Genomic DNA, 72,089 nt, shown 5'->3' with positions numbered 1-72,089 from the left:
ATGCTGCTCTGTAAAGCTTTAAAACAAATTAAGTAAGAATTTTACTGTTACTGAAAACATGCTACTTACTTTTATTTTCAACATATTGACATAAAAGGAGGACTTTTGATGTCAGTATTTTCTAGTAAAAGTGTTGTTGTCGACTAAAGGGGGTGCTTGGATTCAGCAATCAAGAAAAGGGGTACTAAAGCCCAAAAGGTTTGAGAACCACTGAGTTAGATAATGACAAGTCATGTCAATCCTGAACACATACAGTACAGAACAGCTAAGCTCTTATAGCGTTCACACTACGCTCTGCTGTTGTTATGAAACCATGGCAACCTGCTGGATGTGTTTGTGTTCATGGTAACCAATGACAACTTCCTGTACCACACACAACACATGTAGGAGACGCAGCACTTTGTTTTACTCATAGTCATCTTTTTTTTTCCTTTTTTTTATTATTATTATTATTATTATTATTATTTTTACCCTTATTTTCAAACATAAGAGCACACAAACAACACACATTACATAGTACACTGTTTGTCAACGTTCAGGACCGTGGACCACCGGGGGTCCAAACAGACCCTTTTGGGGTCTGTAACTCTGAGAGTGAATACGACCTAACAACAAAAGGAAAGCCAATAGAAGAGGGTTAACTCCGCACGCTTCAAGTTCACTCTCATGTCCGCGTCCCATACAGACCACGCACACATGCACGCACGCACACACCACCAAGCCCAGCAGCATTTTGGTTCACTGTGGAACCATTATTACCATTTATTTTGTATAGTAAGCTTGCAGCCTACATGAGTGACACCACACCTGTCATTGTCACAAATGGAATGGAATATTAATTTAACCCAAATTTTGACCTGCACCACGTTGATAAATGAGGGCCACAGTGTGCAGAACAAGGTCTAAAAAGTCAATGAGGCCTCTTGACTTTTGTGTGTTGGACTTGTTCTTTATGTAGCTGTTGGGCCTGTTTCTTTTATTTTGTGAAAGTTAATTTGGTGGGTTTCTCAGGTTTTTGTATTTGGAGTTGGAGAGCTTTTTAACAAACTTTAGGGTAAGTTTGTTCTTGTTGGTGGGCGTGTTACGTTCCACGTATGTCTGGGTTTTGTGTCTTCCTTCCCTCCTGTCTCTCCTTCCCTCTGTCATTCACTACAGGTCTCACCTAATCAGCTGTCCATCATCCATTACCTGGCTCCACCCCCATCCAATCACCACCACCTGCTGCCTATAAAAGGCTGTACCCCACAGCCTCAGTTCACTCATCTCTCCAAACCAGCCCCCTGTTTGTAGCCCTGTTTGTAGCCCTGTCATGTAGTCCTGTTTGTAGCCCTGTCATGTAGTCCTGTTTGTAGCCCTGTCATGTAGTCCTGTTTGTAGCCCTGTCATGTAGTCCTGTCCTGTGCAGTTATGTTGAATCCCAGAGCAAAATTTTAGTCATTTTGTATTTCTCCTACGTAATGTATATTCTGTTGTATAATGCTGCTGCCTTGGGACAGGGAAAGACAGAGGCCTCTATACACAGGCAGGGGCGGCCTTAGTAATCTGGAGGCCCGTTTCAAGAGCTATTGATGAGGCCCCCCCACGCCACCACCAGCACACCCAGGCCACAGTAGCCACGCAACAATCGCACACAGAAGTTGACTTATAGTCAATGACTGCCTGCTATTTATATATTATTATTATATCACTACATAATGTTATAGCATTGACCTAAATGGCGTTATATTAACAAGGTTATATGATTATTAAAAAGTGTTATACGTGTGTTGCAAGTTGAACAAAACTTGCTGGCTAGCTCTTGGAGGCCCCCTGGTGGCTGAGGCCCGTTTCAATTGAAACTGGTGAAACATAGCTAAGGCCTCCCCTGTACACAGGCACCACGTAGGTAGAACCTTGTTAAGCACACTAGGTAAGGGGTTGTTGCCACTTATGTATTTGTACTTATATATTTGAACTTGTTTTTGGTTAGAGTAGTTAGGTAGGCAGGCTTTTGTTTTACTAGACTAGTTACTTGGTAGTTAGTTAGTTAGTTAGTCTGTCTTTGTTTCACTTAGCTGCTTTGTTTGTTATTTTGGCAACACCCGTGTCCCCTGGTAGTGGCTTATGTTTCTGCACATATGCTAGTGCATACATTTGAACATTTGTAAATATTGCAAATTACCTTGAACTTAACAGTAAAGTCACCAAGCACCTTTTTCACTTAAACTGTGTGTGACTCCTTTATTTGCTCCTCCAATGCTCAGCATCCCTGCATGTGTTTTAATGTTACAACCTTAAAACCTCTGGACCCAAAAGGTTTTCCTAACACAAAGTGGGGGTCCTTGAAATGAAAAGGGTTGAGAATCACTAGACTAAAGGACCAGTCAGGACAGGATGTCTGGAACTGTTAGATTTTTCCCTTTTACACATTTTTTGTGAAAAATGTCAGATCTACAAGCTAAATGTTGTGAGCTTGTAGATCTGCTATTTCCACTGCATGTTCTAACCAGAATAGTGACGCTAGGGTTCATGTGGTTCATGTCACCTCATCCTGGGACATACAAGGTACATTAGAAAAGATGCCAGGACTCACCTTTAATCAGCGTGTATCAGATACACGCTGAGGAAGGCCCGCTAGGGCCGAAACGCCCGACCGTGAACTGCAGCTGCTGGGGCAAGAATTAAATAAAAAGGAGTGAGTGCTAAAAGTGAGTGCTGGCATATTTTCTAATGTACATTCGCTCCCTGAGCCGTGCACCCAAGACTAGTATTGGAACTTTGTTGTTTGTTGACGAGCGCTCCTCTCTCCCTCCTCTGACATACAAGGTACAAACTAAAAACTCACTGCAGAGTTTTAGGAACAAAGAAAGAAGAGATGAGATTGAAATGGGAATTCTGTACTGTGTGATGAATTTATGAGCGGTCTGTTGACCTGTCTGTTGACCTGTCTGTTGACCTGTCTGTTGGTCCAACATGTTAAAGTATGTTTTTGTCTCAGGTCTGAGTTGTCTTTGCACCTCCTCTTAGTTGACCTTAGATTGAACTCTGTTTTGTAGCATGTTTTATCAGCCTTTATTACAAGCTTTTCATCAACCTCTGCTCCTCTAGGTGTCTATAGTTAAACTGTAGAGTCTCCTCTAGGAGTCTATAGTTAAACTGTAGAGTCTCCTCTAGGAGTCTATAGTTAAACTGTAGAGTCTCCTCTAGGAGTCTATAGTTAAACTGTAGAGTCTCCTCTAGGAGTCTATAGTTAAACTGTAGAGTCTCCTCTAGGAGTCTATAGTTAAACTGTAGAGTCTCCTCTAGGAGTCTATAGTTAAACTGTAGAGTCTCCTCTAGAAGTCTATAGTTAAACTGTAGAGTCTCCTCTAGGAGTCTATAGTTAAACTGTAGGGTCTCCTCTAGGAGTCTATAGTTAAACTGGAGTCTCCTCTAGGAGTCTATAGTTAAACTGTAGAGTCTCCTCTAGGAGTCTATAGTTAAACTGTAGGGTCTCCTCTAGGAGTCTATAGTTAAACTGTAGAGTCTCCTCTAGGAGTCTATAGTTAAACTGTAGAGTCTCCTCTAGGAGTCTATAGTTAAACTGTAGAGTCTCCTCTAGGAGTCTATAGTTAAACTGTAGAGTCTCCTCTAGGAGTCTATAGTTAAACTGTAGAGTCTCCTCTAGGAGTCTATAGTTAAACTGTAGAGTCTCCTCTAGGAGTCTATAGTTAAACTGTAGAGTCTCCTCTAGGAGTCTATAGTTAAACTGTAGAGTCTCCTCTAGGAGTCTATAGTTAAACTGTAGAGTCTCCTCTAGAAGTCTATAGTTAAACTGTAGAGTCTCCTCTAGGAGTCTATAGTTAAACTGTAGAGTCTCCTCTAGGAGTCTATAGTTAAACTGTAGAGTCTCCTCTAGGAGTCTATAGTTAAACTGTAGAGTCTCCTCTAGGAGTCTATAGTTAAACTGTAGAGTCTCCTCTAGAAGTCTATAGTTAAACTGTAGAGTCTCCTCTAGGAGTCTATAGTTAAACTGTAGAGTCTCCTCTAGGAGTCTATAGTTAAACTGTAGAGTCTCCTCTAGGAGTCTATAGTTAAACTGTAGAGTCTCCTCTAGGAGTCTATAGTTAAACTGTAGAGTCTCCTCTAGGAGTCTATAGTTAAACTGTAGAGTCTCCTCTAGGAGTCTATAGTTAAACTGTAGAGTCTCCTCTAGAAGTCTATAGTTAAACTGTAGAGTCTCCTCTAGGAGTCTATAGTTAAACTGTAGAGTCTCCTCTAGGAGTCTATAGTTAAACTGTAGAGTCTCCTCTAGGAGTCTATAGTTAAACTGTAGAGTCTCCTCTAGGAGTCTATAGTTAAACTGTAGAGTCTCCTCTAGGAGTCTATAGTTAAACTGTAGAGTCTCCTCTAGGAGTCTATAGTTAAACTGTAGAGTCTCTTTCTCTAAACCACAAACGGTTCACTTCCTGTTCATCTTGACAGCAAGGGGCCAACAGGTTTCCTGCTCTGATGCACTTACAGTTGGAGGAGTATTAGTCTCTCGAGGCCAGACTGTTGCCTAACACGATTTGCAAATGTTCCCGGCATACAGTCTAGGGCACGGAAATAGATACGATGAGTGTGAGATGGAGCGGATGTGATGCAACTGCTCCCTTGGTGCAGTAGCAATAACATGTCCTACTGGAAGCGTTTGACTCCTTTCAACATTTTTGGGGGTGTTATTTCGTCTTTTTCTGGTGTTGTTGGTGTTACTTCCATGATGTTTTCAAATGTTTTCTTAAACTAGACATGACTCTGTCTGTGCGAGTGTGTTTCTGTTATGTTTCCAATGGGATTACAGTTCAGCGCAGCAGTGGCTACTTCGGTTACTCAGGATTCAGGAGCTGCTGTTCCAGATTCTATATAGCATTCAGAGATTGTGGAATAGTTGTCTGGCTACGCGAGACTAGAGGAGTATTAGTGAGAAGCAGGATGTGGTCTGTGAATGTGGTTTGTGAAGTCTGTGAAGTCTGTTAAGACTGTGACATCATGGACATATCTGGTACAGGGGACACGGACAGGCCGGTCCCGCGTGTGCCGTGCTGCTATGTTGGGGTGCGATGCCAAAAAAAAAGAAGAGAAAAAAGGAGAACAAATATAGGCGGTCGCTGACACTCTCGATGAGGCCCATTGAAAGAGGGTGGGGGAATGGGGAGGGCTGTATGGGGGGGGTGATTTGTTTGGGCTTATTTCTGAAGTGTAATTCTTTCAAGATTATTTTTGAAAATAGCTGATGTAATTGGGCTCACGTGGTGAAACTGGTTGCTTCTTTTCGGCTTGTTTCACTCTGGCAACAGAATCTGGCAACACTCTCAGCTCGGAAGAAAACAAACACAAGCATTTTAGCGCTGCTTTGCTTCAGAGTTGATCACTTTGTATAGGAATTGAGATTGAGAATATGTTATCTAGTATCTACTCACCTTCAAACACCATGTTCATGCTTCTAATTTTGTGCTTTAGTTTCTTTTGCTGATGTGGAATACATATTAATTTCACTATGTACTGGTTGAATTGGTGGGGTGGGAGCGGCTAACCTTTCGGAGAGACCTTGTCTGTATTGTGTTGCTGTGTTATTGTATGTAATGTCATGTCATGTATTGTTCTGTGTTTTTTCAATATGGACCCTCTCTAAAATGAGATGCTACATCTCACGGGGTTTATCCTTCAATAAAGGTCATAATAAAGGTCATAATCTAGGCCAGCTGGGGCGCCTGAGGGGAAAGGAACTGGTTGGAATAACGTGTTACTTCCAACCCGGGGAAGCTCCCCCGTGTCAGGTGATAAGAAGCGGCGGCCTCACTCCTCATGCACTGAAGGAAGCATGAGTTCAGTTCGGGGCTCTCCCCAGGTTGGCAGAGGGAGCGCAGTGCCCATGATTACAGCTTAGGAAATTGGCACTAGATAAAAAAATGGGTTCCACAATCGTGGGATGAAAATTTAGAGTAAAACTAAATGTTGGGTTTGCCTGGAGCTGTGGTGTGAATCATAATAACGCGTCAGGGACTCTTCTTGGACTACAGACTATCATGATGTCTCTGTGACTGTGAGACAGTTGAGCATGTGTGACTGTATGTGCGCTGCAGCGCAACTTTCAGACAGTTGAGCGTGTGAGTGTGCCCACTGCTGGGTTCCTGTGTGTGTGTGTGTGCGTGTGTGCGTGTGTGCGTGTGTGCGTGCGTGCGTGCGTGCGTGCGTGCGTGCGTGCGTGTCTGCGTGTCTGCTGTGGCGTGTGCATGCATGCACTGCCTGAGCAGAGCGGAGGAGATCGTTGAAACCATTCAGACACTTTTGGATATCCTAATATATTATAGACGTAGTGTGAATGTTGTAGCTATAACAGCCTGTACACCTGCTTCCTGATTTAGCAGTGGCCGTCAGCTCAGCTGTGTTCTCCAGCGAGGCTCCGATGTTTATTTGTTCCATACGGTAGGGCGGTGCTGCTACAATGTCTTTTATATATAAAGACAGTTGGAAAATGGTAGAATGACTCTGTTCTTAACGAATCACCAATATTTTATGAGGAAAAAAAGTCTGCTGCCGTCTGCATCAATTAAGCTGGTTCGGAATGTCGGGCTGTGTCGGTCTCCATCCATCCATCCATCCATCTTCAACCGCTTATCCGGAATCGGGTCGCGGGGGTAACAGCTCCAACTGAGACCTCCAGATTTCCTTATCCTGCGCAACTTCCTCCACTCCCTCTGGGAGTATACCGAGGCGTTCCCAGGCCAGTCTGGAGATATAATCTCTCCATCTGGTCTTTGGTCTGCCACGGGGTCTCCTCCCAGTGGGACGTGCATCGAGGACCTTCCTAGGAAGGCGCTCGGGGGGCATCCGTACTAGATGCCCGAACCACCTAAGCTGACTCCTTTCCAAGTGAAGGAGCAGCGGTTCTACTCCAAGTCTCTCTCGGGTGATTGAACTTCTCACCCTATCTCTAAGGGAGATACCAGCCACCCTTCTGAGAAAACTCATTTCGGCCGCTTGTACCCGAGACCTTCATGACCATAGGTGAGAGTGGGAACGAAGATTGCTCGAAAGACAGAGAGCTTTGCCTTACGGCTCAACTCTTCTTTCTTCACAACAGTGCGATTCAGCGACTGCAAAACCACTCCTGCTGCTCCGATTCTCCGGCTGATCTCCTTATGTATCAGGCTTTGGGCAGAGCTCAGGCTGACTTTCACCCGGGCTGGGCTGGGCCGGGCTCACATATTTTGGCCCGATTTAAGCTCTACATGGGATGCTTGTGATGAATTGTAAAAGATGAAAATGACAACGTTAGCATCTAGTCTGGCTGTTGCTTAACTCACTGACATCAGAGCTCTATGACGTTAAAACCAGAGCACTCTCCACAGCGGAGCTCGTTCTCCCAGCGCATTTCCCAACGCACCCGATATCAAATTATACATTTATGAAAATAGTGACAACGGCAGATCCACAAAGCTGCTGTTCTCTATTAAAACCTTTGACATTTTCGGTATCAGGGTACCATCAGAAGGCTGTTTTCAGGGTACCACCAGTAGGCTGATTTCAGGGTACCACGGAGCATAGCGTGATTAAAACCTGGGAAAAGACTAAACGTATGCCACATCACGATTACAACATCCATAACGCCATAACAGACGATATCTCGGTCTGGCATATGGATATACTGTCAGATGGATCTACTGCCCAGCCCCGCGTTCAGCCCTTCTTTTTGGGGAATCGTTTTGTTTTGTTTTTGGATAAATTCTCTTCCTCCCTGGAACCTCCCCCCCCCCCCTCTACCCTACCCCACCCCGACGCTCTAATCCAATCACCAGGCCTTTCCTAGTCGACCAGCCAATCAGGAAGGCTCTCAGGAACAAACCCTCCTCTCATTGGAGCAGGGGTGAAATTGAAGGTTGATTGACAACAGTTATGATGTGACTACCGACCAATAAGAACGTTCGAACGTGAATTGATGTAACTCGACACCTCATAAGACGGTCATGTTTTACCACCTCACAGTAAACAAAGGGTTAAAGAGAGATACAGTCTATTTGGTATTATTGTTTTTACTCTTGTTTTTATTGTTATTAAAGCAGTGGTTCTCAAGCCTTTCAGGCCGCGACCCCCCAACATATTTGAACCGGGGACCCCCCACCTTGACAAGCATGGTTCCACAGATAAATATTGTGAAAAGACGATCTACAAGCTCTCAATTGCTCACAACGCAAGCCGTTGTGAGCATGTAGATCCGCTCTTTTCCACAGTTTCTGCCTCTTGCTTAGGTAATATTTGGCAATTAGTTTGTCAATTTTTTACCAGTTTGTTGATTACTTTTGACACAGCAATGGTCTTATTTCTGTTGATTTATTTCATTTAAGAGGCATTGAAAAGGTCTTAACAGTCATTTTAGACAGGTGCAGATGTCCTCCACTTATTACTGTATGTTGGTTTGTTTACCATTGAGTGAGGAGTTTACAGTGTTGCACATTAAGCTGATGAGAACCAGGGTTTTAAAGGTGCAGTAAGGCATTTCCTGAACCAATCATTTGATGACCAGGTCATTGTCTCCACCAGCCGAAGGCTGAGGGAGAGTATGTTTTCCCCTCCGTCCGTCCGTCTGTCCGTGCGTGCGTCCGTCCGTCCGTCCGTGCGTGCGTCCGTGCGTCCTCGCAGTTTGTGAGCAGCTAATCTCAGTCACCGTTGGCCCAATCGCTGCCAAACTGAGCACACACACTCCCTGGATGCCAATCTAGAACCTCTGCCCCACATTTTTCAAATCAGCCTCATGGTGGCGCTATAACAGGCCGATTTGTGTGGCCTGGTTGTTACCAGCTAATCTCCGGCGCCGTTGGCCCGATCGCTGCCAAACTGAGCACACACACTCCCTGGATGCTAATTCAGAACCTCTGCCCCACATTTTTTAAATCAGCCTCATGGTGGCGCTATAACAGGCCGATTTGTGTGGCCTGGTGGAGACCTGTGCTCGGAAGAGCACTGCTTCTAGTTAGGGCTGCAACCAACCATTATTTTCATAATCCATTAATCGCTCAATTATTTAAAGGATTAATCAGATTGTAGCATTTATTTAGCTATCATCTTATACATTAGATTTGCGTTTCTTCTAGAGATGTTTAACTAAAAACAAATAAGACATTAGCCAGGCCGTAAACAAACACTCAGCTGAGGGCTACAGCACAAATGGATCCTTCACCCTGAAACCCTGTGTCTGTCTGTCTGCCTGCCTGCCTGCCTGCCTGTCTGTCTGTCTGTCTGTCTGTCTGTCTGTCTGTCTGCCTGCCTGTCTGCCTGCCTGTCTGTCTGTCTGTCTGTCTGCCTGTCTGTCTGTCTGTCTGTCTGTCTGCCTGCCTGTCTGCCTGCCTGTCTGTCTGTCTGTCTGTCTGCCTGTCTGTCTGTCTGCCTGTTGCCTGCCTGTCTGTCTGTCTGCCTGCCTGTCTGCCTGTCTGTCTGTCTGTCTGCCTGCCTGCCTGTCTGTCTGTCTGCCTGTTGCCTGCCTGCCTGTCGAACGTTGCATTCCAAACTTTTCCTTTGTTTCTCCCAGCAACAGTTTTCTGCTTCAATATCAGTGGTGCTCAAACTTTGTTCATGTCAAGGATCCACACACAATGCCAAAGCAGGCATCATTTACAGTATTACATTTTGCTCAGCTGCCGATTGTGTTCCTAATAAAACAAAAAAATAATTACCTTTGTCTGACTGCATACTGATTAAAGAATAGCTACACATGTGTCAGGCTAAAGTATAACAGTTTTTTTTCAAATATGTCATTTAAAAATAAATATTCAAGTCATATTTGTTGTTCTTGACCCTATATGCCTGCACGGTATTAATACATATTCCAGCGATTATTTGCTTATTCGATTACAATTACTAAATTAGTTTGCAACTAATTGAATAATCGATTTGATTAGGATTAATGGATTAATGGTTGCAGCCCTACGGGTCAAAGGTCAGTAGGTCATCAAATGATTGGCTCAGGAAAGTGACAAAAACAAAACAAATCTCCATGATGACCTCCAGACTTCACGAGGAGTGGAATCCATAGAAAGATGTTATGGGTCAACTGCTCCTGCTCAGACCTGCTTTAACTATTATAGCAGATATACAAGCTCACAGCACAGCAGAGAGTGCCTCACTGCCAGCTTGTAGATCTGCTATTTAAAAAAAATCTTAAGTCTTTGAATGTTTTGACCCGATTCTACAAATGTCTTCTAAATCCTTCTTCTGAATCAGTGGTTCTCAAACTTCTTCATGTAAAAAAACATAAACATACAATACAATATTTTTCATTCTGCCCTATAAATGTATTTTAATTGTGTGGTGGGGGGCTCAGACTGCATCCACTAAGTAGAGTAAGCTTTCAACTGTCCACTGATACCTTTGGTTTGGCGAGGGAAACAGTTTTTGTTATTGTTGGACCAGACGGCAGGGTTTTCCGTTTTTTCCAAGGAATACGGAGCAGGGACGTGCTGGCCATTGGGAAAAGCGGGACAACTCCCGAACGGCCGGTGTGCTTGTAGATCGGCTGTTTTCACTAGTTTAAATATTTTTTTAAATGATAAATACAAAACAAACGGTTTTGGACATACAAGGTTTCCACCCGACAACGACAAAATATAACTCATGTAATTGGCTCACTGGCTTTTCACTTGTCATGATCTGAAATGGCAAATCTTTGAGTAGCAGCAGCGCTATAGAGAGAGATCTCTCTCTATAGCGCGCAATGAGGGCCTCTACAACTCTTTTTCCCGGGCTGAATCAGGGGCCCAGCACGTCCCTGATACAGAGGTAGAGGAACATAGCGTCAGGGAGAACTCCACTAATGCTATGGACCGGAGCTATGGGTCATCCACGTTATACACCATTATGTTGTTTATTTTAGGGTGGTTCTGGTCAAAATCCCTCAAAATAATGTTCATATGAAATGTCAAAAACAAACAAACTCCCACATTGATGATTGGTTAATCTAATTCAAGCATTCTTTCCAAGCAAACAGTTATAATTCTGCAGGAGTTGGAGAAAAAAATGAACTAGTATAGTGCTGAGATTGGTTGATATTTGTGTTAATTTATGCATTTACATATCACTGGAGGGCCTGGTTATATGTACTGTACTCTAGTATTACTACTGACATACTCAAGAGTACTAGAGTATTACTACTGACATACTCAAGAGTACTAGAGTATTACTACTGACATACTCAGGAGTACTAGAGTATTACTACTGACATACTCAACTCTACTGGAGTATTACTGCTGAAATACTGACTGTACTGTAATATTGTTAGTACGGTAGTGGAACACTGCAGTACCAAACACAGCCACAGGGTGTGTAACCCTAACTTGGTTTTTCTCAACCATTTTCATGTCATGGGCCCCCTAGTCTGGTAGGATTCACCTGGAATCATGGGCTGCAGATTGTTGTCCTAGAGGTTCTTCTCGCCCCCCCTAGTGGCGAAATAAAGAACTTCTAGGAACTCAGATTGTGGGCCCCCAAGATTCTATGAATGTGTTGTCTGCAGACCTCCATCTGAAAATCCTTTGTACCAGGGATAGGATCAGGGTGGATTGTTTATCAGAATATTTCAAAAATGTTTTCTTAGCAGATCTACAAACAAAACTAGATATATTGTCAGCATAATAATGAACTAATTTTTGTTTTGCTGGGGGACCTCCTCAAGGACCCCTGGGGGACCTCCTCAAGGACCCCTGGGGGACCTCCTCAAGGACCCCTGGGGGACCTCCTCAAGGACCCCTGGGCGTCCCCAGACTTCACTTTGAGAAGCACTGCAGTGGACACCAGTCATACTGTTCAGCAGTAGCTTACAGTTACAATAACAATGCAATTACAGTATTTTCCACTATGAAATTGTATGCTAATTTGTGTCATAGAAACTATGACTATGATCTTATAATACTAGTCCCAAGTATTACACAATGCTGCCCTCTGGCGGTGAAGACCAGTAACTTCTTTAGGTTGAGTCAGTCATTAATAGCAGCTTCACTATGTACCTGCTGTGTATCCCACAATGCATCTGGCAGAACAAGAAGTATGAAGTTTACTTTTACCCAAGACAAAAGAAAAACACAGACAGCCTAATTGGCTTTTACTCTGACATAGGTGACCGCCTCTCTATGAGACAAGAAGCAGGTTGGAATCGGACCACCGGTCCAATAGAAAACTGCCCTTGGCAGATTTTGGTCTGCTCAATTGTGAATCCATTTCCTCACCCCGAAGAGTTGGGTGATCAATCAGAGCCCAGTATTGGTCTGGTCTAACCATTATTGTGTCCAGAGCCATTTTTTAACCTGACCCTTGGAAATAAAACCTTCCATATAGAAGTACCAGACTGATATCCATGCATTGATATAGTCTGGCTATACTGTATGTGAGGCTAGGTTGGAGTCTATTCATGCCAATGGGAGAGTGAACCAGCTTTTAAAGGTGATACACCATGCATTTAAAAAGTATTTATGTCATATTGTTTATGTCCCAAAAACGTTTTTCAAAAGGTTTGAGGCTAAATTACCACTCCACAATTTTTTTGAAAAAAGATTTTTTTTTTAACATTTTTTTTATTTTTTATTTTTTTATTTTTTTTATGATGACGTCACAATCGGCAGATGACGTCACAATCGGCAGCAAATCTGGATAGCCTGTTTTGAGAACCTGTGGGATACTTTTAACCTTCGCCTTCTCAAAACCAGAGAAAGACACAACGGTCAGAAATGGGACTTTGTGAGGATAGAAGGTGCTAGTGGGACCCCAAAAAAGGTTTTAAAATAGGAAAAGTTAAATTTCATGGTGTATCACCTTTAAGGATGGCTTAACCAAGGATCTAAAGTTTAGATCCACGGTCACTGAACTAAATATTGGACCCAATCACCACCATCCTCACAACACACCAAAAACCCTTTTTTTCACGACAGATCAGGAGAACATCTACTTTGTTACAGACCTTTCTTTGTCCCAGCAACACAGTCACGTGAGAATGTTCTCATGATATCTACTGTAGCTCCAGTAAACATAGAACGTTGGTGACTGAGATCTGCTGTCAGACGGCTCCCACTGAGGAGACCATTGTGTGCACCTTTTCACCTCTAGTGGTGAAGCATGGCTTGGCCTGTCTTCCTAAATCAGTCATCTTTACCCTGTTCTACTGCCATGTTGTGTACAACACCACCAGAGACAGAATATAGTGTGTACACAACAACATTGGCTGCTGGATTGTATGTCAACGTAGGGAGCAACTGCACTGCAATAAGTATAATTCGTCACTGTCAGGCAGAAACCTCGTATCTCCAAGTTTCAAATTTGTAACATTTTTCGCAAAGTAAAGCCCTGCTTCATCATACAAGGCCATCGCACAAAAGTAGTGAAAACAGCCGATCTACAAGCACACAACGCCTCGCTGTGCGAGGCGTTGCGTGCTTGTAGGCTGTTTTCACTATAGTTTAGATCATTTTTAAAATTATAAATACAAAACGAACGGTTTTGGACATACAAGGTTTCCACCCGACAACGACGACTGAGTTGTATACATTCATTAGTAGTAACTACCTGAGACTGAAACATTTTGTTTTGTAACCCTTGGGGGGACAACATATATTGGCCACTTACACTTTCATTACATAATGATTTTATTTTCAGTCCCACTCCTACAGAACTTGGTCCTGAATTTGTCTGACACCAAATAATGCTCCCATTCTGCGTACCGTAACTTCCAGTTGCCCTATTACACAGGCCAGAATCACTGCTATAGAACCACTCCATAAAAACATTCCCTTGAGTTGTATGGCATGTCTTGTAAAATATTGGGCCAAGGGCTGTTTGGGGGTCCTTGACATGAAAAAAAAAAGTTTTGAGAACCACTGATTTAGTGTTGTTCACTTTTAATCAAAACGCACATCTAAAGCTCCTCTCCAGTAGCCTATTTTGAGTGTTTTATTTATTTATGTATTTATTTATTTGTGTATTTATTTTAGCAGTTTAATAATAATTCCAGTGCCAACTTGTTGTGTTATACGTTGATTGACGGTTAATGCAAATGTTAAGCTCCTCCTGGAACCATATTTGTCTAAAAGTGATTTAACATAATTCCCACTTGAGCATCAACCTGCTACTCAGCCATGGCGTTTCTAAGGTGTGACGTAGGATTTCAACCAACAACCCAAGCCCATGAGCACTATGGTGATACATTTAGTGTGGAGAAAAACAGGAAGGTAAATGAGCAGGAGGGGTCTTTAAGGTTATGGAGAAATACCAGGTAAATATAACGGTCTTTAAGGTTATGGAGAAATACCAGGTAAATATAACGGTCTTTAAGGTTATGGAGAAATACCAGGTAAATATAACGGTCTTTAAGGTTATGGAGAAATACCAGGTAAATATAACGGTCTTTAAGGTTATGGAGAAATACCAGGTAAATACAGGAGGGGTCTTTAAGGTTATGGAGAAATACCAGGTAAATACAGGAGGGGTCTTTAAGGTTATGGGGAAATACCAGGTAAATACAGGAGGGGTCTTTAAGGTTATGGAGAAATACCAGGTAAATACAGGAGGGGTCTTTAAGGTTATGGAGAAATACCAGGTAAATTCAACGGCACAAAAGTATTACAAATACTGCAGTACCACAGCCATGTGTTTCAGCACTGCAGTATTGCACTACTCAGTACAGTACAGCCCCTATCAGACCCACTGAGCACGCCGTCTAAAAGTGGTCTAATAGTCGTATAGATTTGAAAGTTTTTTAGTTGTCTAAACTTAGACTAGACGACTAATATAGACAGTCTACATTTAGACATCTATTAGTTGTCTAGTCTAAGTTTAGACAACTAAAAAACGTTCAAATCTATACGACTATTAGACCACTTTTAGACGGCGTGCTCAGTGGGGAGTCCAGGGTGAAGAGCTATCCACCGCAGATTTTAGGTGGAAAGCTTTCCACCTCAAGTCAGAAAATAAGTGAAGGCCATCATAGTCAGTCACGGTGAAGTCCTATTCACCGTGACTGACTGGTCTAGATCGACCAATCAGTGGACGGGGCGAAGAGCCTATCTGTCTGAAAGTAAAAACAGAGAGATGTGTCGGGACTCGCGGTGGAAAGCTCTTCACTGCGAGGAATGACGTAACGTTGTAGTTTTATGACTCAAAAAGACTACACCGCGGTGGATAGCTCTTCACCGCGGTACAGACTCTGATAGGGGCTTACCAGTATGGTATTAGACCATATATGGTGTTATGAGTACAGTACCAGTATGGTATTAGACCAGATATGGTGTTATGACATCAGTAAAACTGAACCCTCTGATGTCAGACATTCATACACAGCTCACCAGGAGAACAACCAATCATATCTCTGCTTTGACTGTTATGATGAGGTTTAACTTTAACCCTCATAGTGTTATGATGAGGTTTAACTTTAACCCTCATAGTGTTATGATGAGGTTTAACTTTAACCCTCATGGTGTTATGATGAGGTTTAATGGTTCATAAGGAGGTATAAAGAGGTTTAATTTGAACCCTCATGGTGTCATGATGAGGTTTAACTTTAACCCTGGATGGTGTTATGATGAGGTTTAACTTTAACCCTGGGTGGTGTTATGATGAGGTTTAACTTTAACCCTGGGTGGTGTCATGATGAGGTTTAATGGTTTATAAAGAGGTATAAAGAGGTTTAACTTTAACCCTGGATGGTGTTACGGTGAGGTTTAATGGTTTATAAAGAGGTTTAACTTTAACCCTGGATGGTGTTATGATGAGGTTTAACTTTAACCCTGGATGGTGTTATGATGAGGTTTAACTTTAACCCTGGATGGTGTTATGATGATGTTTAACTTTAACCCTCATGGTGTTATGATGAGGTTTAATGGTTCATAAGGAGGTATAAAGAGGTTTAATTTGAACCCTCATGGTGTCATGATGAGGTTTAACTTTAACCCTGGATGGTGTTATGATGAGGTTTAACTTTAACCCTGGGTGGTGTTATGATGAGGTTTAACTTTAACCCTGGGTGGTGTCATGATGAGGTTTAATGGTTTATAAAGAGGTATAAAGAGGTTTAACTTTAACCCTGGATGGTGTTACGGTGAGGTTTAATGGTTTATAAAGAGGTTTAACTTTAACCCTGGATGGTGTTACGTGAGGTTTAATGGTTTATACAGAGGTTTAAGTTTAACCCTCATGGTGTTATGATGAGGTTTAATGGTTCATAAGGAGGTATAAAGAGGTTTAACTTTAACCCTGGGTGGTGTTACGGTGAGGTTTAATGGTTTATAAAGAGGTTTAACTTTAACCCTGGCTACTGTTATGAGGTCAGGTAGTCACTGAAGCTGTTGATGTGTTTTGAGTGTTGTCACATTCCACTGCAGTAATTAGAACATTCTGTTCACAATAAAAAGAAATCAACATGCTGGAAGAGCCAGCCAACTCCCCTAGAGTCTGTCCTGTAGTGTGTGTGTGTGTGTTGTGTGTGTGTGTTGTGTGTGTGTGTGTGTGTGTGTGTGTGTGTGTGTGTGTGTGTGCGTGCGTGCGTGCGTGCGTGCGTGCGTGCGTGCGTGAATGTGAATGAGTTTCTCCATTTAATTTGACTGAATTCTCTTGAGGGCGGAGGTAGGGTGGGGTGGGGTGGAGCTTGGTGTTAGGATAGTCTGGTGGATTTGTCCCAGATTTTAGGGGAAGGATTTTCAGACAAATCCACCCGACACAAAGAGTAATTCAAAGTCAATGTTTTAGTCTTCATGCCAATGAATTCCTCCCTCTGCTTGTCACTACTGTTTTACCATGCGTGTTTCCTCAACCCACCAGGCTTGAGTTCAGACCCGCCTCGCGGAAACGCGAGGACTTCCAGGAGTGGCTGAAATCCTTGCGCAGCCGGACACATGGAGGGTGGATAAAGTCAGACTTAGCTAGTAAAGGCATGAAGACAATATAAAACTTGTACTGAGAAAAGCCTGCATTTGCACAATGCACAGCTATTAATTTGTCACTACAGTGCTCAAAATAAACTGTGCTAAAAAATAAATAAATAATAACTTACTTGGTACTGTGCTTAAAAAAGGGGAAACTTTGTAACTTTGCTAAAGAGAAAAACGTACTGAGAAAGCTATTAATTTGTCACTACTGTGCTCAAAATAAAAACTCTTACTGATTATCAGTTAAATTGTTATAGTTTGGATATGGCTTTGGGCATATTATGCTGCCTGTATTATTGTAATGGATCAGTAGGGCGTAGGTAAAGTATTGCTTTGCACTTGAGCGAGCAGCACTAACGTTCATAAGCACTTTCATACTTAAGATTATTGAGAGGGGCGTTTCCGCGAGGCGGGTCTTAACTCAATCCTGGTAGGTTGAGGAAACACACTTTTACCATACTGGCTCACCTGCCAGTGAGGAGCTCTCACCAGGATGTCTAAAGCCTAGCGTAGCCAGGCTTACTCATCTGTGCGGTGTAATAAGTCCTCTTATTACCGTCATTATAACATTCATTTTGGACAGTTCTGCATGTCTGCTTATGGCCCAGGCCTGTGGAACAGAACGCTGCTATTTGCATAAGCTTAACTCAGTTATGTTAAAGCAGCAACAGGTTCCTGCAGTGCCAAAACAAATGGGTTCAAATCTCTGAGCCAAGTCTCCTGAGGAGGCGCGTCTGAGGCCTGTCCTGGTCAGGTGTCACCGGACGTAAAAAAAAACAACAACAAGGGTCTGCTCTTAACTGGGGGTCAATAGCTGGCCTCCTGAAGCCACTCACTGTCTTTGTGTAGGAATCCCACTGGTTGTTGTGACCGTAGGTCGCATTTACTATCAAACCCTGCACAAAGTGTAAGTCCGTCTGTCTGTCACACCTCACACGTCACACTCTTGCCCTGCTCATATCTCCGCAACCGTTGCCCCGATCCATGCCAAATTTTGCACACACGTTCCTTACCTGCCAAACTACAACCTCCAAGGACCCCCGGAGCTCCAGGGACCTGGGGGACCCCCAGATGTAAAAAATGACCAAATGTGCTAAACTGACCAAATGACCACCCCAACGGGGCTGCTCACGGGGAATTCCCGGGGACCACCCACTCCTGGTGCTCCAGAACGGATGCAAAAGTGGTGGCGCCCCCAGTGGAGGACCCCCTACACTGCAGCTCACATAAAATGCCGTAACTCCGGCTAGGAGCGACCGGGACAGCCGGGGCCGGTACCTATCCGTCCGCCTTGCCGACGCGGAGACCCCACCCCTCATTTCTCACATGGCCCTCTTCTAGCGCCACCATGTGGCCCATTCTTGCAAAACACATTTTTGGACACTGCTCCTACAATTTTTGCCCTAAAATCACGCAAATCGGTACACAGTATGTCTACACTCATCCCATCAACATGAATCTCTCCCATATAGCGCCACCTCCAGGCCGATTTTTAAAAACACATTTTTGGACACTGCTCCTACAGATTTTGCCCTAAAATCACGAAAATCACTACACAGTATGTCTACACTCATGTCATCAACATGGATCAGGAGGATTTTGGCAAAACACATTTTTGCCCTATTTGTGGAGATAAGTGACCTACGGTCGCTTATCTCCCGATTAGGGAGCCTTACTGGTGTTAGCTAACTAACAATAGCTAGTTTGTATACTGTCAACAAAGTGACATCTGCTTGCAGGCCACTGCTTATTTCAAGACGGGGACGAGATGCATGTCTGGGTCTCCGGTCCAATAGAATGACAGAAGGATGGTCCTTCACACTAACATATTAGTGACCGCCCTTGGTATTCCACTGTACAGTACCAGTAAGACTCCCTAATCGAGAGATAAGCGACCGTAGGTCGCTTATCGGCATTTTATGTGAGCTGCAGTGGAGGGGGTCCTCCACTGGGGGCATCACCACTTTTGCATCCGTTCTGGAGCACGAGGAATGGGTGGTCCCCGGGAATTCCCCGTGAGCAGCCCCGTTGGGGTGGTCATTTGGTCATTTTTGCACATTTGGTCATTTTTTACACTTGGGGGTCGCCCAGGGAGCTGGGGGTCCCTGGGGCTCGGGGGGTCCTTGGAGGTTGTAGTTTGGCAGGCAAGGAGTGTGTGTGCAAAATGTGGCATGGATCGGGTCAACGGTTGCGGAGATATGAGCAGAGAAAAAGTGTGACGTGTGACGTGTGACCACATTTGGTCATTTTTTACATCTGGGGGTCCCTGGGGCTCTGGGGGTCCTTGGAGGTGTTAGTTTGGCAGTCAAGGAGTGTGTGTGCAAAATTTGGCCTGGATGGGGGCAACGGTTGTGGAGATATGAGCAGGGCAAAAGTGTGACGGACTGACTCACTCACTCACCCACGGACAGCCTGTGGAGGTTTTGGTAGTAAATGCGACCTACGGTCGCAATAAAGACCGCTTGAACATGTAGTGATACTGTACAATATAAAGACCACTTGAACATGTGTGATACTGTACAGTATAAAGACCACTTGAACATGTAGTGATACTGTACAATATAAAGACCACTTGAACATGTAGTGATACTGTACAGTATAAAGACCACTTGAACATGTAGTGATACTGTACAATATAAAGACCACTTGAACATGTAGTGATACTGTACAGTATAAAGACCACTTGAACATGTAGTGATACTGTGCCACTTTCAGTGGTGTCAGTTCAGCAAAAGCTAGTGCAGGGGTTCCCAAACCTTTTTGTCTCAGGGCACCCCATAAATATTTTGTTTAATCCGAGGCATCCCTACATTATAATTTTCACTCCCAGCTCCTTGGGTGGAAACCTTGTATGTCCAAAACCGTTTGTTTTGTATTTATCATCCATAAAATGCACTAAACTAGTGAAAACAGCAGATCTACAAGCACACAACGCCTCGCATCGCGAGGCGTTGTGTGCTTGTAGATCAGCTGTATGATGTGTGCTTGTAGATCGGCTGTATGATGAAGCAGGGCTTTGCTTTACCAAAAGACGTACCCATTTGAAACTTCGAGACACGAGGTTTCTGTCCGACAGTGATGATATTTTAGTGATTATGTTGCGAGGAAAATGTTGAGATAATAACCATTTTGGTTAGAACTGACTGAAAATAACTTTGTACTACAAGTTTAAAATTATACTAAATATGTTTTCAAGTGTCTAAATAAATTCCAAATATTATCAAATTATCTCACGGCACCCCTGGACTGCTGTCACGGCACCCCAGGGTGCCCCGTCACCCACTTTGAAAACCCCTGAGCTACTGTAGGGTATGGCAAAGATGGCAGTCTAATTATACACTACATCTGTGAAGAGAAAATCCTGGGAATGATAAAAGGCAGAGAGTGGTTAGAAAGGTGGGACTTACAGCTTGTGAATTTCCCCCAGAAGTTGTATTTTTTCACAGAGCAGTGTTCCTGCAAACGTATTCCCATTCCCATCACATTATTGACTCAGGAATGGTACAAAAACAAGGCTTCATGGGCCGTGTAATTGATAGAAAATAAGTCATTTCTGGGTGAACTACTCCTTTAAGCCAAGATTAACATTGTTAATTGTATTGTGAGCTGAGTTTGAATAGCTGAACAATAGTGTTGATTTGGTTGTTACAAGATCCTGTACAACACACAACACATTTAAGAGACAGCACACGTCATTTTCCTCAAGGAATGTCATCTTTATTGAGTTTTTTAAAAGAAAGATAAAAAATCAAACATAACATATGAATATAAGTGTTTAACACTGCGGTCAGATGACAAATCAACATAACTATAGTCATTAAGATAAAGAAGCATCAAGGTCCATGTGCTTTAGAAAACACACAATGGTTTTTTATGGTTGGATGGATCCTATTGGCTCATCCATGATGGTCTGAATGGTTGGATGGATCCTATTGGCTCATCCATAGGCCTAATGGACCAATACCACTTTTCACTTCAACTTCAGAACAACAACAGTCAACATACAGTACACACAGCAGAGATACAGTAAGTAATGGAAATGATAAAATACAAACTATTATAAATCCTCTAAAACAAGTAACACTTCTATATTATTACTATGTACAATAAGGTTTACTGCTCATAACAAGCTTGTTTAAAAGTATATGAACCAAACAGAAACATTCTCACCACTGATGAAACCTTTTAATAAAAAGTTAGGTAAAGTTTAGAATCTAATTGACAATAGAATTAAGGAACACTTCAGTAACTTTCAACCTGATCTTCATCATTCAGCAGGAACACAGTGGATTGATTGATCATTAAAATAAACATGGGCCACCCAGAGGTCAGATGGAACACAGTGGATTGATTGATCATTAAAATAAACATGGGCCACCCAGAGGTCAGATGGAACACAGTGGATTGATTGATCATTAAAATAAACATGGGCCCACCCAGAGGTCAGATGGAACACAGTGGATTGATTGATCATTAAAATAAACATGGGCCCACCCAGAGGTCAGATGGAACACAGTGGATTGATTGATCATTAAAATAAACATGGGCCCACCCAGAGGTCAGATGGAACACAGTGGATTGATTGATCATTAAAATAAACATGGCCCACCCAGAGGTCAGATGGAACACAGTGGATTGATTGATCATTAAAATAAACATGGGCCCACCCAGAGGTCAGATGGAACACAGTGGATTGATTGATCATTAAAATAAACATGGGCCCACCCAGAGGTCAGATGGAACACAGTGGATTGATTGATCATTAAATTAAACATCGGCCCACCCAGAGGTCAGATGGGTGGACCTGGAACACAGTGGATTGATTGATCATTAAATTAAACATGGGCCCACCCAGAGGTCAGATGGGTGGACCTGGAACACAGTGGATTGATTGATCATTAAAATAAACATGGGCCCACCCAGAGGTCAGATGGGAGGACCTGGAACACAGTGGATTGATTGATCATTAAAATAAACATGGGCCCACCCAGAGGTCAGATGGGAGGACCGTGAACTCTTTCAAGACTTTAAAGTGGGCCCTGCTCCACAAAACAATAATCACAAACCATGAATGAAAACATGAAAAGGTGCAATACATTAAAATATATACAATACAATACAAAAATACAATCCCTTGACTCATACAATAGGAGCTTTCTGTTGCTCCAAAGGTGACAGTGACAAGGTAAGCATTATGACATATTGTAACATAGTCAATGTTCCTCAGGAAACTCATGTCCATACTTCACTCCCATATGTTGGGAAATGGTTAATGGTGCATTTATATACGGTCCAAGTTAGTTTATAAATGAAGGTTATAGGTTCAGAGTCTTGCTCAGGGACACGTGGGGGAGCCCAAGATAAAACTGTGAACCTTCCGTTTCCCAAGCGTCCGTTCTTCCTCCTGAGCCACTGCCAACCCCTCTTGTGTAAGAGGACACACCAGTATGAGTTGTTTGTTTAGTATGCCGGTCTCACATTGACACCTACGCTGTTCAGGTGTTGTCTTCAGGTGGTGTGTTCAGGTGGTGTGTTCAGGTGGTGTGTTCAGGTGGTGTGTTCAGGTGATGTGTTCAGGTGGTGTGTTCAGGTGGTGTGTTCAGGTGGTGTGTTCAGGTGATGTGTTCAGGTGGTGTGTTCAGGTGGTGTGTTCAGGTGATGTGTTCAGGTGGTGTGTTCAGGTGATGTGTTCAGGTGGTGTGTTCAGGTGGTGTGTTCAGGTGATGTGTTCAGGTGGTGTGTTCAGGTGGTGTGTTCAGGTGGTGTGTTCAGGTGGTGTGTTCAGGTGATGTGTTCAGGTGGTGTGTTCAGGTGATGTGTTCAGGTGGTGTGTTCAGGTGGTGTGTTCAGGTGATGTGTTCAGGTGATGTGTTCAGGTGGTGTGTTCAGGTGGTGTGTTCAGGTGGTGTGTTCATGTGATGTGTTCAGGTGGTGTGTTCAGGTGGTGTGTTCAGGTGGTGTGTTCAGGTGGTGTGTTCAGGTGATGTGTTCAGGTGGTGTGTTCAGGTGGTGTGTTCAGGTGATGTGTTCAGGTGGTGTGTTCAGGTGGTGTGTTCAGGTGATGTGTTCAGGTGGTGTGTTCAGGTGGTGTGTTCAGGTGGTGTGTTCAGGTGGTGTGTTCAGGTGATGTGTTCAGGTGGTGTGTTCAGGTGGTGTGTTCAGGTGATGTGTTCAGGTGGTGTGTTCAGGTGGTGTGTTCAGGTGATGTGTTCAGGTGATGTGTTCAGGTGGTGTGTTCAGGTGGTGTGTTCAGGTGGTGTGTTCAGGTGATGTGTTCAGGTGGTGTGTTCAGGTGGTGTGTTCAGGTGGTGTGTTCAGGTGGTGTGTTCAGGTGATGTGTTCAGGTGGTGTGTTCAGGTGGTGTGTTCAGGTGATGTGTTCAGGTGGTGTGTTCAGGTGATGTGTTCAGGTGGTGTGTTCAGGTGGTGTGTTCAGGTGGTGTGTTCAGGTGATGTGTTCAGGTGGTGTGTTCAGGTGGTGTGTTCAGGTGATGTGTTCAGGTGGTGTGTTCAGGTGGTGTGTTCAGGTGGTGTGTTCAGGTGGTGTTAGACTCCACCTCCCCATCTCCTGGGTAGCCGACAACCGGAGTGCATTGTACTTGTGTGTTCAGTGTAAATGTTCAAACCTCGACTGAGGTGATGGACAGTTATGTGTTGTGACATGAACTCCTTAGAGCTCCACCTCATACACAGGTTCAGCACCTCCTTGGAGGTCTATCTCTTCATACTGGTGGTATTCTGCCTCTTCATTGGGTCCAGCAGCTTCAGCATCGGCACCAGCAACGTTATAATAAACTATCTCAACGTTCCCCCGTCCTACATTATAATAAGCCACCCCGGGGTTATGTGCTCCTGCACGGCGCCCTCTGGTGACCTGGAGAAACACAGCAGAACCCAACTTTAATGTACTGGATCAGATGTGGCTCTCTTAAATACAAACAGTGTAACTACTTCATTTACATTCCAGTCTTGTGTTGAATAAAGATGTATAATTACCTTCCAGAGACGATAGAGGCCGCTCACTATCAGTATCAACAGGACCAGCACTGTGACTGTACATTTGAGGATGTTGGATGTCAGATGAGAAGCTGTGAGAGAAATATATTAAAACATCAACATCATGTAAAGAACTGCTGGCCTTCAGAAACCACATTTATGGAGGGTATGAAGGCAGTGATTGGCTTAAACAGCATATGTGGATTGAGTTTCATATTGTGATTTGAAGAGTCCATACCTGTGACAGTGAGAGAGAGGACTTTGCTCTTAGACGAGAAGTTGTGATGAAAAACATAGATGTGATAAGTACAGCTGTAGTTTCCCTGGTGGGTTTGGTTTGCTGCAGGAAACCGGAAGTTGGAAAACAGGGGGTTGTCAGAGTGATTGACGGCTGACTGGGTGGGGTCGAGTGTTGTGTCCGATTCAGTGGGGTTGAGTGTTGTGTCCAATTCAGTGGGGTTGAGTGTTGTGTCAGATTCACCTGAACCTGAACCTGAACCTGAACCTGATTCAGTGGGTTTGGGTGTTGTGTCCAATTCAGTGGGGTTGAGTGTTGTGTCCAATTCAGTGGGGTTGAGTGTTGTGTAGAGTTCAGAGGGGTTGAGTGTTGTGCTGGGTTCAGTGGGGTTAAGTGTTGTGTTGGAATCAGTGGTGTTGGGTCCCGTGATGTTGTGTGTTGTTTTGGAATCAGTGGGGTTGGGTGGTGTTGTGTTGGGTTCAGTGGGGTTGAGTGGTGTTGTGTTGAATCCAGTGGGGTCTGCTGAAGGAAACAGGGAGTCATCAGAGTGATTGACAGCTGGCTGGGTGTAGGTGTGTGTTGTGTTGGATCCAGTGAAGGTGAGGTGGAAGGAGCCTCCTGGGTACTGTGGCTGAACGGAGCATCTGATGGTGAAACTGGAACCCTCCATCACCTGCAGCCCCTGCTGCTGGCCCTCAGAAACCACATTTATGGAGGGTATGAGGGTGATGATTGGCTTAAACAGCATATCTGTAACAAGACGGAGGTGATTGGTTGAAAGAGCAGCTTTATAAACACAATGGAGAGATAGATAAAATAATGTAAATACGTCTTTATTGAAGTATTGCTTTACCTGAACATATCACCTCCAGTCTGGCAGGTGAATTACCCGACTCCTTTGTTCCACACTCACTCAATGAAGACTCAGATCCAACACAGGAGGATGAAATCCACCAAACAAGTTCATGTGTAGAACCTGAAGTCCTTTCTCTTGACACAGCAGAGCCACAGTCCAGCTGTCTACACACTACAGATGATGACTTCAGGTTCCAGTCAGACCAACCATCCACTGGTCTCCACTCTCCCTGGTGATTCATCTCCAGTGTACCAATACACTTGCTGGTTCCTCCCACCAACCTGACACCGTCAGACTCTGTGCAGAGACAAGATAATAACTAGTGAAAACGTCATTACTTGCAGTATGAAATAACAATACAAACATAACATGTATAGTCCAGGCAAACTAGCGTTTTACGAGAAAGTAATTGTAACAGATTTTTTTTCTTCACAGACCTTTTCTATAAGGTCTCCAGAACAACATACTAAAAGTCCTAATAAATCCTAGTTGCGGAAATATGTTTAATTGGCACCAATCCAAGAAATCCACCCAGGAGGAAAATACCCAGAAAAATATATTTTTTCTTGTTACAATTACTTTCTGTTTTGGGTCCAAAATGAGCTAGTTTGCCTGGACTAGTAGTTTATTTTACCTGAACAGGTGAGTCCAACAGTCTTGTCTGGTGAGCTGGTGTTTCTAGTTGAATCTGAGGTTCCACAGTCCATGAGAGCAGACTCAGTGCCTTCACATTGGAACTCTTTGGTCCACATTGGATCTCCATAAAGCACCCCCTGGAGGACTGAAGCAGGCCCACAGCCAAGCTGCCTACAGACCACCTCTGCATCCTGCTGGTCAAAGTCACCTTCATACACCGAGACCCATGACTGATCAGACTTCACCTCCACTCTACCTGAACACAAACTAGTCCCATTCGCCAACCTCACAGACTCTGGAGAGAGAGAGAGTGAGAGAGAGAGAGAGAGAGATGGAGAGAGTGGGTGAGTGAGCAAGAGAAACAGACTGTAAGACATTGTCAATATTACTGTAGTTGAAGTAGCTTGTTACCTGAACAGTTCACCTCCAGTAAGTAGAAGGAAGTAGCTGACATCTTTGTTCCACACTCTTTCAGTGAAGACTCAGACCCAACACAAGAGGACACAATCCTCCAGGCTGGTTTATGTGTAGAACCAGAACTCCTTTCTGTTGAAACAGCAGAGCCACAGTCTAGCTGTCTACACACTACGGATGATGAGTTGTGATTCCAGTCAGACCAACCATCCACTGGTCTCCACTCTCCCTGGTGTTTCATCTCCAATATACCAGTACAAGAACTGGTTCCTCCCACCAACCTGACATTATCAAACTCTGTACAGAGACAAGAAAGGAAACATCATAATAATAATTAAAAAGGATATTACTTTTATTATAAAATGGCGATAGACAATGGTCTGTCTTTTACCAGAGCAGGTGAGTCCGACAGCCTTGTCAGGTGAGCTGGTCTTTCTAGTTGATTTTGAGTTTTCACAGTCCAGGAGAGCATACTCATTACCAGCACATTGGAACTCTTCGGCCCACATTGGAGCCATGACTTCTCCATAGAGCGCCCCCCTGAGGACTGAAGGAGCCCCACAGCCAAGCTCTCTACAGACCACCTCTGCATCCTGCTGGTCAAAGTCACCTTCATACACTGAGACCCACGACTGATCAGACTTCACCTCCACTCTGCCTGAACACAAACTGGTCCCATTCACCAACCTCACAGACTCTGGAGAGAGAGGGAGAGGGATATATATAAAGTATATATATATATATATATATATATATATATATATATATATATATATATATATATATATGTTACAGTACGTTTGGGTAACTCAGGACGTTCATTGTAAGAGCGCTTGTTTTGTCGTTCACCACACACAATAACCACCAGACAGCCATTCACTAGTGAAGGCGCTGACGTCACTCGTTTGCGACTCTCTTTCTTTATTTACTAGCCTAGCTCGGCAGTGTTTAGCCATTAGCCATTAGCTCCATTGTAGTCACTTGGACAGGGCGTTTATCGTGGGCTTGCCCAGGCCTTACGGCCTGGGCATAAATATAACGATTGCATTCACCACGGCTTTGTGGCCACTCGCGCCTGCGGCGCTCGTGGGCGAAGAGCAGGACCAAGGTCCGCTGGCCTTCGCGCCGCTTGCAATGTCGTGGACAATCGAGCGGCTCCGCCTGGAGGACGTTGTTGTGGCGACCGCTTGTTCCGCCCCGTGCCGCACGGCGAGTGCTCCGTTTCTCGACCGTACTGTTTCTCTAACAAACCGTGACATATATATATATATATATATATATATATATATATATATATACATACACAGACAGACAGACAGACAGACAGACACAGAGATCAAACGAGAGACAGAAAAGATTGATGCCATTGTTGAGTTACCTGAACAGTTAACTGTGGGTCTGCCTGTAATCAAACCTTTCTGTGTGGTATGAGAAGTCTCCATTATGACACAGTCGTTCAGTGAATATTCGGAACCAGCACAGTAAGGCGTAATCCTCCATACAGGTTCATGTGTAAACCAATTACTCCTTTCTGTTGAAACAGCAGAGCCACAGTCCAGCTGTCTACACACTACAGATGATGACTTCAGGTTCCAATGAAAACCACCATCCACTGGTCTCCACTCTCCCTGGTGTTTCATCTCCAGTGTACCAGTACAGTAACTGGTTCCTCCCACCAACCTGACATCATCAACCACTGTCAAGAGAGTAAACATTTAAAGAGTAATATCACTTTTATTAAAATATGGATACAAACCAAAAGTATAGTTTGTCTTTTACCTGAGCAGGTGAGTTCAATAGTCTTGTCAGGTGAGGTGGTGTTTCTAGTTGAATTTGAGGTTTCACAGTCCAGGAGAGCAGACTCAGTGCCTTCACACTGGAACTCTTCGGTCCAAAGCGGAGCCTTCACGTCGCCATAGAGCGCCCCCTGGAGGACTGAAGTAGCCCCACAGCCAAGCTCTCTACAGACCACATCTGCATCCTGCTGGTCCAAGTTACCTTCACACACTGAGACCCATGACTGATTATTCTTCACCTCCACTCTGCCTGAACACAAACTAGTCCCATTCACCAACCTCACAGACTCTGGAGAGAGAGAGAGAGAGAGAGAGAGAGAGAGAGAGAGAGAGAGAGAGAGAATCATTTAGAATAAAATGAATCCCCCAGCTCTTGCATGATATTGTGTGAGATGAAGAATTATAAGTCTAGTTGCTCCCAGGAGAGAGACATCTTGAGACACATGATAGTGATCCTCCTCCAAAGGCTGCCAGTTGGACGTCAACGTGTCTCAGTGTGGTCAAGGAGTGGCATCAAGCAGGAGATGAAACTGAGGGTCTACCAGGCTGGCATACTGCCAACCCTTCTGTATGGATGTGAAACCTGGACAGTCTACCAGCGTCATGCTGGTAAACCATCTCTACCTGAGCTTTCTAAGGAAACTGCTGAAGATCAAATGGCAGGACAGAATTCCTGACACTGAAGTCCTCAGCCAGGCCAATCTGCCCCAGCATCCACAACTTGCTTGCAGAAAAATACTTGGTCCCAGAATGCATTACAAGGACACCATGACATGCTTCTTGAAGAGCTGTGAAGATGACCTGAAACAATGGGAACACTTAGAACAGGAGCGGCCTGCCTGGAGAAGAAAGGTCCAGGAAGGTGGAGTCCTCTGTGAGAGCAGGAGAAGCTCCAAGGAAGAAATTGTGCCTGCCCTGTGCCACCAGAAACTTTGCCACCAGAAACTGTGCTACCAGAAACTGTGCTACCACCAGACAATGTGCCACCAGACCTGAGGGAGCAGGAGGGGGTGTGGTGTTGGAGGATATCAGAGAGGTAGGGGGAGCCTGGTTGTTGAGGTTCTTGTAGGTGGTGAGCAGTATTTTTATTATCTATTCGTTGTTATACAGGGAGCCAGTGAAGGTCGTAGAGGACTGTTGTGATGTGGTCCCTGGATCAGGATCTGGTGAGCAGGCGGGCAGCAGAGTTTTGTACTGTAGTTTCTTAGGAACCTTGGTGGTGTCACCGTATAGAAGGCTATTGCAGTAGTGGAGTCTGGATGTGATGAAGGAATGAAGGAGTGTCTGCAGTGAGCGATAGGTTGGGACGAAGGCGGGCAATGCTGCGAAGGTGGAAAAGGTAGTTTTGGTGATCTGGTTGACATGGGACTGGAAGGAGAGGGTGTGGTCCAGGATGACACCAAGGTTGCAGACTTGGGTGGAGGGGGTGACGGAGCCTTGGACAACGATTAGGACTTCCAATTTACTGTAGTTGAGTTTTAGGACATTTGATTGCATCCATGTTTTGATGTCGGTCAGGCAGGTGCTGAGGGTGGAGTGAGTGATGGCAGTGATGGCTGTGGAGGGGAGGTAGAGCTGTGTATCATCAGCATAACAGTGGAAACAGAGTCCATGTCTTCAAAGTATCTGAAGGGGAGCATGTACAGGATGAAGAGGAGAGGAGCATGTACAGGATGAAGAGGAGAGGAGCATGTACAGGATGAAGAGGAGAGGAGCATGTACAGGATGAAGAGGAGAGGAGCATGTACAGGATGAAGAGGAGAGGAGCATGTACAGGATGAAGAGGAGAGGAGCATGTACAGGATGAAGAGGAGAGGAGCATGTACAGGATGAAGAGGAGAGGAGCATGTACAGGATGAAGAGGAGAGGAGCATGTACAGGATGAAGAGGAGAGGAGCATGTACAGGATGAAGAGGAGAGGAGCATGTACAGGATGAAGAGGAGAGGAGCATGTACAGGATGAAGAAGAGAGGAGCATGTACAGGATGAAGAGGAGAGGAGCATGTACAGGATGAAGAGGAGAGGAGCATGTACAGGATGAAGAGGAGAGGGACACCATGGGTGACAAGAGATGTGCATGACTGGCACTTTTAAATGGAAATGAATTGATGTCAGAGTGGTATAATTTGAACCAGGAGAGGGCAGTGTCAGTGATTACAAGGGTGGATTTGAGGTGTGAGATAAATATAGTTAAAACAGCACAATTGTGAAAGATGTGACACTTCTCATGATTTGTTTTAGATAACTGTTCCTCTACTTGTTATACTATAGTTTCAAAGGTACTGTTATTTACATTTAGCATACTATTTAGACAGATAGGTTCATTGTATAATTGGTGTCCTTTAGCTTTAAGTGTCCATCCATCCATCCATCTTCAACCGCTTATCCGGAATCGGGTCGCGGGGTGTTATTTAGATATCATGTTGTTTAGACAGATACTGATGTGATCATTTATCTTGTTTATTTAAACTCTGCTTATTCCGATCTCACGCTTGTAAATAACTCTGGATGAGAGCTTTTAAGGTTTAGGCTCTGCTAAATGCCTAAAGTGTAAACATGGACCTCACATGAACAATACCGGTACATTTTAAAAGCATGTTGATCACAAACGCGTACATTATTAAAGTTATTGTTTTACCTGAACAGTTAATCTTCAGTGTGAGATTGGAATCATAAGACTTCACTGGTCCACACTCCATTAGTGAAGACTCAGTGCCGACACAAGATGATGGAATCATCCATCCAGGTTCACGTGTAGAACTAGAAGTAAATTCTGTTGAAACAGCAGAGCCACAGTCCAGCTGTCTGCACACTACAGATGATGACATCCTGTTCCAGTCAAACCAAGCCAACACTGGTCTCCACTCTTCCTGGTGTTTCATCTCCAGTCTACCATTACAGTTACTGGTTCCTCCCACCAACCTGACATCATCAAAATCTGTACAGAGAGTAATATGCAGTACAACAATAAAATAAAAAGAAATGTGTTACTTTATAATCTCTAATCAGTTTTAATTATTTCATCTTAAGGACCCCTTACATCTAACAACTTTGTAAAGATTTCTCAATCGTAATAAAATCGGGGCTATTTGCGGCGCGCTCCCGTGACTCAGTCGTTACTCAATCGTTAAATGTGAGGTAGTGGTCCGACTCGATTTTTACCCCGATTTGAGACCCAGATTATGTTACGAGAATATCAAACTGGTTTAATATTTTCACAAATCGGGGCTGAGTGAATGAATACAATGACGTAGCCTATAGCCTACAACCAAAACAGAACAAGCCAAAAGCCAAGCCATTCATTCCCCAAAAGACGCTGCCTGAGCTGGAAGCCTGGTCGTTGTTGGTGTGGCTACTACGACAGCCCTTTATTAGTTATTTCTCCGCGTTTCCATTATTCCAAACATTCAACGTCGTTGATAATAGTTGATGGGATCGATCTGCGCCGGCTGAGACGAGAAAACTAGAGAGGAGAGGCACAGAGCTCAAGCTGGGGCTGAGGGAGGGAGGCGGAGCTCGTTGTGTGTGTGCAGACTAGTCTGGGATCACTTCACTTTTCGGGTTTGTAACCGGTCTGGAGCGGAAACCACAAAACGTCATGTTTTGTAGTACTCAAGGACTACAATTTGGCCGGAACTATCCACCGGAAACAGTTTTAACCCAAAATAATTCCCCTGCGCTCAAGGACATACTTTTAGGGCCTACCTAATAAACTCCTCGATGCGGAGTAGTTTTGCTTTTGAAAAATTAGTTTGGTATATGCATGTTTTAGTCCAACTTTTAGCGACCGGCAAGACCACACTAGGCTACTCGAGCATTTTAATAGGGATTAGGGAAACAAACGGTGGGAACCAAATCAAAGCGACGCCGCTTCTTCTAGTGGTTTCCGCACTTTAGGCGGAAACCAAACGGTCTGTTGTGAACGAACACCAGGCTCTCTCCCGGGAGAAAGCCTGGTAGGCGAGGTTAGTGCAGACTGTGCACGGCATGTGCAGTGAAAAAGTAATCAAGTAAAAGTATCAATACTGCAATACTCTGATGCGACGCGCTGTGACTGAGCTTGTAGATCGGCTATTTTCATTTATGGTTAGCCTAATGCTTTATAATAATATAATTTATTTAGGAACACAAGGCTATATAATAGGCATATTTCAGCAAATAAAAGGGAATCTTGAACCAGTCTTTACAAAATCTTTAGAGGCATACACATCTAACAACTGAAATCTTTGAAAAATCATCCTACAGTCTTTGGGGAGTCTTTTTCAAATCTTATAGTGTGAGGGGTAGTCTTTAAGAAATCTTTTCCAAATCTGTCCACAATCTTACCAAAGTTGTTAGGTGTAAGGCTAGCTTTAGTTTACCTGTTGAGTTGTGTGTTGGTTTAACTTGGAGAGCTGAGGAGAAATATCATTAAATAAATTAGCATGAGCCCTGCATTAGAGCTGTGTGTGTGTGTGTGTGTGTGTGTGTGTGTGTGTGTGTGTGTGTGTGTGTGTGTGTGTGTGTGTGTGTGTGTGTGTGTGTGTGTGTGTGTGTGTTCGTGTGCGTGTGGGTACATTAAAATTAAGATCAAGGTTTTTTTTTTACTTTATTTAAAGCACCCAATGACCGCTTATAGTGACTTAATGAAATTTTAATGCTTTATAAGAGTGATTATTATGCATTTTAGGATTATTATAATGTATTTTACTTTGAGGATTATAACACTAAGATACTGGATGAAATAAAATGTTCTGTTCAGCAATTGTTTTTATAATACATTAAGAGTCATTATAACATGAGTTGTATTATTGCGACCGTAGGGAGCTACTTACTGTAGAAACCTCCACCGGCTGTCCGTGGGTCAGTGAGTCAGTCACACTTTTGCCCTGCTCATATCTCCACAACTTTTGCCCCCATGCCAAATTTTGCACACACACTCCTTGACTGCCAAACTACAACCTCCAAGGACCCCCGGCTGGGGGACCCCCAGATGTAAAAAATGACCAAATGTGCTCACACGTCACACGTCACACTTTTCCCCTATATCTCCGCACCCGTTGACCCGATCCATGCCAGATTTTACACACACACTCCTTGCCTGCCAAACTACAACCTCCAAGGACCCCCGGAGTCCCAGGGACCCCCAGGTCCCTGGGGGACCCCCAGATGTAAAAAATGACCAAATGTGCAAAAATGACCAAATGACCACCCCAACGGGGCTGCTCACGGGGAATTCCCGGGGACCACCGACTCCTGGTGCTCCAGAACGGATGCAAAAGTGGTGGCGCCCCCAGTGGAGGACCCCCTGCCACTGCAGCGCACATAAAATTCCGTAACTCGGGCTAGGAGCGTCCGGGAGAGCCGGGGCCGGTACCTATTCGTCCGCCAAGGCAACGCGGAGACCCCACCCCTCATTTCTCACATGGCCCTATTCTAGCACCACCTTCAGGCCGATTTTTAAAACACATTTTTGGACACTGCTCCTACAGTTTTCGCCCTAAAATCACGAATATCACTACACAGCATGTCTACACTCATGTCATCAACATGGATCTTGAAGATTTTGGAAAAACAAATTTTTGCCCTATTTGTGGAGATAAGTGACCTACGGTCGCTTATCTCCCTTACTCTTACTGGTGATTATTGCTAAAAAGCATTCTGAGAATGTATTAGTTCTTATAAGCATATAAGCAGTGATTATCCTGCATTCTCACTCAACTCATTATGAAATGCTTCATGATGTGTTTATTGTTACGAAGCATTATGAGTGTTTATGGAATACATAGAGGTAATAATTGTGATGACTGTAAACAGTAATAACAGCATGAATATTGAGGTAATTTTCAGTCTCTACTCACTGCAGTCAGCAGATTCATCTGACCGGTCCTCACAGTCATCTACTGTGTCACATTTCCAGGAGAATGGAATGCACGTGTCATTCTTACAAACAAACTGAAGGGGGAGACAGAGGATTATGTTTAGAATCAGTAATGTATCAAAATGAGACAAAGTCAGAGATGCTGATCCTGCAGGTTCCTCCTTGCCTGGGCACCTCTAGGAGAAATGCAGGGCACCACCTCATGCGTCCAAAACATTCTGTGCCAATGTGTTGAGTCATACAGAGTAACACGAGTGAAGCTGAGGTGAATCACCTGGCTGGCAGTGCAGCTGGACATGCACTGCTTGTTGTCAGCTGACCAGTAGAAGTCTGTGGGACAGACACACTTGTAGCCTCCTCCAGGTGAGAGCAGACACAGGTTACTGCAGCCTCCATTGTTGGTCTGACATGGATGACCAGACACTGCAGGGTGGAGAAAACATGCACACATGTAATGACTATGAGAACACACACCTACATGTAATATCCCGGCAGCTTACTGAGAAATTGTTCACTTTGTGATACAAGCACCGAATTTTGCACAACTTTTCCTCTGGACCTACTTTTTCCAAAAAGCAAGTTAGCCACTCAATCAAAAACAAATAGGGTCAGGGTCCCATTGACTTTCTATACAGTAAAATAATACAAAATAAAATGCTTTAAGTAGTATGTTGAGGGGTCAAACTAGGGGTTTATCATGATCATGAATCCAATGCAAGCATTTGTTTTGCACGAAAAACATTCCTTGGGCTAGAAAGGCCCCCACAAAAGCGTGAAAAGTGATGACTCATCACTAAACCACCGTGAAAAGTGATGACTCATCACTAAACCATAGTTTTGTGGTGGCCTTTCTAGCCCAAGGAATATTTTTTTGTATTATTTTACTGTATAGAAAGTCAATGGGACCCCAACCCTATTTGTTTTTAATTGAGTGGCTAACTTTCTTTTTGGAAAAAGTAGGTCCAGAGGAAACGTGCAAAATTCGGTGCTTGTATCACAAAGTGAACAATTCTTCTAAAATAATTGACTTAAGCTTCCGGGCTATAACCCCCCGGCTCCACTGCGTCGTGTCAGTGTCAAAGCTGTGAACGTTCCCTTTTTAATCAATGAAGGGTGCTCCACTGATGACATCAACATCGGACGCCATATTCTCCCGTTTAATTTTTTAATGCCGTCACAACGCCAGTACAACGCAACGCTCCCGGTAGAGCCCTAGCCTTACAACAGTGCTTTACAAACGTTATGTACTGCAGATGTAGTGCGAAAAAAAAAAAAAAAAAAAAAAAAAGACGATCTACAAGCGCACTACTTTTTCCACATCTGCTGTTTCAGAGGGTGTGTGTGTGTGTGTGTGGGGGGGGGGGGGGGGGGGGGGGCGGGGGGCATGTGCATATACAAAATAAATAAAAGTAATAAAACAACATAAAGAGTAATACTAAGAGTGTTGTATACAGTAGGTTGTACAGACCCTCAGGTTGTCGATAGGGGTGGTACATGTGGATGTCAGATGGTCTGATCAGGTTGCTGATGAGACTGATCTTGTTGGTTCCCTGAGTCTTGTTGGCTCTGTAGATGGAGCCGTACCGCAACCCATCTGTCCAGTAGATGTGATCCTCAAACAGAGTAATAGCCATGATGTTGTCCTGACTCACAACTACAGACATACAAAACAAAAAGATTCACAATGTTATAAATGTGTGTGTGTGTGTGTGTGTGTGTGTGTGTGTGTGTGTGTGTGTGTGTGTGCGTGTGCGTGTGCGTGTGCGGCCCGCGCGCGCGCACCAGAGAGAGAGAGAGAGAGAGAGAGAGAGAGAGAGAGAGAGACCTGTGTGTCTGTTGGTTCCATCCAGGTTGGCAAACTCAATGTGTTTCTCCTCGTTGGTCCAGTAGATGTGATCGTTGATGTAGTCTAATGTCAGGCCGTAGGGCTTGGAGATCTTATCCTTCACGATGACTGTCCTGTTGGTGCCGTCCATCCCCATCCTCTCTATGTGGGGGTTGTTGTCACTTATGTCTGACCAGTACAAGTATCTGTCAGGGAGACACTGTGTCAGGGTCACTATTCACAACTAATCACTACACTACTGTAAAGTACTAGTGGACATACAATATGATCAAGTGTTCAGGGTTGTTATACTTAACAAAATAAGGACAATTTGAATACAAACTTTGTCAACAGTCAATCAATGTCACATTCTTGATTGACAGTTTGAGCTCCTCCTGGTTTCACATGTGAGATGTTGGTCTAAAGACTGTCTTGTTGTCCATAGACTATGGCCCCGGCTACACAAGCATGGATCTTATCCCAAATGCACGTTTTCATATATCCGTATAGAAAAATATCCAGGTCCACGTGTGAGCCGGTGGAAAAATGGACATTTTGGATTTTATGTTTTGGTTTGCTCTTGATTTATTGTGTGGTTTTTTGTCTTTTCTATGATGTCATTGCATGTTATTGAGTGAGATTAAGATTTTTGAGTGCTTTATTAATTGTCTCCACCAGCCGAAGGCAGGGGGAGAGTATGTTTTCCCCTTCGTCCGTCCGTCCGTCCGTCCGTCCGTCCGTCCGTGCGTCCGTCCGTCCGTCCGTCCGTCCGTCCGTCCGTCCATCCGTCCGTGCGTCCTCGCAGTTTGTGTGCAGCTAATCTCAGTCGCCATTGGCCCGGTCTCTGCCAAAGTGAGCACACACATTCCCTGGATGCCAATCTAGAACCTCTGCCCTAAATTTTTCAAATGGGCCTTTTCTAGTGCCACCTAGTGGCCGATTTGTTTGTAAAACACATTTCTGTGCACTACTCTTACAGATTTTGTCCAAAAATCCTACAAATCTGTAGGCAGTATCTCGACAGTCATGCGATCGACACCTATTATTACCTATAACTTCACCGATCAGTTTCAAACTTTTTAAGCGCACTCCCTAAAGGTTAAGGATAAACCTTTGCCCTGCATTTTTCACATCAGCCTTCTATAGCGCCACCTTTGGGCCGACTTATGTAAAACACGTTTTTGGATGTTACTCCTAGAGATTTTATCCAAAAATCACGCAAATTGGTACACAGTATCTCTATAGTCATGTGATCAAGTCCGATCCGTCTGATATTTCATATTCCATCCTGATTGGCTAATATTAGCTTCCAAAGTTTGCAGGATTGCTCAGTTTTTGAACAAAATGCCTCAAATCATCAATGCAGCTTGCGATTACCGTGAAATTGCCACACATATTCCCACTAGGTCAAGGAACAAATGCTACCTTTTTCACATTGGCCTGTTATAGCGCCACCAGCAGGTAGACTTTAGCAAAACACATTTTTGGAACACTCAAATCATGCATGCAGCGTCCGATTGCCATGAAAGATCTAATGTGAAGAACATATGCCACCCTTTTTACATTGGCCTATTATACAGTAGCACCACCAGGACGCACAGCCTGGTGGAGACCTGTGCTCGGAAGAGCACTGCTTCTAGTTCATTTTGAGTTGCATGAGATGTTTTATTTGTGTTACATGTTAATCTATATTTCCACTGACTGCACTAACCAGTTAATTGACTGAAGACCTGCACCTGTGTTTGGGGTGTGGCCACCTGATGAGGAGCACTATAAAGAGCCAGCAGCAGAAGGACAGGGAAGAGCAGGAGAGGGTTGTGTTTGGAGAGGAGCAGGGCAGCTACTGTTGGCTAGGGGCCGGTGCACACCAGCTGGGGGCCAGTGGCAGCCATGTGAGTCGACCCAAGATGGGCTGTAAGTGCCACGAGAGCCATGCCTTCGACTACTGTGAGAGCCACGGCCACGACCCCTGGAGGGTGTGCCCGGCCTTGTCCGTGGGGGGGCTGCCCACTGCCCAGAGACGAGATGAGACAGAGAGGACCACACCGTGCCCTGTGGGGGACCAGAGAGGGAAGACGCCGACCCGAGTATCGAGGTGTATCCACCGCAGTGCCAGAGCTTCATGCTCTGGCTGTCGGTAAGTCTCTGCCTGAACGATACTCTAGGTCCCAGGACGTGTGCAATAGAGAGCTAAAAGTACTGTAGAACCGGTGATCTGGCGTCTTCCTTGTCCTCCACAGGGTACCTGGAGCTGCTGGTGTGCTGCTGGAGTGGCGTTGCCTGGTCATTGAAGTCCCCCCTGTCGTTCCTCCATTGCCCACGGACTGGCTTTTATTCTCTGTTTTGTTTTTATTATTTAGTTAGAAGGGCCCTTTTAAATAACATTTTACGTAGTTTGGTTTTATTGTTGCTTTGGCTATTTTAGATGCCCTTGTATAGGGAAATACACTTTGTTATACCTTTTGATACATTTGCCTCTGTTTTAAGTTTTTGCCTTTTAATCCAAGTTATCCACGAACCTGTGTTGCCTTTTAATACATTTTATAATTTTAACTGAGGACCAGACCTCTGACCAAAAGGTGGCGTTGTCAGCGATTTTAATTAAGTTAAAAGCACCGTTGCACTTTATTTCTTACTTATATATTTTATTATTGAAATTAAAGTTAATACTTCTTTTATTGTGCATTTTGGTGTTTTTAACGAGTGCCACACACGAGTCACGATAATATGCGTGCTTGCGTGCCGTGCGTGCGACTCTCTCTCTTTTGGTAAAATCTTCACTTATTTATCCATTTACAAAAAATATGAGTTTTAGTGGCTGAAATCACCATTTGCGTGTGGCTGAAAGCCCCAAACAGACAAAAAAAAAGCATCCATACTCATGCAGCCAGCACCTATATAAGCCTATCTGTGACTGCTCTCTGTGTTGGTTCATTGTAGTGTCAGCCGACCGGGTCGGTGGTCCCTGGAGTGATTGCCTTCTGGTTGGTCTCTGGAGGCGGGTTCCATTAGGAGAGTCATTGCTGTTTTGAGCTGCATGGATGACGTTGTGGACTGGTGGCTGCCCAGGGCCTGTTTCCTCCCTGGGGGTCTTCACCTTCTGTCCCCACCGGGCCCTCCTGTGTCCTGTGACACCAGATCCACTGCTGCCCTGCTTCCTATGGCTCTACTGCCCAGCGCCACCCTGATCCTAGGATGTGACGATTCGCAGGCCGGTCCCTCCTCCTCGCTGATGACGACGCCGGAGGTCCCTGCATGGTGGGCCGTCTCTCTGTGGTGGGCCGCAGTACAGTGACACAGAGTGTCTCACTGCCTCTACTTTGAGTTGAGTTCTGCATATGGGGCCAAACACATCCCGGGTCCTGACAATATCTTTATTCATGAAAGTAGCAGATCTACAAGCTCAAACATTAAAACGAATTAACAATTTAAAAATCAAACTAGCAAACCTCCTTTAAAAAGAAATCTAATCGAATGAAAATGTTAAAACTATAATCACCTTTGTTCATACATAGTGCAAAAATTCTGCATAGTGCATTTGTATTTTTCTTTTCTTTTTTTATGATTTGCTTTAGTCTACTTAGGTGTCAAATGTTTGGAGTTAGCATGTTTTGTAAGGCTCCACATTTGTGGTTAAACTTCCTATGGAAGTTAGACAGGCTTTGATTGATTGATTGAAGACTTTATTAGAAGTTTGCATAGGAAAAGGTACAGTTTCATGACGGTACAGTTCACTGGTACAAGGTCTACTAAAAGGAGATCCATGAAAAGACTAAGCTTACTTCAACAGGAAACCATTTAAGTACCTCACTGGTCACTGGTTTGTGTTGTGAAGCACTTTGTAAACTTGTTTTGGAAAAGTGCTATTCAAATAAATTGTATTATTGTTATTAGCCTACGTCATACACACTCCAGAAAGCACAGCAATCACAAGAACGTATTCCACAACATCAGTTTTATAGGTGTAATTCAGTCTTCTTGTATCCGTGGTGTTTCACAGGATGGTTGATACATTGAGTGTGAGGTAGATGTCACCACAGTGCTCTTACCCGTAGCGTACATCCACAGCCATGGAGTGTGGCCGGTCCAGACCGGTGTTGACCAGGACTGTTCTGTACGACCCGTTTAGTTTGGACACCTCTATGGTGTTACTGCGACTGTCACACCAGTACAGGTTACCTCCCACCCAATCAACAGCCAGACCCTCTGGACTGGACAATGTGTTGTGAAGGACCTGTCAATGAACCATACATGCACTCTGAATATAATAATAACCATGTTTTATAGTTAACATTTTCATACAATTATTTCAATATTCATAATTATGCCATATTTTCTAGATAGGAGAGTGAAGAATAAATATTTCGCAAATGTGTCTAGCTTTTCAACAGATTTTCAATATGTTGAATGTGTCTTTTAAAAAACAGCTCCAAAGGTGTCACGATGCGATACCTTGTGGACTTGCAGATCTGTTTTCTTTATATATTAAAGTTTTAGTTTTTTACACCCTGTTCTCTAGTTTGATATTTAAAGGGCAATTCCATGCTAAACCATATCCCCCCCCCCCTTAATTTGCCTTTTATCATGATTGTTCCTTCCTGGTTTGGTTGATTTCTGTTATAGTCGCCCCTCTTCAGAGATCTCTCTAGTCTCCCGACTCCATCCTCACAGCGAAAATGCGGCTAAAATATAAAATATAAAAATGCAGCTAAATATACGTAAATACTACGCTTTTAGCGCAACTTACGCATCCACGTAACGTAGGTACGTAACTAAAGGTATTCTAGAAGCTTACTACGCTAGAAATCGCCTAAGCTCTGTGGAAAGTAAACACAACTGTTTGCTCATGGATTACTGCAAGTGGTGGATCTAACAGCACATCGATTCTCTTGGAATTATAAAAAGAAGATTCATGAAGAAAAAAGTGACTTTGGAACGGGAAAATTGGCGCATTTCTGTTTATATTTAGCCACATTTTGAGGAGGGGTCGGTAGACTCGAGGGATCTCGGAAGAGGGGCGACTAACAGAAATCCACCAAACCAGGAAGGAACAATCATGATAAAAGGTAAATTAAGGGGGAATATGGTTTAGCATGGAATTGCCCTTTAACACTGATATCACAAAGTATTTACATTACAAATATAAGTCTAGTATTGTTCATTTGTTTTCACTTCCCTGTCAATCATCCTCATCGATGTCATTGTCACACTGACCTGGACGTCACTGCCACTGATGTTCATGCGACTGATCCTTTTGGCCAGGTAGGACCCTTCTATCCAGTAGATCATCTGCTGCTGATAGTCAAAGTCCAGAGCCTCTGCCCTGTACAAGTCCTGTCACACCACAGCAGTTGTGTTAGTCTCAGACAGGAATACATTCCAGCATGTCAAAAGCACTGTGTGTAGAATATAGTGCAGGATTACCAGAGGTGGAAGAAGTACTCAGATTGTTTTTACTTAACTAAAAGTAGCACATTGTAGGAATACAAAATGTAACAAACTAATCGTAAAACGCTTTACGATAAACTTTACCATAATAACTGATCTACAGTCTCACATGTGCCGCGATGCCACACGTTGTGAGATTGTAGATTGGCTATTTTTGAATACTTATATATAAAATATTACTGGTTAATGTATGTTTTTTAATATAGTAATCTGTAAAGTAAATAGTAGTCAAGGTTTTCAAATAACTTTACTGGAGTCATAAAAGTAAAATACTTGCCTTTGTAAAGCATGTGTAGAAGTAAAAGTATTGAACATCGAAATAATCAAGTAAAATATAAAAGAATCATCACAATTGTACTTGAGTACAGTACTTGAGTAAATGTACTTAGTTACTTTCCACCACTATGCATGTCCACCATTAGGTAGTATAGTATGTGTTGTTATGTCTGATGGTTTTCACCTGTTTGATCACTGTGGAGCTGGAGCCGTTCCAGTTGATCTTCATCAGGTTGAACCAGTTGGCTACAATGAGGAAGGGCTCCACCTTTTGAGTTGGTTTACATTTATAAATACACACACCCTGCAAAGCAAGAATATCTCATAATCCTAATTGGTATGACTTTATATCTTGGACGTGTCTATAATGTGAACCACTTTTATAATCATTAGCTCATATAAAGTATATAACACTTGTTATAAATGTTTATAATTATCTATAACAACTTATAACGGGCATTATAACGTATAATAATATAATGTATAACACGTCTCACTGGGAGGAGACCCGTGGCAGACCAAGGACCAGATGGAAGGATTATATAATTATATTATGTCCACACTGGCCTGTGAACGCCTCGGGATCCCCAGGAGGAAGTTGTTAACTTTGCTCTGGAAAGGGAAACTGTAAATCTCTGTTGGAACTGTTACCCCCACCACCCGATTCTGGATAAGCGGTTGAAGATGGATGGAACGTATAACTTATAACACACTTCATAACTAAGTTAAGGTAGCTATTCCACTGAGCTTATAATGCATTATGCTACCACTTATAATACGTTATAAACTTACGTTATAAATTGTCATACATAATTAAAAACATTTACAACAAGTGTTATAATGCCTTATAAAGGTGATCCCAATAGTGTTACCCAATATTTCACTGTTCCTACATGGGTATGAGTATCTATCAGATAAACCACCAAACAACTCACTCACTCACTCACGCTCTAACGCTCTAACGCTCACGCTTATCTACGTTTATCTATTCACTCGCTTCAGCAACTGATCCCAAAGTTCACATGGTATTGGCCATTAGCATTTTACCAACGGTGACGGAGCCCGAATTTCATTTCTCCCAAATTAAAGCAGTTTATTAGCGTTTTCTACTGTCTGTTGCCAGGGTTACGGTCCGTTCCTCCAGGCCATGGGATCTGTAGCCCCACACACACACACACACACACAGCTCCCTCTCTCACAGTTAGGAATGTGCATTCTCTCTCTCTCTCTCTCTCTCTCTCTCTCTCTCTCTCTCTCTTCTCTCTCTTCTCTCTCTCTCACACACACACACGCTTTCACCGGGTGCGTTTGATGTGTGTCTCATCTTCCAACGGGTAAATAAATATACACTCCTCCATGAGCTGCTCCTTACATTATGATGCTCCCGCACACGCACGCACCAGTTACAGTAACTTTCCCCACAACCCACACTCTGCACATATTTTGGAGCACATATCTTTGAACGGGTAAGGTCTAGTGTGACTAATATAGCACTCTGTCTGTCTGTCTCTAGATACATACAGTACATAACATTATTTATAAATGTATTGTTATTAAGCTCTATCTTTGAACATGTTATGATTTGTTGCCTCCTTTTGCATCCCAAGTCTCCTGGATGTTGCGTGAGTCTCCTGGATATCAGCATCTCCTCCGGCCACCCTCGAGTGGAACTGAACCTTACGGAAATCCCGACCGTTCACACAAATGCTGGCCATTTCTGGGAGAATCAAGGGGATCTGGTTCCGCGATGTGAATAAATGTGTTTTCATTCGTCGTTGAACTGTCAATCTAGCAAATTAATGATTGTCATTCGCTTTGGGAGATGTGGGCGTCTAAACGTGACCAACCCCTGGTCTGAGACTGGGCTGGGCTCTCGAGTGTAAAGGATATAATCAGCTGACAACAGTAAACAGACAGGTTTTGACAGGTCTTGCTTAATATGAATAAAATAACAGTACTTTACGATTGTCCGTTCTTTTTCACTGGACATACAACTGGACATATAGCTGTGTCAGCACATGGACGCGACTGGACCTCCCGGAAATGAACATCTCCAAGTTGGGATGTCTGCTTTAGTCAAAAACACCACTGACACCGTGAAGATGCTGTATTTATGTTTTTATGCACTTAAATACAAAATGTCACCATGTTTCACTGGTTGAAATACGACCACATATTTTTAACAGGCGCTGTGATTTAATATTGTCATCCCACATTTTGAACACCGTTTACACACGCAAGCAGGCAACCAAACGGACAGACAGACAGACAGACAGACAGACAGACAGACAGACAGACAGACAGACAGACAGACAGGCAGGCAGGCAGGCAGACAGACAGACAGACAGACAGACAGACAGACAGACAGACAGACAGACAGACAGACAGACAGACAGACAGACAGACAGACAGACAGACAGACAGACTTACCTGTTGTGTTGTGTGTTGGTTCAGCCTGGAGAGCTGAGGAGAAACATAAAAACTAAATGAGCTTCAGTGTAACAGCTGGTTGGTTGTGGTTTACTGTATCTGTTGAAATGCAAGACAAGATGTCTTTGTTTCTCCTGTTTGCTACTATTTATTGGAAATTGACAGGGTGTGAATGAGGAACTATGATTTATATCAGAACTCACATGGAATAAAATTAGCTGACAATCAATAGTGTGTTGTGAACTAACAGGTTGCGTGTACATTGGTGTATTTTCCTCACATTTGTCTGAGGATTTAAACCACAAAGATGTCCGATTGAGATCAAACTTTAAACAGGTGTCAGAAATTGCCAAAGGAAATAAAAACGAATCACAAAACAGTATTTTTAAAGAATGAATATTGAGGTAATTTTCCAGTCTGTACTCACAACAATCTTTGGGTTCATCTGACCGGTCCCCACAGTCATCTACTGAGTCACATTTCCATGCCAATGGAATGCACTTGTAGTTCTGACAAACAAACTGAAGGGGGAGACAGAGGACCATGTTTAGTATCAGTAATGTATCAACAGCAGACATGAGGCATGAAGTCCAACCCTCCAACTGTATATAATTTATGTTCCCCATTTTCAACTGTTTTTTTATTGTATTTGTGATACTTGCTTTGGCAATGTAAACGTATGTTTTCTCATGCCAATAAAGCTCCTTTGAATTGAAAAAAATTGAATTGAAGTCATACAGAGTGACACAAGTGAAGCTGAGGTGAATCACCTGGCTGGCAGTGCAGCTGGACATGCACTGCTTGTTGTCAGCTGACCAGTAGAAGTCTGTGGGACAGACACACTTGTAGCCTCCTCCAGGTGAGAGCAGACACAGGTTACTGCAGCCTCCATTGTTGGTCTGACATGGATGACCAGACACTGCAGGGTGGAGAAAACATGCACACACGTATGAACATGAGAACAGACACCTTCTGTATAAGTTACTATAGTGCTTTTTGCACGTTTTGCGCTCAAAACCTTCCAACGGGTATGGCTAAATCTGAACACAAATCTGTATATAGGCCTATTTATGCAAAAAAATTAAATAAAAAAGAAAGAAAGAACTACAAGCTCATTACAGCTCACAACATTTTTGCATGAAGGTGGGGGGCCTATAATGCCATGCCCAGAATAGGGACAAAGGGTTGTTTATGTATCAGTTTTCAGAACAGATCAAATAATAACATATACAAAATAAATAAAAGTAATAAAACAGCATGTAGAGTAATAATGAGAGTGTTGTATACAGTAGGTTGTACAGACCCTCAGGTTGTCGATAGGGGTGGTACATGTGGATGTCAGATGGATTGTACAGGTTGCTGATGAGACTGATCTTGTTGGTTCCTTGAGTCTTGTTGGCTCTGTAGATGGAGCCCTGCTGCAACCATTCTGTCCAGTAGATGTGATCCTCAAACAGAGTAATAGCCCTGATGTTGTCCTGACTCACAACTACAGACACACACAACAAAAAGGTTTACACTATTAGCAAATTAACAAAAGTATTATAAGGTATTTTGTAAAGTAAAGTATATGAAAGTATATAAAGTTCTCACTGCTTTATTTTGTACAATAAACTATTTAAACCAGATGAACTAGATTAGGTTAACATTTAGACAACATAAATAGATAAAGACTAACAGTGTGTGTGTGTGTGTGTGTGTGTGTGTGTGTGCGTGCGTGCGTGCGTGCGTGCGTGCGTGCGTGCGTGCGTGCATGCGTCCGCGTGCGCGTGTGCGTGCGTGCGTGCGTGCATGCGTGCGCGTTCGTTCGTTTGTGCGTGCAAATGCGTGTGTGTGTGACCTCTGACCTGTGTGTCTGTTGGTTCCATCCAGGTTGGCAAACTCAATGTATTTCCCCTCGTTGGTCCAGTAGATGTGATCGTTGATGTAGTCTAATGTCAGGCCGTAGGGCTTGGAGATCTTATCCTTCACGATGACTGTCCTGTTGGTGCCGTCCATCCCCATCCTCTCTATGTGGGGGTTGTTGTCACTTATGTCTGACCAGTACAAGTATCTGTCAGGGAGACACTGTGTCAGGGTCACTATTCACAACTAATCACACTTACAGTACTGTACAGTAGGCCTACTAGTGGACATACAATATGATGAGGGGTTCATATGGGTTGTTATGGTGAAATAAAACCATTGAAATAACAAAAACTAGAATAAAATAAAAACGTTTTAGTTAACTGAAATGCAAGTAAAAAGTGTTTTACAGACAGAACGATAACTACAAACTGAATCTGTATTGTGTTTTTACTAAACTAACTGAAACTAAAATCATAGAGCCAATATCTTTGTTTCACAATTGGTTAAAATAGGAGATCTACGAAGATCAAAACAAAGCCAAAAATCAATGAAAACAAAATAAAAATCCAATTAAAAATGCAAAACTATAATAACCGTTGTTCATACTGTACATGGTGCACAGATATGTTTGGAGTTTTCCTCATAGCATTTTCTGTAAGGCTCCACATGTGTGGTTTAAACTTCCTCTGGAAGTTAGACAGGCTTCCTCACTGGTCACTTTTAAAACTCCTTCTGAAGACTCACTTCTACAGAAAGGCTTATAAAGACACATGCTCATTTGAAAACTTGTATTGACATTTTTTTCACTTTAATTGAACCTGTGTTTTGTTTTCTTTCCCCACACAGTTTGTTGCTTTACAAATAAACTGTATTATTAGTAAACCTCATAAGAGCTTCAGAAGCACAGCCAATCACACTCCACACTCAATTTGGCCTACTTCTAAGTGAATCACAACTTATATGATTTTAAATTGTCCAACTTTTGAGTAACCTTTTTTGATTTAGATTTGCAAGAGGAACAGATATGATGCAATGTCATCAGTTTTATAGGTGTAATTCAGTCTTCTTGTATCTGTGGTGTTTCACAGGATGGTTGATACATTCGGGTGCATCCCCCATTCCAACACTAACCCTATACCTAACCCTAACCTCTATGGAAGTGCTGCCACTCAGACAATTAGAAGCAGCATGTTTGAATGGAGAGCGGCCCCAGATAAATTCATTGTGAGGTTCATGATGTCACCACAGGGGAGAGTATTTTTTGCAGGTCTTTCAGTCCGAGTGCATCAAAAAAGCAACTGGGTTACACACCATTGGTCCAACTAGTTTAACGTTCACCAGGTTAGCACCACCAGCGTCGGCAGGTTAGCATTCACCAGTATTGGCAGGTTAGCATTTCACCAGGTTAGGATTCACCAGCGTTAGTTTTACTGAGGTTAAGGTTAGGTTTAAGGTTAGGTTTAGTTGTATCTCCTTCTTTCTACTTTTGGCACCTCTGCGCAGCCAATCACAAGCTTCCACTGCCTTAACCCAGTTGCTTTTTGATACACTCGGACTGAAAGACCTGCAAAAAACACTCTCCCGTCACCACAGTGCTCTTACCCGTAGCGTACATCCACAGCCATGGAGCGTGGCTCGTCCAGACCGGTGTTGACCAGGACTGTTCTGTACGACCCGTTTAGTTTGGACACCTCTATGGTGTCACTGCCACTGTCACACCAGTACAGGTTACCTCCCACCCAATCAACAGCCAGACCCTCTGGACTGGTCCATGTGTTGTGAAGGACCTGTCAATGAAACATACATGAATATTCTCACTGTGTTTTATGGTTAAAAATGTTATACAATGGTTTCAACATTTTTATGACATATTTTATAGATAGGAACATTTTGTATATTTTTTCACAAATGTGTATAACTTTCTGTCCACAGATTTTCAAGATAAAAACAGCAGATCTACAAGCTCACAATGCGTCACATCTTGACACGCTGTGAGCTTGTAGATCTGCTATTTCCTTTTTTAAGCTCATAAAGACCACATATTTTGCGCACTAACTCAGTGGTTCAAAAACATTTCAGCCGGAGACCCCAAACATAATGTGATGTCTCCCTGGGACCCAAACTAGTGGGAAGAGCTGATCTATAAGCTCTACATGTGGTCTGCTATTTTATAATTTATCAACAAAACTAAAAAAAATGAATTTTGTTTTTTAAAATAACAAATATATATTTTAAGTAGGAAATAAAAGGGAACATTAAAACATGGATATTTACTTGTGAGTGTGACCCATAAAAAATGGGTCCTATAGACCCAAGAATGGGTCCCGTCCCACTGTTTGGGAAACACTGCACTAAGTGACTGAGCCTCCAGGCAGCCTGTTCTCTAGTTTGATATTTAACACTGATATCACAAAGTATTTACATTACAAATATAAGTATTGTTCATTTGGTTTCCCTTCCCTGTCAATCATCCTCATTGTTGTCATTGTCACACTGACCTGGACGTCACTGCCACTGATGTTCATGCGACTGATCTTCCTGCTGCCCCACCCTTCTATCCAGTAGATCATCTGCTGCTGATAGTCAAAGTCCAGAGCCTCTGCCCTGAACAAGTCCTGTCACACCAAAGCAGTTGTGTTAGTCTCAGACAGGAATACATTCCAGCATGTCAAAAGCACTGTGTGTAGAATATAGTGTAGGATTACCAGAGGTGGAAGAAGTACTCTGATTGTTTTTACTTAACTAAAAGTAGTAATACCACAAATTTATACCACTAAGTAAAAGTCCTGCATCCTGCAAATCTGACTTGAGTAAAATTACAAAAGTAATTGTAATCTGCAAAGTAAAAAGTAATTCAAGTTTTCCAATAATTGCAGTTTCATAAATCACAAGGACAATATTTGTGTTGAAGTAAAAGTATTGAAAATTGGAAACAAACACTCAAGTAAAGCAAAAACAAACAAACAACAACAACAACAACAACAACAACAAAATGTACTTAAGTAAATGTACTTGTGTTGTTAATGTTTTCACCTGTTTGAGCTTTGTGGAGCTGGAGCCGTCCAAGTTGATCTTCATCAGGTTGAAGAAGGTGGCTACGATGAGGAAGGGCTCCACCTCTGGAGAAAGTGAGACCTTATAAATCTAGACTTTCTAATCACCATCTTTAAAAATGAAGAGACAGACAGACAGACAGACAGACAGACAGACAGACAGACAGACAGACAGACAGACAGACTTACCTTTTGTGTTGTGTGTTGGTTCAGCCTGGAGAGCTGAGGAGAAACAAAACCTAAATGATCTTCAGTGTAACAGCTGGTTGGTTGGTTGTGGTTTAATCATTATATTTATTAGTCCAGAATCTTCTGAAAACCTACTTTGACCTGTTCTGCCTCTAATCAGTGTCACACATTAAAGTAAAGATTGCAAATCTCACTGAAAAACACAATAGATTTTCAATAGATGAGAGATCACAGACAGCCTACAGCCTATTTGAATCAAATGCAGTGGAACTAAACTAAACTACCGGTAAACTAAACTAAACTAAACTAAACTAAACTAAACTAAACTAAACTAAACTAAAGGTAAAAACAAACATCTTCCATGGTGTTTCATGATGATGACAATAAGCACTGTACTGTGAGCCCTATTAGCACGACTGGTTGTGCGTTGGACTGGCGAGTGGGAGTCCCGGGTTCAATCCCCCCTTCCGCGTATCACTACAATCTGGCGTTGTCGGCAGGATGAGGAGCGTAATATCCTCGCGTGAGGGACAGGTCCACGTCGTGTGCAGCGGTCCGCGACGTAAAGTGTGAAACGCGAGGGGGCGCTCCAAAGATCAGGGGGGTGATTGTAGCCCCCTCAGTTAGTACCAGCCATGAACCAGCGACAACAGCCCTGCTAATCGGGCTCAGCCCTATTAGCACGACTGGTTGTGCGTTGGACTGGCGAGTGGGAGTCCCGGGTTCAATCCCCACTTCCGCGTATCACTACACAAGCACACACATACAGGCAGGCACGCACACGCTGATATTATTATATTAGACTCCATACTAAGCTGTGTAGGAATATGCAGTACCACATACGGTACAATAACACAACAGTGTGTGTACCATGATGAACCACACATTATACGGAACGCCGTAGTGAACCAATACGGAACACAGTTTGTTCCGTATTTCCCAAATTCCCCATAAAGGTCTGTCACTCAAACACTGGATTTAACAATAATCAACAAAATAAAACACAGGAAATATTAAAGTAAACATCCCGTGGCTCGTCGGCTGTGTCTGGTCATGGTCTGTCAGTCAGGGTCCACTCGTAGCCCGACCGCTGCCTGTCATTTACGCTGCGTTGCGGTGGCAAGATGGCCGCTCTACAAGCTGGAGTGTTTCGTTATTTAATAACAACACTCAAATAGTTCACAGAAGAGATGTGTAAATTCAATCAGTGGTGGGCCGTCAGGGCCTGCAAGGCCTTCTCTGCTGGCATTTAAACATTTATATTTCATAATATATAATTATTTTTCCACTAACATATTGTATTTATTTTGCTGCCATCATTGTCTCTCATTCACTCAGTCAGGCTGGTCTCTGCTTCCACTCCCTGCAGGTCTAAAAACACAGCCTGTTTTTTTGTTTGTTTTTTAACGAATCAGATTTCTTTTTTTTTCTTTTCCTCTGGGCAGAAATCTCCACCGTGAGCCATCAGAATCTCCATTGAAGCCAGCCACAGTACAGCCGCAGTAATGTGTGAATTTAGATTGTCAGCTTCTTTAACCAATCAGATCTCCAGTTTGCCTTGCTGGGCGTATTCTTTCAGATAGCAGAGTCTTCTTGCTGGCCCTGATGACGTTGCTTGCTCGCCTCAGAAACCAAAGGCTTTTATTTTGGCATTGCTAGCTTCCCATTGCCCTACAGTCTATAGATCCCATCCCTGGAAAGTTTCCCTGGAAAAACTGTCCAATGAGAAACAGGAACCACTTCCTCCAAACCAAACCTTTGTTTTCATGTTCTTCTGTTTACTCTGAGCTGATGATGATGAGTTCAGTTCGCTAAATTAACTCACAAACAAATGCACAAATAACGAAACATGGCTGAAGGAGGAGAATAAACAGATTTGGTGTGGATTTACTGGACAATTTGGCAAACCTTTTTCGAGTAGTACTTAAAGAAAAGCTTGACATTGATGGACACATTACCAGCCATGGTGAGTTTAATCGATCTTTATGCTATTATTGTGTACTCTCTATGATGATTGATTGTTTCATAGGCTATATTGTTGTTGCTGTCTGTGCACTAAGCTGCAAGTGTGTGTGTGTGTGTGTGTGTGTGTGTGGGTGTGTGTGTCTGTGTGTGTGTGTGTGTGTGTGTGTGTGTGTGTGTGTGTGTGTGTGTGTGTGTGTGTGTGTGTGTGTGGCTGTGAGCGTGTGGTGTGTGCTCGTGCAGTGTGTAACTCAGTCAGTCTCCGATCTCATCAGCTTGGTATGGATATCATTGTCTGTTGTTGCCTGGTCAAATGACACTATAATCATATATGAATTTGTACACTATTCTAACCGTTGAGCTTGTGGGAGGATTGATATCTATTGAAGGCCTGGGTATAAAATGCATCGCCTGCCACTGAATTCAATAGGAGACTTTAAAAACACAAAAAGCACAAGCGCACCAAACTCTCTGCGTGCGCCTTTGTCAGGTTGGTGGGAGGAACCAGCAACCACCATTAACCCCTCTACCAGGTCAAGATAAGATACAACTAGAAGCAGTGCTCTTCCGAGCACAGGTCTCCATCAGGCCAGGCTTCCTGGTGGTGCTATAATAGGCCAATGTAAAAATGGTGGCATGTGTTCTTCACCAATCTTAGACCTTTCATGGCGCTACCATGAGGCTGATTTGAACATTTTGTAGTGTAATTTCTTCCTTGGCCTTTTGCGATTGTGTGTGCACAATTTCATTACAATTGCACACTGTGTTCATGATTTAAGTCATTTTGTTCGAAACGGATCAATCCTGCAAAGTTTTGAGGCCAATCTTAGCCAATCAGGATGGAATATTTAAAATGGGACAGATCCGTCTTGATCATATGACTGTAGAGATACTGTGTACTGATTTGTGTCAATTTGGGGTAAAATCTGAAGGAGTAATATCGAAAAATGTGTCTTACATAAGTCGGCCTCCTGGTGGCGCTATAAAAGGCTGATGTGAAAAATGCAAGGAAAGGCTTTGTCCTTGGCCTCTAGGGTGTGCACTTACAAAGTTTGAAATTGATCGGTGGAGTTATAGGTAATACCACGAATTGGCCTGTTATAGCGCCACCATGAGGCATTTCTTCCTCTGCCTAGTGGGAACGTGTGTGCGCGATTTCATGTTAATTGCACTCTGCGTTTGAGATTTGAGGCATTTTGTCCAACACGGACCAATCTTACAAACTTTGAAAGCCAATCTCAGCCAATCAGGATGGAATGTGGACAATCAGACAGATCCATGTCGATCACATGACTGTAGAGATACTGTCTACCGATTTGTGTGATTTTTGGACAACATCTGTAGGAGTTCTGGCCAAAAGGTAGTTTTGCACAAATTGGCCTCCTGGTGGCGCTAGAACAGGCCCATGTGAAAAATGTGGGGCAGAGGTTCTGAAATGGCAACCAACGCCTCCGGAGATTAGCTGGTAACAAACTTTATGGACGGACGGACAGACGGACGGACACACGGAGGGACGGACGGAGGCGAAAACATAGTCTCTCCTTCGGCTGGTGGAGAAAATAAGGTGACATAAACCTCCATTGATCCCAGGAAGGAAATATAACACAAGGTATTATAAGCTCACAACGTGTTGCAATGTGACATTGTAATGATGATCCTGGATCAGTCACGGACAACAGAAGTATGATTTATATATTAATAAATCATAATGTACACCTTTTGTGTTATGACCTGAACACAAGGGAGAGACTCTCTTTTCCTTTTAGAGGAACAAGGAACTCCTTGGCTAAACCAACCCCCATACTTTTCAGTGGAAGGGGAGACTTTTATTGCCCCTTGGAATGTTTACCTAGAGATAAGAAATCATGCCAACATGGGTTTCCTCTGCCATGCACTATTCAGTCTCTCACTGACTGAAGACAACCAATGGAAAAACATGGAATGTGATGATAACTTCTCAATGAAATGACATTTATAACATTCAAATATATGGTGGTATTGCCATATGATGTACATCAACTATACTTTGAATTTAACGTGTACAAATATGTTTTTCTTTCTTTATTTGACTTTTATCATCATGTACTCTCTACACAATTTGAAGCAATGATGTTTGGTATCTGTACAAGTGCATATTAATGATGATTACAAATTTCTGGTCAGATGTAGGAAATGAATGTTCCTTAGAACTCTATCATAGAATTTAGTTTTCATTTTTGTTCAAAGAACACAGACACTTCTGCCTCCTCCCATTGCGGTCCTACAGACTAAAAGGTCCGCCTCCCATTAAAAGCCTGGACCTTTCAGGACCAGGAAGTTCCCCATTGACTTGAGTTCAGACAAGCAGGGAGGCAGGATCAGACTTCGGTCTCCTGCACCTTCTCTCTGCTCAGTTCTTCCAAGACTCCTACCAAACTCATAGCAGAGTCGACTCAGGTCCTCTGTCTGTGAGCTCAGCTTCGCGCTCAACCAGCAGGGATTCGAGAGTTGGACTCACATCCTCTCGCTGTCTCTCCTGCAAAGAGATCACAGAGTGGGACACGCATTGTCCTCTGTGGCCTCATCTACACAGGGTCGACACACGTCCCCTGCCAGACTCTCACCAGCGGCCGGGCAAGTTACCCTGCCTCTCTGACAGACTCTCTCGACTAGTGGGATCGGAGCCAGCGCTCTCTCACTCCATTGACGGCAAAGACACCAGACTTGGGTGATAACCACCAAAGATACCTCCAGCTCTACTCCAGCAGCACGCCTCGACTTCCAGCCTCTCTTCTCCTGCCCTGAGGGAAGCACGTCGACGCCCTGCTCCACCAACTCCAAGATGGCCACCGCCACTCAGCACATGGAAGCCGCATGGGCCGACGCCTTGCTACCATGCTAGCAGCTACACGACGCAACACCACATGGTCACCATCCAGCTCTAATCCTCCTCCTTTTCTCCTCTCCTCATCCTGCTAGGCTGCTAGGCTAGCAGCCACACTCTTCATCTACAACACGCTAACGGACGCGCCGAAATCAGATGTTTGCAGGCAAGCAGTTTCTCGTGTCAAGTGGCAACCATTACAGTGTGTAGTGCAGTGTAGGGGAGATATGTTTTATTGATGTTGTTTGACTTTATTTCTTTTATTCCCTTTTATTAGGATGTACCCATCTGACCATCTGTTCTGCTTGTAGATCTGTCTTTTTCACAGCATACTTTAACGCACATGCTTTTGGGTTTTTTAACCTAATTTTGACCTTTTATCCTTTACTCCATTTATGGTTGTTTCTATGAATTATTATATGCCTTTTTCCTTTTTAATAAATGAGCATTATTGATAAGGGAATTTGTCATTTTTCGTAAATATTCATATTTTACAGTATGTATGCACAGTAATGAACATTTATTGCAACTCTGCCAAGAACTCACGCTTAGAACTCACAATAGCGAGTGAGTACGAGTGAGTTCTCACAATAGCGAGAACTCACAATAGCGTGATAGAAAAATTATGTTTCATGATTTGTTTTATGAAATATTATTTTTAATATTACGATCTATTAATACTGTATCCATATTCAGTATTCATATGTTCGCTACATATTTGGCGCCCAACGTGGGGCGCCAAATATGTAGCGAACATATTAATACTGTATCCATATTCAGTATTCATATGTTCGCTACAACATGTTGTGAGCTTGTAGATCTGCCATTTTCAAAATGTCTTTGAATATGAACATTTTAACAACACAAATCTTGAATGACCTGGAGAAATTTATAAACTAGAAAAAGTGCTACTCGGAGCATAGGTCTCCGCCAGGTCAGGTAGGATATTCATACAATTAAAATGTTCATATTTTGGAAACAATTGACGATTTCAAACTGCAAAACATACATAGCTTACACAATATTGTGTGTTAGTTACAGTATAACTATTCTATGCTTTTTTGGGGCTCTACAAAACCATTTTTTTCCTGGAACACACACCACCACGCCACCTTATTTCAGTTTCTGAAAGGTGGAAACCCTACCACACATACAATAACACAACAGTGTGTGTACCATGATGAACCACATATCAGCAGATCTCACACATACCGGTACACGTATAGATGATAGATGACAGCCACACCCAGCACACAGCCTATTTGAATGAAATATTTTGAAATCTATTTGAAACCATCTACAGTTAAACCTGTAGACCAGCATTTATCCATTCATAGGGACTACTCACAGGTCTCACATAAACTAGTAAGACACCTCAGGGTGAAATGCGACCTGAAATGCGACCTGAGATGGCATTAACTTTTCAAAAATAGCAGTGAAATAGCAATGCTGTGAGCTTGTATATCTGACATTTTTCAATAGCTATTAGATATAAAATAATTAAGGCCGCCCCACCTTGGGTCTTAGTAACTCAGTCCCCGGAATTCACCTGTGATGTCACAGTGATGTGTCAGGGGAACCACAGTGTAAGGCGTTATAGACAGAGATACGGACAAGCTGTGACCGTTCACATACTAAACTGCGACCTACGGTTGCAATCACCCAGTTGGAGCCTGCCTAAGGTCCAGTTGGAACCCACTTCAAGCCCGTAGGCCTATGGGCAAACATAGATGGGGCCCATGTGGAACCTGCATACAAGCCCAATTGGGTCCCATAATCTCAGCCTGCATTTAACCCTTAATATGGACATTTTGGCTAATAATACATCATTATATTAGACTCCATACTAAGCTGTGTCTGTGTACCATGATACACCACACATACAATAACACAACAGTCCACATGGATTAAAAACTCCAAATATCATCATTTTTAAGTGCTGTCATGCAGCGGTTCTCAAAGTGGGGTCTGAGGACCTCCAGAGGTCCTTGGAGGGGTCCACGGTATCCCCAGCTAAATGATGGATAGTTGTAGAAGGAACCAAATGGACGTCCACTGGGAGTGTACTGGAACCAAATGGATGGACCCGTAAGGGTCCATTTGGTTCCATTTGTCCACTCTCTGTTTATGAGGGTCGTATGATAACGTTGTAATGCAAATTCACACTTTTTAGAGACCTAGTTTCAACCATAAGCATCACAACCAAACAAACATTCATGGTGTTCATGTTGATTATGACAATATTTACATAGTTGTTACACTGAGCATAATTCACACAATGTACATCTGTACATGTCAATGAATCCACTATGACACATGTCACACTGTCTGTCATGACAGGCATAATGACGATGACAATATTGTATATCAAAAACATAAAAAAACAATAACTTTGATATGTAATGAAGCCATGGAAAGACAAGGGGGAAAACAATGCTGAAGACAGAGGTTTCCATGTTGAATATGTGAAATGACTTTACACATTTAGGGGCATGGATAGCTGAGTGGTTAAGGTGTTGCCACGTAAACTTTGATTCCTGAGCCCGGTGGAGCTTTGCTGCATGTCACTCCCTGACTCTCAGTCCCTGCTTACTATCAATAAAGAATAGCATGAAGAATGAATAGACCAGGGGTTTTCAAAGTGGGTGACGGGGCACCTTGGGGTGCCGCGACGGCAAAATCATTGATAATATTTAGTATCATTTTAAACCTGAAGTACAAAGTAATTTTCAGTCAGTTCTAACCAAAATGGCTATTATCTCAACGTTTTTCTCGCAACATAATCACTAAAAATATCGTCACTGTCGGGCAGAAACCTTGTATCTCCAAGTTTCAAATGTGTACGTCTTTTGGTAAAGCATTTTGGTAAAGCAAAGCCCTGCTTCATCATACAAGACTGTCGCACAAAACTAGTGAAAACAGCCGATCTACAAGCTTGTAGATCTGCTTAACTTAACATAATGAATAAGACATATTTCAACATAACATTATGAATAGACCAAACGTGACACACAACCTAATTCAGTATGTTAACAGTCAAGTAGCAGCATAACACTGCTGCTGTGAATTCACTGTTATTGTCACCATTCACCTCCATCACCAACACACACATCCACAACACCCCCACCCCAAAAAGCAACAGCTTGCCCCACCCCTCCTCTCCTTCTGCCTAGGAGAAGGTGCAAGAAGGCGCGTGGGGTGGAAGTTTGTCCTGGTCATTTTCATCTGAACTGTCCAGAATCTATTGAAAAGCTACTTTGATCTGCTCTGCCTCTAATCAATGTCACTCTCACAAATGCACTCAGTCATTTACAATAGGCTCTATGCATATACGCCATTTTGTTCTACTTCCGGGTGTCTTTCGACTTCCTTCACAGGTGTTACTGATGATACTAATTAAGGCTCTGTTTGATTTATTGCAGAGTGGTTCTTTAATTTCAAGGACCCCCATAACTCTGTACAAATGGAATCAACAAATGGAATCAAATGGATCCATTTGCTTCCATTTGTACACTCTCAGAGTTACACACCTGTATGGGGCCATTTGGAACCCACTCAAGAACACTTTGAGACCCACTGGTTTAGCAGAGAGTTTCCAGTGAGCCAACATGCACAATAGCAGCACCCTGACTCTGTTTGACCAGAATGGAACAGACCCTTCATTAATATCATCGGTAACACCTGTGAAGGAAGTCGAAAGACACCCGGAAGTAGAACAAAATGGTGTATATGCATAGAGCCTATTGAACCTGCAGAGCTGCATTCATCCATTCATAAGGACTACACACAGGTCTCACATAAATCACCCAGGTGGAGCCTGCCTATAAGGCCCAGTCAGAACCCACTTCAAGCCCATATGGGCAAAATGGGGCCCATGTAGAACCTGCAAACAAGCCCACTTGGGTCCCATAATCTCAGCCTGCATTTAACCCTTAATATGGACATGTTGTCTAATAATATATCATTATAATAGACTCCATACTAAGCTGTGTCTGTGTACCATGATGCACCACACATACAATAACACACCAGTCCACATGGATAAAAAACTCAAACAACCTAATATCATAATTAGACCTCATGCATGTACTGTCATGCAACGGTTCTCAAAGTGGGGTCTGAGGACCTCCAGGGGTCCTTGGAGGGGTGCACGGTATCCCCAGCTAAATGATGGATAGTTGCAGAAGGAACCAAATGGACGCATATGGATCTGTAACTCTGAGAGTGTACACATTGAATCAAATAGCATTTGGTTACATTTGTACACTCTCATTATTATTACTCGAGTTATGCAGGTCTTTGGAATCAACCAACGCAAATGTAATGAAAATTCACACACTTTAGAGACTAGTTTCAACCTGAGCATCACAACAAAACAAATCAAAACAAACATGACAATATCTGTACATACATAGCTGTTACACTGAGGACATATCAAAAACAATACATTCAACATGTAATGAAGCCACGCTCATGGAAAGACACAAAACTGCTAAAGACAAAGGTTTCCATGTTGAATATGTGAATTGACTTTACACATTTAGGGGCCATGGATAGCTGAGTGGTTAAGGTGTTTCCACGTAAACTTTGATTCCTGAGCCCGGTGGAGCTTTGCTGCATGTCACTCCTGACTCTCAGTCCCTGCTTAGAATAGTATGAAGAATGAATAGACCATGTATTTTAACGTAACATTATGAATAGGCCACGACACAACTCTAATCAGCCTAATTTAATCATGGCTGCCTACAGAGTCAAGTAAAACTGTGTGTGTTTGCACCGTGCGTACAGTCCATACAGTGCATGCTAACATGCAGTGACTCAGACAGCAGTACTGATGTTGTTCCAGCGTCATGTTGTCTTTCACATCCACATCAACCAACAAGTGTTTACCTGAGCTGAAGAGCAGAAGGAACATTATCCCTGTTAGAGCCATGTCTGGATTCACTCACACTGGATTCTCAAGTGGAACTTCAGCGATCTTCACCGACTGGTTGTGATTGAGACTGTGATCAACACTCTGTGGTCTGTGTGTTTATTAGTGACACGTCAGCTCATCATATCTCTTCATCACGTGGTTTTGATGGAAATTCACACCTTTCTGTAGACAGGAAGCTGAAGCTCCTCCTGCCCTCTGAGGGACTGCAGTATGAAGACACACGCACGCACGTGCACGCACACACACATGCACGCACGTGGCTGCACACATGCACTCACGCATGCTCTTCGGAGCGCATATCTCCGCCAGACCAGGGTTGCCTACCCAGGGCCGACACATTTTTAGAAGTCAGTCATAGCCAGGGCAGGAATTTCATGGAGGCCATGAAGGCCATGGCCGCCGTTGCCCCTCAGTTTGGCCTTGTGACCCTCAAACCAATGGCATGACCTGAGGCCACAGTGACCTTAATGCCCCAGCTGACTGTACCACTTTCTACTCTCTTTCTTGTCAACATGTAGACAGTAGACACCAGTGTGTCTTTCTTGTCATGTAGACACCAGTGTCTTTTGTTGAGATTCTGAAGTCTTAACTCCCCCGAGTCCCCATCTTTAAACCAATCCAGTTCAAGTAGTTACCAAAGTAAGAACACATTCATTAACAATGTAGGCCTATCCTGAATGTAAACCTGTTTAAATAATAAATAAGGGATAGCGTCTCGCTGCACGGTCGTTCTCGAGAAATAAGGTCCCGACAGGCTGATAATCCCCGAGGCGAAGGCCACTCAATAAAATGTATAATTTGACTCAAAACTAAACTAAAAACTAAACAACAGCTGAAAGTGTTCCACAAATGTTGCACTGGGCGTCCCCCCAGCGCAAGGGACTGGGTTGCCTTGGAAAACTAGTAAGTGCTGATCAAATAGAATCCATTTTCTGATTCAAATGTTTTTAAAAACATTCTTGAGAGCAACGTTTAGTTGTAAATGTCGCTGTGTGTTTGTTTACATGGCTGTCATGTTGGATACAGCTCTAAATCCACGCAGTGCAGCCTGAGTGCAGCAGGTGTTCTGAGCCTTTGATTAGACAGCGGTCCGTTATAGAGCGGAGCGGTCATTATACAGATATAATTCACTGATTAGACAGCGGTCCGTTATAGAGCGGAGCGGTCATTATACAGATATAATTCACTGATTAGACAGCGGTCTGTTATAGAGCAGAGCGGTCATTATACAGATATAATTCACTGATTAGACAGTGGTCTGTTATAGAGCGGAGCGGTCATTATACAGATATCATTCACTGATTAGGCAGCGGTCTGTTATAGAGCAGAGCGGTCATTATACAGATATCATTCACTGATTAGACAGTGGTCTGTTATAGAGCGGAGCGGTCATTATACAGATATAATTCACTGATTAGACAGCGGTCTGTTATAGAGCAGAGCGGTCATTATACAGATATAATTCACTGATTAGACAGTGGTCTGTTATAGAGCGGAGCGGTCATTATACAGATATCATTCACTGATTAGACAGTGGTCTGTTATAGAGCGGAGCGGTCATTATACAGATATCATTCACTGATTAGACAGCGGTCCGTTATAGAGCGGAGCGGTCATTATACAGATATAATTCACTGATTAGGCAGCGGTCTGTTATAGAGCGGAGCGGTCATTATACAGATATCATTCACTGATTAGACAGTGGTCTGTTATAGAGCGGAGCGGTCATTATACAGATATCATTCACTGATTAGACAGCGGTCTGTTATAGAGCAGAGCGGTCATTATACAGATATAATTCACTGATTAGACAGCGGTCTGTTATAGAGCGGAGCGGTCATTATACAGATATCATTCACTGATTAGACAGCGGTCTGTTATAGAGCGGAGCGGTCATTATACAGATATCATTCACTGATTAGACAGCGGTCTGTTATAGAGCGGAGCGGTCATTATACAGATATCATTCACTGATTAGACAGTGGTCCGTTATAGAGCATTATACAGATATAATTCACTGATTAGACAGTGGTCCGTTATAGAGCAGAGCGGTCATTATACAGATATAATTCACTGATTAGACAGTGGTCCGTTATAGAGCAGAGCGGTCATTATACAGATATAATTCACTGATTAGACAGTGGTCTGTTATAGAGCAGAGCGGTCATTATACAGATATAATTCACTGATTAGACAGCGGTCTGTTATAGAGCGGAGCGGTCATTATACAGATATAATTCACTGATTAGACAGCGGTCTGTTATAGAGCGGAGCGGTCATTATACAGATATAATTCACTGATTAGACAGCGGTCCGTTATAGAGCAGAGCGGTCATTATACAGATATAATTCACTGATTAGACAGTGGTCCGTTATAGAGCAGAGCGGTCATTATACAGATATAATTCACTGATTAGACAGTGGTCTGTTATAGAGCGGAGCGGTCATTATACAGATATAATTCACTGATTAGACAGTGGTCCGTTATAGAGCATTATACAGATATAATTCACTGATTAGACAGCGGTCCGTTATAGAGCGGAGCGGTCATTATACAGATATAATTCACTGATTAGACAGTGGTCTGTTATAGAGCGGAGCGGTCATTATACAGATATAATTCACTGATTAGACAGTGGTCTGTTATAGAGCAGAGCGGTCATTATACAGATATAATTCACTGATTAGACAGTGGTCTGTTATAGAGCGGAGCGGTCATTATACAGATATCATTCACTGATTAGACAGCGGTCTGTTATAGAGCAGAGCGGTCATTATACAGATATAATTCACTGATTAGACAGCGGTCTGTTATAGAGCAGAGCGGTCATTATACAGATATCATTCACTGATTAGACAGCGGTCCGTTATAGAGCGGAGCGGTCATTATACAGATATCATTCACTGATTAGACAGCGGTCTGTTATAGAGCAGAGCGGTCATTATACAGATATAATTCACTGATTAGACAGCGGTCCGTTATAGAGCAGAGCGGTCATTATACAGATATAATTCACTGATTAGACAGCGGTCCGTTATAGAGCGGAGCGGTCATTATACAGATATAATTCACTGATTAGACAGTGGTCCGTTATAGAGCAGAGCGGTCATTATACAGATATAATTCACTGATTAGACAGCGGTCTGTTATAGAGCGGAGCGGTCATTATACAGATATAATTCACTGATTAGACAGTGGTCTGTTATAGAGCAGAGCGGTCATTATACAGATATAATTCACTGATTAGACAGTGGTCCGTTATAGAGCAGAGCGGTCATTATACAGATATAATTCACTGATTAGACAGCGGTCTGTTATAGAGCAGAGCGGTCATTATACAGATATAATTCACTGATTAGACAGTGGTCCGTTATAGAGCGGAGCGGTCATTATACAGATATAATTCACTGATTAGACAGTGGTCCGTTATAGAGCAGAGCGGTCATTATACAGATATAATTCACTGATTAGACAGCGGTCTGTTATAGAGCGGAGCGGTCATTATACAGATATAATTCACTGATTAGACAGTGGTCCGTTATAGAGCATTATACAGATATAATTCACTGATTAGACAGCGGTCCGTTATAGAGCGGAGCGGTCATTATACAGATATAATTCACTGATTAGACAGCGGTCTGTTATAGAGCGGAGCGGTCATTATACAGATATAATTCACTGATTAGACAGTGGTCCGTTATAGAGCATTATACAGATATAATTCACTGATTAGACAGTGGTCCGTTATAGAGCAGAGCGGTCATTATACAGATATAATTCACTGATTAGACAGTGGTCTGTTATAGAGCGGAGCAGTCATTATACAGATATAATTCACTGATTAGACAGCGGTCTGTTATAGAGCGGAGCGGTCATTATACAGATATAATTCACTGATTAGACAGCGGTCTGTTATAGAGCAGAGCGGTCATTATACAGATATAATTCACTGATTAGACAGTGGTCTGTTATAGAGCAGAGCGGTCATTATACAGATATAATTCACTGCTGATTTCAGCGATTGACCAATCAGAATCAAGCATTCAACCAAGCCGTGTAATAATAAGATTGATTCCATACTGTTTACAACAGCAGGGAAACAAAGTGTGACTATCACCACATACACAATCAAAACATTTAGGCTATTAATAAAGGAAATAATACTTTAATAATAATATTTTTCATCTGTCCAGAGATTGCACAAAAAATAATTTCAGACACTTTTTTACACCTGTAAACCTTAATGTGACAATGAAGCTGGTGTAGTTTTCACTGTAGTTTTTTACTGCACTCTGCCTTTGTAGGGCAGTATACGGATGTGACTGACTGGTTTTACTAGTGTGGGAGAGCAGTATGAGTAGTTGTCAGTCTACCAACAATTTCTTCCTGTCTGTCATCTAAATTAAGAACATTAGACCCACCATGTACCAGACTGTTTTTATTCTCTCTCCTCGGCTCGCGCTTCTCAGAGCAAAGGCTGCAGTCACTGGTAGACGCCCACCCTTCAAACAGCCAATGAGATGAACACATTTAGCCAGATTGACAGCTCAACGACCAATGAGATCCAATCAAGAGGAGGTAAAAGGGGCGTTGCAGGTTGCAGATCCGGTCTGTGTGCTTAATGTGTGCAAATCACAGAGCCAGTAGGCGGGCTCTAGACCGGATCTGAGCTCTGAGCAGTGAAGAGAAACCAGAGGACACTGAACTTTGCACCGTCTGACAAAATGGAGGATGTGTTACAAAATGGAGGATGTGTTGACATGCATGGAAGTCTGCCAGGGCACACCACGCATTTATGAGACGTAAATACATCACACTCATAGAGCCTGTACACTAACACACACAGTGTGTAGTTGTGTGTGGAAGCAGGTAACATCTTACATTTAATGTTGTTTTTAAAAACAGACAGATATGTTATCATATGCTTGTGTGTGTTTTATTTATTTTATGTAGTGAATTCCACATGCAGGATCCATAGCCCCTTTTCGACTGCAGCTTTAGCACCATACCACACAACACTACACCCCGCACCACATACAAATATCTACATTTTCCATACACAAAAGTACCCCTATCGGTAAGAAACAAATTTACCCTTTTAACTGTGATTATAATACAATATAAATTTGTATTACAACTATCCTAATTATAATACACTATAATGGATTATAACTGTGATTATGATTATAATACACTATAAAGTATTGATGTATTACTATGATAACTTTAATACACTATAATAGATTATAATAGTGGTTATAACACAATAGAATCTATGATGTATTACAACTATATCCTGGTGGTCTAAATGAAAAGTCAGTGAGTGATCAGTCATTATGAAGTGTTTGGCCCTGTTTGGCCTAGCTCAGACCTACTCTGGAGTGGATACTTTTTAGTATCACGTTTAGTACCACTTTCACACCACTCTACCCAGGTCCTTGTGGTGGAAAACCTGTCACAAGTGGGCGGTGTGGAGTGGTGTGGTGTTGGGCCATGTCAGTGGAAAAGGGGCTTATGTGTGCTTCATAATAAGGTGCACTCTGGGGAGGGGGGGGAGGGGGGGATCCAGTCATAACTACACTACACAACTGGTGAAGTCAGCTCATCTTATCTCTTCATCATGTCTTCCTGCTTGACAGGAAGCTCAAGCTCCTCCTGACCTACATAGAGAGACTGCAGCACGCACACACACGCACGCACGCACGCACGCACGCACGCACACACACACACACACGCACACACGCACACACACACACACACACACACACACACACACACACACTCAAAATACCGACACTTGCAGGTGATTCTCTAAGTGATGTTGTGGGGTTGTTTTGTCACTCAGCAGTAATCATATCCACATATAAGTGTATAGAGGGTATCTGCACATTTCTAAAGAGACAATTTAAGGACTTTTAAGACCTTTTTTACATCGTTAAAATAAAAGAATCAAATAACAATTTTGTCAAAAGTAACCAACAAACTCTACTATTTAAAAAGAAAAGCTTACTAGATAAGACCAGTTTTATTGTACTAACATTCTCTACTATACAGAATGTATAAGATTGTAAATTGTATACTCTACCATAGGCATATAGATTGTAAAAATTACAATTTATTCATTAAACAAGGTGACAAAATACCGCTTTAACAGGACAAATATAAATCAACTGCTGCCATGTATTCTTGAATAGGTTTTCAGAGCTTTTCACATGGGAAGCTAATAATGACACATAATTCATTAGAGGCGAGGGGGGGGCAGGCAGGGAGGAGCGGCCAATCAGACAGACGGAGACATTGACCTACTGAACCTTCAGTAAAATTACATCCTACTTTACATCACCCAATCAAATCTGACCTCTTACATTTCAACAGGTACGTTTGCGGGATTCGAACGCAGGTTTCCGACATGGGAAAGGACTCTATCACTAAATACAAACATCTCATCCGCTAGCCTAAAGGGGTCTTCAATGATATTCGGGCCCAAGGACCCCCTAGCTAGAGAGATGAAGCAGGGACTCCCACCATACATATTGTATAAAACTCTGTTGAAGAGTAATCATAGATTTCATAGATAGCCTCATAGACTTGACAGCACTATCATCATATATTATTATTATATTATTATTTTTGTTTGTTTGTTTACTTGGTCTGCTCTTTTTTTCCCCCTCTACACCAAACCTCTTTGCCGAATAGTAGATCTACAAACACACAACATGCCACAAAGAGATGCCTTGTGAGTTTGTAGATCTGGCATGCTACCTTTGGTGACTGTTCCCCCCAGAATAGGGATGCTAGGGTTCAAGTGATTCACGTAAAAATAAATAAAAAGGAAGAAAACAAATCAAAGATTTGGCGGCCCCCCTGTTATAACTCTGAGGACCCCCCAGGGCTCCCGGACCACCTGTTGAAGACCCCTGCACTAGCCTAAGGGGGAATTCCCCCTCTGGTCTTCAGGCAGAGCTTCTCAAAGTGGGGTCCGGGGACCCCCAGGGGTCCTTCGGGGGGTTGGATATGTATTTAATTATTTTAAATGTTTTTTTTTTTTTTTTAACTTTGTTTTTATTTCAGTTTTGGCAACTTGTACAAATATAATAAACATATTTTCACAACTGTTTTTTTTTTTTTTTTTTTTTTCTTATACATTTTTCAGCTGTATACCACTTGTAGAAAAAAAAAGGAAATAGAGATTATTTGGCAAAAAAGCAAACACACAAACAAACAAACCAAAAGCACATTCGAAAAACGCACATTAGGAATAGATGATACAGTAGAACAGTGTATTCTATGTGAATTCTATGTGAATATGGCAGAGGAGAGAGAGTCTAAGTGGGAAGGTATTGAGAGAGCTGGGGCAGAATGAGAAATCAAAACATTTATATTTGAGGGAACAGAAGAAGTTTGATCCATCAAAATTGGTGTAGCTGGAGTCCATCTTTTAAAGAACAAGTCCGATTGAAGTCTTAGGGCGTAAGTAATTTCTTCCACTTGATAAATTTCACGTACCTTAGCCACCCACATGTTGTATGTTGGAGGGTCCGGTTTCAACCACTTAATTGTAATACAATTTTTTAAATGTTTTTATGGATTATTTATTCCACTCAAAAAATGTCAGGTGCCTAAAGTGTTGAACATACCGGAAGCTATGCGGGAACGCCTACTGAATGGAAAAGTATATAGGCCTATATATATTTCTGGCCTTGACAGCCATACATCCAAACAGAAAAGTCCTATCTGATTGCATTAAACTACGTTAAACAATGTTAAACTCACTTTGCCACTCGATTCGCCACTCGATTTACCATTCACGTTATGCATGAGCATACCCTCTGTTCAAGTGCAGCTCCAGCAGTAGCTGTGTGTGCGGGGAGAGGGGGGGTGTAGAGAGAACAGTACCAGAGCAGAGGATGTGGTCACAGAGCAGGCTGTACATCATGTTTAAATGTCAACCCAAATGTCAACACCTGGCTCTCTGAAACCACTGTCTCTGCACCCCTGGTCAGATTTGGCATCACAGTTTGGTTTGGTAATCTCTCAGTGCAACTGAGGTCCAAATTGCTCAGATTGGTTCAGACTGCAGGGAAGATCATCGGAGTAGGACAACTCCCCTCTCTGCAGTCCATTTATGAGAAGACCACACTAAGACAGGCTCAGAAAATAGTGAGTGATGCTACCCATGTTTTACATGGAGAATTTGTACTTCTGCCCTCTGGCAGAAGGTATAGTGAACCTATATGGCACTATATCAGGTTTAAAAAATCCTTTGTCCCTGTGTCAACCAAAATGTTGAATGAGGCTCTGAAATAGAATTGACAGTGATATTGACAACTACTTTCTGTGCACTTGTGTGTTGTTGTGTCCCCCCTCTGTACTGAATGTATTTCTATTATTGTCATTGATGTTTTATGTGTGGCTGCAGTAGGGGTGAAAGCCCAAGAAAAAAATCCCTTGTGGACAATAAAGTTTACCTTGACCTTGACCTTGACCCCCCCATTTAAAAATAAACAAATAAATAAAAGTGCTTCCTCTGCCTCCAGGCTGGGTTGATCTCCATACACACCAGTGGTTCCTCTGCCTCCAGGCTGGGTTGATCTCCATACACACCAGTGCTTCCTCTGCCTCCAGGCTGGGTTGATCTCCATACACACCAGTGCTTCCTCTGCCTCCAGGCTGGGTTGATCTCCATACACACCAGTGGTTCCTCTGCCTCCAGGCTGGGTTGATCTCCATACACACCAGTGGTTCCTCTGCCTCCAGGCTGGGTTGATCTCCATACACACCAGTGGTTCCTCTGCCTCCAGGCTGGGTTGATCTCCATACACACCAGTGGTTCCTCTGCCTCCAGGCTGGGTTGATCTCCATACACACCAGTGGTTCCTCTGCCTCCAGGCTGGGTTGATCTCCATACACACCAGTGGTTCCTCTGCCTCCAGGCTGGGTTGATCTCCATACACACCAGTGGTTCAGGAGGTAGAGTTTAGAGCAGAGGTTCAATCCCCACCTCCTCCTTGAGCAAGGCAGTGATCTTTACTATTCAGTTCCAGGTGTCTCTGAAATGGAAAGGTTTGAGAACCAAGCAGGGGCTTTGGAACCTCATAGACTTGAATGTGAAGTTTGACCTTAGTTTTGACTTAAATTCATAATTAAGATCTGTATGAGCCTTTTAGCTAATTCAGTTATGGTATTCAAGTGCTATGTCTTATGAAACAAAATATGACATTATAAACTAGTAGCATCAACTTGCACAGTGATTATTCCCTCCTTCGCCCGCAGCTACAGAATGAGGGAAATCCTTTGTGACATATAGACGCCCTTATTTGGTCTGGTAACATGACAGCGTTTCTAAGCAAGCAGCACTTTCGACACACTGCATGCGTGCGTGCGTGAATGCTTGTGTGTGTGCGTGCATGCAAATGGAACAATTGAACCGGTAAGGGTCCATTTGGTTCCATGTGTACACTCTCAGAGTCTTACTTTAACTCGGGGGTCAGTGACATGTTGCATATCAATGTGGGGGTCCTTGAAATGAAAAGGGTTGAGAATCACTAGACTAAAGGACCTTCTCGTCTACAGTGCAAACGGGACATGCAGGCTCTTCAACAAGCAGTCAGTACAGGATGGCTGGAACAGTTAGATCAGTGTTTCTCAAATGGGGGTGGCTACATGTACCCCTATGGATACGCCGAGGTACTGCAGGGGTACTTGAGAGAAAATGGAAACATTTGTGTCCCAGCATAGCAGAGGGGCAGTCATTTCGGAAAGCACAGCTTTAGACCAGCCCTGAAATTACTTTTTTCTAAAATGTGATAAAGCCACAAAAGCATTTCATAAATATCAGGCTACATTTCACTTAAACGCCAGAGCTTAACTCTGCATAATAAGACTTTTTTAAATTAATGTGAAGAGAAACCTCACATTTTGCAGGTTACATTTTATCTAAAAGGCTGAATTTCTCAGATCTAGTATTTCTGCATGGCATAACTCTATAAGCTATATCTACAAAACTGTTGGGTCAATCTTCACAACCAATATATCATTTTGTAGCTATGATTCCCAGCTTTCAAATGAATGAAAAAATGAAAATGAAAACAATTTCAATGACTAGCCCTCAGCTGTGTTCGGTCACATTTATTTTACTGTTACAGTATGTTTGATGATAAAACATTGACATATGCATTTGAACACATTGACATATGCATTTGAACATGCTGCTCTGTAAAGCTTTAAAACAAATTAAGTAAGAATTTTACTGTTACTGAAAACAGGCTCCTTACTTTTATTTTAAACATATATAAGAGGACTTTTGATGTCAGTATTTTCTAGTAAAAGTGTTGTTGTCGACTAAAGGGGGTACTTGGATTCAGCAATCAAGAAAAGGGGGAACTGAAGCCCAAAAAGTTAGAGAACCACTGAGTTAGATATAATACAGTATCTGGCTTAAAGTCCTGTTCGCAATTTGGTGTTAGGGGAGTTTCTCACCTGAACTGAGTCAGTGGGTCCCTAGACATTAAAAATCACAGAGGTGCTCGTCCGCCATAGTGCCAGGAATGGCGCAAATGGCCAAATCAAATATGGCTGCCATCGGCTATGATGAAAATCCAACTTTTCTGTTTCTGGGTGTATATGCACATGTAGTACCTCTATTTGGACCAAGTGTGGTGTGGGGAATTCATTTCTGATATTGTTTTGACCATTTTGGGTGATTTGGACCTCAAAAAGTCATGGTCAAGGTCATTTTGCTATTCCGAAGACCGTGGGCCATAACGTGGCCATTGTTAGGAGTAAAAACAGGTGCAGTAGGTCCAAATCAACTAATGCTGACATGTATAATTCATTTCTGACATTGTTTTGACCATTAAGGATCATCTTGTCTTTGAAATATCAATGTCAATGCCATTTTTCAAAAACGATTTTGTTCATTACTTGCACTTTTATAGTATTTTGTGTAAGTTTGTTACTATTTTATAGTAAGTTTGTTTTGTTTATAACAAAAGACATACTAGTGAGAAATACAACAAGTAAGCATCCACATTTAACTTTAAATTGGGGTTTAAAATGGGTGTTTAAATGAGCAAATAAGACAAATAAAATTACACAACAAAATCACACACAAAATTAAATAACAATTTCCCTCAAAGTGCACCATATTGGGATTGTGTGCATGCAAGTTAGTATGAGGTGTTTTTACAGGATGGATTTGGCATTGTTCCATGGCAAAATATGATGCACAGAACTCCATCAGTGTCGAGTGTCTTGCTTCAGACATGGCAGGAGTGTACTAAAGTCAAAGTGCTCCTTCCATCCATCAGAGCTTGACATTGACTTTTTGAGGCAGTTGTCCTTTGGACAAGTATATTTCCCATTCACTTGTCCGGAGACAAAAGTCACTTGTCCGGATAAAAATTTCATACATTGAAATAATAACAAAAGGACGGCTAATGACCCCCCTTGCTCCCTCCACTCCATAGTATGGGCACTTGTCCCGGACAACAGGACAAGCCTCATGCCCTGTTCCATGTTCCATTGGTTCTAGTCTTTCCTCAGGTTCCTTGGCTGTTCAAGCAGGTGGCAAGAAATGCGCTAGAAAGGTGCCTTGTTGGTCTCAGCAGTTGTACTTCTCTGCTAACAATACTGTGTCTTGTTCTGTCAAGGTCTTTGCCTCTCCAAAGTTTGTTAGACATTGTACTCGGTCAGAAGCCATAACTACATGTTTAATCCTCACCTGGCCCATGCAGTCATCTCCTGTCTCCAAGGCATATGTGCCTTGATCACTGTCTTGGCTAGTGGTGCTCCAAGATGAGACTGCTTGATGCAGTGCAAGTGAGTCTCACCAGTGCCATACTGCTGCCAGATCTCCTTCATCCCCAGTGCTTGGAAATATGGGGTGTAGTATAGCAGTAATGTGAAGGAGACAACAACTCTCTGGGGTCCGCTCATAGTTCCGACATCCCATTATTCTGACCATTAGGTTAGTGAATGTTAGGGATAGGCTTAGTTATAATGGAGGCTGTACATGCACCAGGTGACAGCCTCCTCAATCCTATTCAAGATGTCTGGGATCTCTTCTCCACTAGCGACATCATCAACAGAGACAACAGAGCTGATAATGGTAAATGGACTGCATTTACAGTATATAGCGATCTTCTCCAAAGCGCTGTACAATGTATTTCACATTCACCCATTAACACACACATTCACACATACATTCACACCAAGAAACCATGCAAGGTGCTCATCGGGAGCAGTTAGGGGTTCAGTGTCTTGCTTAAGGACACTTCGACAAATAAGCAGGAGGAGACATAAATCGACCCTGGAACCTTCAGATTTCCAAGGCAGCCGTTTTACCTACATCGCCACAAGCTTGAATGGACACCATATTCCGAACACACAGCTGGAGAGCTGTTTGTTCTCCTCGGACACCCAGAATTTGTTAAGTTGATGAGGGATGGGTGCGTCTATCGACTCTGTTATCTCTGATGATGATAAGTGGCTCCCTGCAAAAGGGGCTGGAGGTGAAGAGATCCCAAAGATTGAACTAGATTGAGGAGGCTGTCACCAAGCTGCTGGTACATGTGGAGTCAACTGGCCCTATTATAACTAAACCTACCCATAACCCTAACCTAATGGAGGGAATAATGGGTCGCCAGGATTATGAGTGGACCCCAGAGAGTTGTCGTAGTGATACTTCCAAGCACTGGGGATTAAGTAGATCTGGTAGCAGTATGGCACTAGGTGTGCAGCGGCACATGCTTCTACAGCATCAAGCAGTCTCTCATCTTGGAGCACCACTAGCCAAGACAGTGATTAGGGGACATATGCCTTGGAAACTGGAGATGACTGCATGGTCCAGGTGGGGACTAAGCATGCAGCTATGGCTTCTGACCGAATACAATATCTAACAAACTTTGGAGAGGCAAAGACCTTGACAGAACAAGACAGCATTGGTAGCAGAGAAGTACAACTGCTGCCTGAGACCAACAAGGCACCTTTCTAGTGCATGTCTTGCCACCTGCTTGCAACAGCCAAGGAAGCTGAGGAAAGACTAGAACCAATGGAACATGGACGGATGCAAGGAACACTTCGACTCTCGAGGATATGGCTGCCTTGCTGAATACATCCTGTAAAAACACATCATACTAACTTGGATGCACACAATCCCAATATGGTGCACTTTGAGGGAAATTGTTATTTAATTTTGTGTGTGCTTTTGTTGTGTGATTTTATTTGTCACTTTTATTCGTAAATAGTCTTATTTGCTCATTTAAACACCCATTTAAAACCCCCCTTTAAAGTTAAATGTGGATGTTTACTTGTTGTATTTCCCACTAGTATGTCTTTTGTTATAAACAAAACAAACTTACTATAAAATAGTAACAAACTTACAAAAAATACTATAAAAGTGCAAGTAATGAACAAAATCGTTTTTAGAAAATGGCATTGACATTGATATTTCAAAGACAAGATGATCCTTAATGGTCAAAACAATGTCAGAAATGAATTATACATGTCAGCATTAGTTGATTTAGACCTACTGCACTTGTTTTTACTCCTAACAATGGCCAAGT

Source organism: Nannobrachium achirus (assembly GCF_963921795.1).
Source record: "Nannobrachium achirus genome assembly, chromosome: 19".
Taxonomy (NCBI): Eukaryota; Metazoa; Chordata; class Actinopteri; order Myctophiformes; family Myctophidae; genus Nannobrachium; species Nannobrachium achirus.
This window is presented reverse-complemented; position numbering follows the sequence as displayed.